The 68,924-nt window shown below is 42.7% G+C and overlaps 2 protein-coding genes across 2 annotated transcripts; both read left to right on the top strand.

Annotated features, from left to right (window-relative positions):
• The first annotated feature begins 8,321 nt into the window (after positions 1–8,321).
• On the top strand, positions 8,322–17,733 carry LOC147602718 (uncharacterized). Its single transcript, XM_086797601.1, has 5 exons — positions 8,322–8,352; positions 9,759–9,893; positions 13,251–13,584; positions 13,670–13,913; positions 17,725–17,733. Exons 1-5 carry the CDS (start codon positions 8,322–8,324, stop codon positions 17,731–17,733), a joined length of 753 nt encoding a protein of 250 aa, XP_086653727.1.
• Positions 17,734–28,191: 10,458 nt separating this feature from the next.
• On the top strand, positions 28,192–32,119 carry LOC147602717 (ent-kaurene oxidase 2-like). The gene is made up of 8 exons (XM_086797759.1): positions 28,192–28,308; positions 28,896–29,056; positions 29,156–29,317; positions 29,467–29,613; positions 29,729–29,983; positions 30,125–30,286; positions 30,945–31,139; positions 31,729–32,119. The coding sequence occupies exons 1-8, from the start codon at positions 28,209–28,211 to the stop codon at positions 32,068–32,070; spliced, it is 1,524 nt and encodes a 507-aa protein (XP_086653885.1). The 5' UTR covers positions 28,192–28,208; the 3' UTR covers positions 32,071–32,119.
• The last annotated feature ends 36,805 nt before the right edge of the window (positions 32,120–68,924 follow it).

Raw genomic sequence — 68,924 nt, 5'->3', positions numbered from 1 at the left:
ACTAAGTGATTGTGGCATACTTTCTTCAAAAGTGGTGTGCCTGGTGCTTTGGTGCATTGACATTCTGAAGTTCTTTCTAGCAACAATTCGATGATGTGCTTTGATGTTTGGGCAAGCTTTTTTTTGGGTAAAGGTTTTCAAAGTTTTCATGGTGTTTCAAAGTTTTTTTGGTGAGGTTTTCAAAGTTTTCATGGTGTTTGTTGCCACATGATGTGAGAAGCAAAGAATGGGATCACTAGCATTAAGCAAAACATTGAGTACAATCTAACTAATGAAAGGAATGATGAAATGCTTGATATGTACAAACAACAAGAGGTCAGTAAGGACATTGTGAGAGAGGTTTGTAGAGATTCGACAACCTAGCCAAGATTTTGAAAGATCTCAGGATGGATTTATGGAGAGAAGCTTATGGCTTAGTTCTCAAGGGCCGTGTTCTAAGTGGACATCTTTTAGATAGTAGTTTTCCTTTTTTGCATTCCTTATTATGGGAGTTCCCTCCCTTTATACTGTAGATGTCTTTTGGTTGTGGTTTCATGATGGCTAGGTTTTAAAAGTTTAAAATATATTCAATAGTGTCAAAAATAAGTTTAAATCATTGCAAAATAGTTGTTAGCTTCTCCAGTTCATCTATATCTCAGACTGTGAAATGGTATGGCCTAACCATTACACCTTTGTGGTGGTGAACACACATGTAGCTACCTTGCCACGGAAACTTTTAACGATTGAACACAAGCCTCAAGACTTCCTAAACGTTCTTTCATAGTCCCATTGTAGACTAGAATTGTATCAACAAAAATTGGAGATGAGATCTATGAGACCAAACAGAGGTTTTCCATGGCATTCTAACTAACCAAAGCAATGTCTAAGAACATTTTTCTTAAGTGTCATAAAAGTGGAGTGAGCTTTGGTCAAACCAAAAAGCATAAGTCAAAACCCATAATGACCATACAGAGTTCTAAATTTCAATCCTAACATAAGATACACTCATCATATACAAGACTTTTGGTAGCACAAGACATAACTAGGCACCAACCTATCTTCCATGCGGTGGCTTTTGTAAAATAGGTCATACCAGCACATTCAGCTCACTATACAAAATCCAAAATCTAATCATGGTCTCAATGCAAGGCAAAGCATGAACTTTTGTTGCAGACCATACAACATATGATGCATATATACAATCTTTTGGCTTGCAATTCACCCTTGACAAAGGATTTAGTGCACAAAATACGATTTCAAATATTCAGCCAACAAACCCAATGTAGATTAACCTATGTTCCAGGGGAGCTAAACCACGCAAGACAATAGGTACTAGCATGCTAAACCATTGTCACATGCACCCCTACACTTGGATGTAGTGACGCACTGGCCATCATGAAGTGCTCTTGTTGTACTTGTAGTAGATCTCAGTTAGGATGTTTTGTGGTATGCCATGGCCCCTTTGTGAGCCCCAGTATGCGGCAGATGAGTCAGGAACGAGCTACCTAGGTCTTCTCCCAGTGATAGGACAGTCGACCAGAGTCAGCAGTCCCTTGTACCCATAGGAGAACTGAGGCAGTGCCAGTAGAGGTTAGGTCATCTTAGGATAGATTGTCAGCAGAAAGTCAAAAGCAAAGCAGCTTGTACACGGTTAGAACGGAATCGAGACGGAGCGGGAATAGGAGGGAAGCACCAGCCAGGCAAGGGGCCATGAAGAGGCCAGTTGGCGAGCTCAGGACTTTGGTGATCCAGCAGGACTACCAGGAGTGCACCCCAGTGCATGGTAGTGTTGAGATCCGGACAGGACACATGACCTAGCGTAATGGACGGGAAAGGAAGTAAGGAGTACAGTTAGGATGAGGAGCAATATGAGCAGGAACTCTCGACAACTTCTCAAAGAACACAAAAATAGTTCTAGACACGCTTCTGCAAAGCACTCAGCAAATCGTAGCACACCTCATGGAAGAGAACAAAAGACTTCAAGAGCAAGTATCAAAATTTGTCACATAGATTAAAAGGCAACAGATCCAAGAAGTGGCTGAAAAGCCCAAAGAACCACAGGGAGGCTGTATTTTTAAAAACTGCTCTCGTTGATGCGCAAAGAGCGCCAGCATAACGTGGCACAAACGGAGTGGCAGTAGAAGCTAGAATGACATGCCATGTTGGCTCACAGCACCATCATATATGTTGGCTACTATATAGTATACATGCCGAATTTGTTGCCGCCACCACTCGCCACATCCCCCAGACCCCCACCATTCCATCCAACACCAACCTCTCGTTCATTTATCTCCGAATTTTATAAAGTACGATGGTGGTAAGTGTGATCACTCTACCATCTCACAGTTCATCCATCGGTTTGTCGCACACTTACCTTTGGTGCGCATCACGGACCCTCGGGATAAGGTTCACTTGGCGGCACCCACCTTACGGGGGAGGTGGTTGCTTGGTGGCAATATTGGTCCAAGCTTCACACCGATGAGGTAAGCCAGGTAATGGATTACGACTGGGACTCTTTTATTTCGGACCTCACATCTCGATTTCTGCCCCCACAGTATTTAACTAACGTGGAGGATGAGTTTGCTCGTCTTGCTCAGAATAGTTTTCCTCTTTGACATACAGTAATCGCGTCATTACAATGGCTCAGCAACTCGGGGTGTCAGAGATCAAAAAGCTCAAGCAGTTCATTCAGGGTCTTGACACGAATATCCGTTTCCTAGTTCACAACTTCGGACCTCGTACATTTGAAAGAGCTCTCACCCTCGCACAGAATTAGGAAATGATGTTGAGCGAAGGTAAGCCCAAGTCTACCACAGCTCCCAAACCCCAACCACCGTATAGCAGCAGTCTCTAGCCACAAGGGATCATGGAGCCCCGCAAAAAGACGGTAAAGACATAAAGAAAGACGCAGTTCGGTGTAAAGAAACCCCCCAAAGAGAAGATCAAGGAGACCATCACATGAGGATTTCTTCAACCCGATGAATAGAGGCAATACCAGGCCGAGAATCCGTGTTTTCTTTGCCATCAGATAGGCCATGGTAAGTGGGATTGCCCGAAGTAGCTAGTGGACTTTCTCCACATCAATGTCATGTTGCTCAACTGTAGCTGAAAATATGAGTATGTCGTCTAGAAATATGAACACACACTCTCCAATCAACTCCCGAGAAATACGCATCATCATGCGGTTAAATGTAGCTGGGGCATTCGTCAAACCAAATGGCATGACCACAAATTCATAGTGGGTCTGTTCTATACGGAAGGCTATCTTGGAGATGTCCCCCTCTACAATCCGTTCTACCTGGTGGTACCCACTCTTTAAATCCAGTTTGGAGAACACCTTTTCTCCATTTAGCCTCTCAAGAATATAGTCAATTTGAGGCATCGAGAATCTGCTCTTGATGATAGTCAGCTTGTTGAGTGCATGATAATCGACACACAACCAGGAAGACCCATCTTTCTCTTGACAAACAAGATCGGTGCTGCAAATGGCGACACGCTAGGGCGGATGAAGCCAGGTTGCAACAATTCTTGGAGTTGGCGGTCCAACTCCGATTCCATTGCCTTAGAAAGGCGATACGGAAACTTGCTCGGGGGTTCCGAGCCTGGGAGGAGGTCAATCTTGTGATCCTCCGCCGGTCTGGACAAGGGGAGTTGGGGAGGGAGGCTGTCCCGAAGAAAAATCTTTTGGAATTTTTCATGGAGAACCGAGTACTTCTCGGAAGCACTGGCCACCGTCTGGGCTGTTTGGATGTAAATCATCGCACACTGTGCGCCTTTCCTGACTGCTCGCTTAGCCTACAAGTGGCTTATGAGCGGAAAGTTTGGAATACCGGGCTCATACTTAATGGTCACTGGGGTGTTTGACACATTCCGATTGATTTGGAACGTGTGCTTGTCCCACTTGACATCAGGGAGAAACTTGTGAAACCACTGGATACCCAGAATTATGTCTGCTCCTACAAGAGGGGCAACCATAAAGTCACGCATAAACTCTATGCCCTGAATCACTAACTTAGCACCTAGAGCTTCATACTTGACGCTCGTTGTCATACCTGTGCTAAAACCCTCCACTTGTTTGTCCACCGGCGTCAGCTCGAAACGGGCACGCCTAGCGGCCTGTTCCGTGACCACATCCTCCGTGCTGTCGTGCTGTCAAACAAGACAATGACTCTCTGGCCACCTATGTAGCCAAAGGACTTGAGCAATTCGTTGCGCTCATACTCCTGGTCATGGGCGCCCTTCTGCTTATCTTCGAGCTCTCGGCTAATAATTGCTCCAACTGAAGCACCGGGGGTTGAAGAACTAGGGGTAGCCGCTGGGGTCTGTGTGGGAGCTGAGCTCACCACGGAAGCTGTGGAGGCAGCGGCGGCCCTTGGAGGCTTCTTCAGACAACCCCGAGAAGTATGTCCTTTTGTATGACAAAAGAAACATCTACCCTCCTTCTTGTAATGAGAAAGCTCCTCAGCACTCAACTTGCCACCTGTCTTGCCTGCCTCCGCTTTCTGGTCTAGAGTAAGCTTAGACGCATTGTTCGAGTTCTTGGAGCTAGAGGCTCTCGGGCTCTGTCCTGGGGAAGACCCCGTCTAGTTCTGGCTTTTGCCCCCCGAGGTGTTAGCCCTGGGAGAAGCCGGTTGGGAAGTCTTGGGCTTGCCACCATTGTGTTTCATTTCTGCACTCTGCACAAGCGAGAGTGCATCCTCAAAGGTGGCTGGCCTAAACATACGCACCTCCCATTGGATTTGCGTGTCCATGCCATACAAAAACTGCCCTTTCTTGTCCATTTCAGATAAGCCTAATTGCAGACACAAGGTTGAAATTTTATTGGCAAACTGAAGGACTGGTTGCGCGTTCTGACGCGCTCCCCTGAACTCGTCTTCGAGTCGCTCAAGGTAGTGGGGCGGTAGAAACCGCTGCTTAAGGTCGCGGACGAACTCGTCCCACATAAGCTGCCATACCTGCTCTGGTGTGGGCATAAGCCCATTGAGTCCACCAAGGAATGGCCTCACCTTCCAAGTACCAACTAGCTAAGATCACTTTGTCAGTATCTGTTTTCCTAATTGCGGCAAAGTAAGCTTCAAAATGATGTAACCATGAATAAAGAGTTGTGGGGTCGAGTTTACCATTATACTTACTAAAATTTATTTTCTCGGGAAAATGATTCGAGGACGCCACCGGTGTCAATCTGGCATCCAAAGCTCTGAGGTAACGCTCGTGTTCCACACATCGCATGGCGTCATCTTCTTGTTGTCGAATCTCCAATGCACGCATCTGCAACTCAAGCAAGGAGCTTGGGTGCGGCTGTGACCCCGCGAGAGGGTGCGGCTGTGACCCCGCGAGAGGGTCCCTGTGTGACGAGGATCTGGTATCTAGGATACGGAAGGAGAGGGAGGAGGAGATGGAAAATGCGACGCTGGAGAGCGAGAACGCTCCTCCAGAGCTAAGATCCGCGCCTTCTGCTCATCCAACTTGGCCGTCTGGTCTGCACGATTGCTCGCATCATCTATTGGAACATGTCTGTGACACTCCAGCCGGGTGCCCTAGCTGGGCTGCCTGGTGCACTCTGGTCCCATGGTTCTGGTTCTCTCTCGTCGCCAAAGCTCGCCATAGCGAGAAAATGCAATTCCTTTTCGGAACGCAATCTGACCATCCACTATCTGTGTGGGAGACTTCCGGAGGCTTTCGGAGACTATAAACCAACCGTCCTTCGAGGGACAGGAGTCACTCCGAAAGGGGTAGTCCACCAAACCAACCGTCCTTCGAGGGACAGGAGTCACTCCGAAAGGGGTAGTCCACCAAACCAACCACACAAGCGAGAAAAATTTTCTGGTTTTCTTTGCTGAATCTTTACTTTGAAGTAGGCTCTGATACCACTGTAATATGCGGAATGCTTCAGAGAAGGATCGGTACTTCAAAACTCAGAAATCAACACTCTTTTCGTGACGGAATTAACGCACAAACTGAAAGGAGATGTGCAGAAAATAGAGAGAGAAGGGGGAGATGGAGAGGACACAGTATTGGGTCCCAATTACCCTCTGTAGGGCCCCCACCACACGGATGGTGTATTTGCTTTATTAGAATGATGTAAATCTGAAAACAAATACAAAAAACTCGACCTTTTCTTGGCTAGAAAATCCTGCCCTTGACCTTCAGAAGTCCACCCCTTTGCTTGGCAATCTCCTTGGCTTGACTGGCCCTTGATTGGCTTGAGCACTTGGTGAAAACTGAGATGAGTGATGGGATTATGGCCTCCACTATTTATACTCCTCCTCACGAGCAGTCGGGCAGCTGAAAAACAGGCTATTGTCCCACGACTGGTGAAATTCAGCAATAAATGCTGAATTAAATCCCAAAAAATACTGCCTTTTTTCCCTAGCAGGCTGAAAGTGATGCGCCTGCTCTTCTGATTGACTGGACACAACTTTTGTCCACAATCCCAGGGCAGGGCACCCTGTATGGGCTGCCCCATACATGCCCTAGAGCCATATAAAGGCTGTAATCTCCTGGAGATTGCCTTATCTGTGCCCTAGGGCTGTCCTACAGCCCCTCCATGGCTGGTGGGTTCAGCCTGGGCCTTCCTGGCCCTCATGGGGGTGGTTCTACACCATTCCCATGCCCACACTCAGATCCGGGGTAGCCCTATGGGCTGGCCCCTTGTCTTAAACATAATCTACTCAATGATCTGGCATTCGGTACCATATCAGATACACAGAACTACTGACATCATTCTAGAGGGAGACTCATAGTGCAGACTGGCACTGTTTCATGTGCAGGACAGTGCACACCTGACCTTAGACTCCTGTGCAGGACAATGCACACCTGACCTCGGACGACTGAGATGGATCCCTGGCTGACTCGTCCCGGACTGGGCTCACATGGGACCAGTTCACCATCCCAAGTCCTACACCTTCTATACAAAAATGTCTACGTGGCATCCAGGTGTGGGATGCACGTGACATTGCATGCCACTATGGAATCATTTGCTAATGGCACGAGTATGCCTGCCCATCCTGACTCCCCATCATTTGATAACAAGTGTAGTTTAAGGATGCATTAGCAGTGGTACTACAAGGGATGACATGGTAATACACACTGTCAAGGAAAGCGCCTATCATCCCTTGTAGTACCATGCAGGTGGGCATGCAGGTGGCCAAGGAAAGAGACCATCCTTGTAAGGATATGAAAGACAAGATCTCTGTCCACAAGTTCAAAGGGAACACTGCACCCAAAACAAACTTGAGGTGAAACCAAAAGATTACTTCTATCTTAAGGTTGATGAGAATAAAATTTTCCACATTGGTCTGCATTTGCAGGATTATTCCCACAGCTATTACGTTAGGCCAGTTCAAGAATTTGATGGTCACACCATTGTCTTCCCACTGATATACTGGAACAATACCTAGCTGATTTTTATGTCCACAATCACATGGTTAGAAAGTACATGCAGCAAATTTTTTGACTTTCATTGTCCACGCAAGTATCTGAAAAAGGAAAGTTACATTACATTCAATCACACAAAAGAACGTCATCTCAGACAATTAAGAAAGATGCCACACTTGCTGAGGTATTGAGCCAAAATTTGCCAAAATTTGCCAATCGTTTCAATCCTAGCATGGGCAGTACTCATGGGTACACAGAAGAAATCGATCAAAAACCTAAACCAGCTGGCTGACTGAAATGGTAAGTGGAATTGATTACAGCAAATTAGTTGCCATAGATCTCAAGAAGCCCCACCCTTTATTTGCCTTGCAATTACTACTAGCAATATCCCAGCTGATAAGGATGTTGATATGCAACAAATGCTTTAAGATTTATCTCAGTATTTGCTGGTATGCCTCATCAGCTTAAAGAGATGTTCACCATGCCTTGTTAGTAGGCAGTCAGCCAATTAATAAAACTGAATATGGACTCTCTAAGGTAGAGCAGGAAGAAGTAGCACAACACATGAAGTAATTGTTTGAGAGGAACTTCACCATCTACTTCACCTATGCTACTGGTTTTTTTTTTAATGCAGTTCTTTTCTACATGTGCATTGACTGTTGGGATCTCAATAAGGCCCACAATAAAGAACATGTTCCCCATCCCAAAAATGATGATCTGTTGGATGAGCTTAAAGGGGCTCATTTTTAAAGTAAGATAAGAACCTAGGATGGCATCAAACACATCATCCAAACTTTTGGCTTTGTTAATATTCCACATAGAAAAGAAGATGTTGATCACAAAGTTTGACTTGCCTACTTTCATTCCAAACATCAGTATGTTATTGCTATCACATCAAATCACAAAATTCAAACTTACATGAGCGTTCTCCAGTATGTGATCTTTAACTTCAATAACATGGGAACATGGAAACTTTCAACGTCTCTTTACAAAAAGGTAAACTGCTGAGTCCTAGTTCAAGCCTATTCTCAAGTTTTTAAATATCTCTTTTATTAGTGTAAGTACTTCATTTTGCAGCCAAAAAAAAAACTCTCAACATATCTACACTGGAATGTCCTTCCCAAAAACTCTCTTCCATTCATAAGCTACCATTCTCTTCCTCATGTCATATGCCCGTGTGACATCATCCACGGTCCATGACCCAACCCTATCTCCTATAACTATCCTTAACAAACCCTCATAGAATAGTCTCGCTCCCATAGTCCACCCTACACCCTCTTCTTTGAAACTGGGTAAGAGGTACTCTTGATTGCTTCTATGCAAAGAAGCAACAAGGTACTTCCCATTTGGATACGATTGAAAGTAGCTGTTTCTTTTTAACCTCTCTGTAGTAGTCTCAAGCCTCAATTGTAAGTACTCTTTGGTGAAACTACTTTTCTGAAATTGTTCATCTCCTACTACTCTCTTCCATCTTTCTTTCTCCTCACTATCAAAAGATTCCGAAGTAATATTACAAGCATTTATCTCAATATACCCATAGACGTCAAGGATAGCATAGGTCCACGTATTCCTACTCCAAACCTGAAGATAAATCGGAGCAACCCTACCCTTTTTGAAGTTTTTGTGTGCAGCCCTCACTGCATATTCTGCAGCCTAAAACATGGCATCATCATCATCTGGGTTCCACTTCACCTCTATGACCAACACACTACACCAATCCATATCATCATCAACATCTCTATTTCTCTTTCTTAAAACATGATCATTTTTACGAACACCTTGATATCCGATCTTCCTGTCCCAGCCCTGCCTTTTGGAGCTTCATCATTCTGCTCATGCGTTATATCAAGGCTTTCATTAGGTGAGGTTGACGTTCTGTTTCCATCCTCTACAGTCTTATCCTCTCCGATATTAACCTGTACATCTGACACATCATTGCCAATAGTTGGATCATAAGAGGGTCGTGTAAGGCACCGAAGACCCATCAAGAAACTTGCATGGAATATCCGACCATTGGATTCTGTTTTTGGCTTTTTGAAAGTTCTGAAAAACAAAACGTAACATGAATATTATGCCAACCATTCACTAGCGAATTTCCAAAGCAAATAGCTCTTTATTAGAAGGCTTTTTGATCATCCTAAAAAAGTAAAATGAAGCTTGAAAGTATAATTCCATGATGCAAATGAAAGTGATCCATGCCATTAACCCGTAGCATTCTTGTGCATGCATCATCCTCTTCCCAACTGTAGCATACAATGCATCTTCATTCATCTTGGGATTCTCTATTTTGTCAAATAGGGGGAGATAGTTCCGGAGAAAAACAAAAGGATTTTTCATCTTGAACGTATTTTCATCAATTGCATTTGGAGCAATAGTGAATGGATTAATCTTTTGTTCATCAGAGATTGGAGCCAGCTTCAATGTATTCTTCTTTTCATCCGGAGCATCCTTAGAATTCCTAGGGAAGTCACCTGGTGCGGCACTTGCACCTGGCGCGTCACCTGTACCAGGTGCATCACTTGCACCAGGAGCAAAAGGTAGGCCCACCCTCTCTTCGTTTTGCAGTTAGGCATGTTCAAATCAAGGCGGGCTTCTCTCCACAACAGTGCCTCTTGTGCACAACCGTGTGCCTCCTAATCCACACCTGTGCACAAACAAGGAAGATCAGCTGAATAGCCCTAGCACTATGTTTATTACACTTGAATGTATTCTAAAACATCATCCTGACACAACCGTAGGCATGCGAGATGTAAGGAATACCACTGGGTCTATTCAATTAGAAATTATTCCGCACGAAGAGAGAATGTGGTTGGCAAACCACATAAAGTGTGCATCACAATGAAGAAATCGATGCAAAACAAGAATCTGAGTTCAAAGACACCCGAACGAGATCAAAATATGAGTTCAAGACACTAAGGATCTGCTAGTTCATTGTGCGAATACTTGCCTCACTCTGAAGCAGTATAAGACAAGAGTGCACAAGTGCCCGAAAGCACTGCCTCTTAGTATTGGATGCAAGAGAAAGTTAAAAAGCAATTTTAGCTTAATTTGCAAGATGACTAGCAACTCAATTAAATTTTAAGTAAATTACAACCACATCACTCAATTAAATTTTCAAAAAAAATACATGTGGAAATTCACAAAGGACCTAATTGTGCTAATAACAAGATGCTGGAACTGTTGTTTGTTAGGGTGCAAAATTGGCCGCCTACCGTAAGATAAGGACGTAGCGTGTTAAACCTAGAAAAGCTGAAGATACAAAATCCTCAGATCCGAAATAGACAAAGAAAGGCTGCTATTTTCCTTACATTGCAGGGAAACACTCAGCTCAAAATTTGAAGGCTGTAGCTCGATAGATGTAAAACAATCGACCTGTGAGTTGTCTAAAATAAGACAAACTCCAATTCAAGAAAAAAAAAACTGAAGTGAATTTATATAAAATGATGATGATGTCATAATTTGAAAGTTGAACTTTAAAATGATGCAGGCACTTGGGTTAAATAACCCTTCTAACATTGCCCATTGCCAATAAAGAAAATCAGCAAACAATTATATCTCTAAGGGTGTGCTTGAGTGTGACCAGGAAAGCTGATGACTACGAAGAAAGAATTCCGAAATGGTAAGATTCAATAAGCACATGGATATGCGCTTAGCTTTTGGCCTTTGAGAAACTCTTAGAAGAGATCTAGCCCTGCATGTGTAACACCAAGTGGAAGCTAAAGTATCTAGGGCTAGGGCCTTATCAAGTTACTAGGGGATAGTGCACATCAAGACCTTCGATATGGTGTCGAGAAGGTAGGCTATATAAATGGCAGTAAACTCAAGCGGTATTACATAATATCACTTACCGAGGATAGTTTAAGAGCCCTACATAGCTAAAAAGAAAAAGAAAAGGAGCTTAAACAAAATTTTAAATCACGACAAGGGACCAACGTAGTGACTAACATGGCCAAACTCATGGATCCAGGAGGAAAAAAAGACCAAGGCATTTCCCCTTCTAGAACTATGGTAGGATTGTAGGTATAGGGATAGAAGGTGCAAACACAAGCATTGATCAATACGGGAGCAAGCTACAACCTGCGTCCATCGAGGTATTTTGCAAATACTTCCACTAGGTATCCCTTATCCCTACCCCTTTGACAATGATTTTAATCAATAGACAAAATGCTAGCATGGTAGGTTCAATTGATATACCTACATTGGTTCATAACCACTTATTGCCATGCAAGTTTTTGTGACTCTCATAGGTACAATACAGCCTAGGAAGGCCATGGGTCATGCCCACCTCTTTCAAAGTCAATTGGTTAGAGAGGACGGCCACCATGTGCTTCCCCAATGGACCATCTACATTGCACCTATGTGGAGAGGTCACCAAGGGTATGGAGGTACCCAAGCCTAAAAGAATGAGTTTCGGTTCCACCCTCTATACCCAAAGCCCCCATCATCCCGAAAGCTAAGGTAACCCCACCACCTCCCTAGAGCATCACACAATAATGGGTCCACAAGGACTTCTTGCCATCGACAAGTAATAAAGGGAAAGAAGTTTGGCTTTGGGTACCCATGAAACCTTGCCATCAACCACCTCCCCCATGGGCTAATTGATGCAACGAATGCAACACGAGAGGGGACCATACAAAACCTCTCATCCTTAGGGTCCAAGGGTTTTATGATGGCAATTCGTATATTTGGGTCCCGAAGCAATGCCATGGCAACAAAATGGTCACAAAGACTACAAGCCATTAGGGGAAGGTTGAGGTATATGGGGGCCCTTTAAGCTGCCATATTATGTTTTTAAGTACTTTTGCTTAAGGACTCTAAGCATACTTTGACTAGGCCTGACAAGGGGATCTTTATGCAATCATTATTTGAATTTCTATTTTTTCAAATATATATTTGCTTGAGCTAAAATGGGGGTAACTTTTTGGTTTCCCCAAATTCAAAATGGCTGAAAAGCCTTCCCTCCTCTCTTCCCTCCACGTTTAGGTCCCCCCCCCACTTTCTCTCTCTATATTCTCTCTCTAAGACGCCCTCGTTTCTCTACCACTCTCTTTCTCTTCCCCTTTCTCACATTTGGGTGTGCCATGGCTCTGCATCTCTGATTAGTAAGCTTCCATAACCTCTGCACTTCCAAATGCAGATATCTCACACTCTCTCATCCTCCATGCCTCATCTTTTTATCATTTTCTGCTCTCTCTCTCTCTCTCTCTCTCTCTCTCTCTCTCTCTCTCTCTCTCTCTCTCTCTCATGTCTTTCCCCCATTGAAGTGCAGAAAATCCCTCTGTCAACCTCCATAGCTTCAGAGCTTACCATTTTCCATTCTTGCATTGTTTACCATACATATCCCCTACTTCTGTCTGCAATCTACATCTCTCTCTCTCTCTCTCTACTGCATTATGCTGCAAAACCTCAATCTACCATTTTCTATGCCTCTAGCCATCTTCCTTGTCCTTGCTCCTATTACCTAATCAGAAGATCTATGACCTTCTAATATTTTTTATAGCAAAACTTCATTGCACTCTCCTCAGAATACGCTATCCTCACTCTTGCATTGTGTTCTACAAGAAGCTCTTTTCAGCATTGCCTAACCCTAAAGAAAATGCCACTTGAAGATATATCTAACAGAGCACCAAAGTTCAGGTTACATGTAGATTTGGCTGCTGAGTATGCTACAATCCGCAGCACAAAATCAAGTGGTGTGACCGATGTGCCATTGGGTACTCTTCGATCACAAGGGCGAAAATGTATTGACCTCTGGACGAATGGATTCATATACCCTATTGACCTGCTCACCAATGCTCCACCTCATTTTGTTAATATCACTACATTTCTTAGTTATGTAGGTGATGGAGCGAATGGTCTATTTGGCTATTGTAGGAGGCTTTCTTTTGTTACAGCTCAGGAATCGCATTCAAGACTGCATTTCCGAGGCTTATGGCTTGAGTTGCAGAAGCAACACAAGAAGGACATTGATAGGCTTGAAGAAGTGGTGAACAACTTGAAAACTCAGAATCAGGAGCTCCAGAAGAACAACTTTTTGCTTAAGCAGGCCTTTGATATTGAACGGGACAAGGTGAATGCAGCCAAACAGGATGCACGAAACAAGCAACGACACCTTGCAAGCCTGAAGAAGCTTCCAGTAGGCTTTCGACAACGGAAAAGAAAGCGTCAGTCCCTAGAAACCTTGGCAACCCTAAGTGGAGCAAGAAAACGACGTGTACGAGCAACAAGGTAACTTCTATTCTTGCCATTGTTTTGCAGGCCTTTCTGTTTTGTGAAACATATTGATGTTATTTTGTATTTATGTTCCATGTAGAGATATTGCTGGGGATATGATGGGATATGAAGGTGGTGCTGAGGAATGTAGAGCAGGCATATTGAAACATGTTGTTAAGTTATCAGACATATATAAGCTGCTAGAAGATCCCACATGCAAAATATCTAAGCAAATCCGAAACAGAATTTCTGGAGAGCTGCAAAATATGGTAAGCCCCATACAGATTATGGATGCATGTGATAGTGCTGGTGTCAGTAGGAAGGGATATGAAGCCATCTACAGGGTGTTTACACTAGGTCATCGTGCTAAAGGTTTTCTTCGACCCATGCTACCAACTCCATACAGTGTAACCATGGCAAGAAAAAGTGCAAACTCAGAAATTGCGACCATGTTAGGTGGATACCGTCATGTGGAGGATGCTCTGCTTGTATGTACTACAAAGGTATTTGAATACAACAAGTACAACAATGTCTTTATTGATTTAAGGACCCTTCAAAGAGCTATGATTTCTTATTATGGTCTAAGCATTGAGGAGTGCCAAGGTCAGGCTGTGTTTGTGTTAAAGCTTGATGAGTGTCAAATTATAAAAGGACCAAAATTAGAAAGAGTCAGCCTAACACTTATGAACAGGGCTATCAAAGGAAATCTGGAACAGGATGATAAATCTTCTTGACTGTAGTGCACAAGCCTCAAATTCTAACAAGGGAAGTCAATCTCAGGGAAAAGATTACTATGGAGTGCAATCATAAAAGAATATATGGTGGTTGGCAGCATTTGAGCTTCCATAGGAGACGAATGATACATTGCGATGGTACCTTACCCGAACAGGCATCCCAAATGTCATATCATTGCAATCAAAAGGAGAAACTTTGCATGTGGAAGATGTAGGAACATTTACAGTTGAGTGGCACATGGCAGGTGATTTAAAGACATTGAAGTGTATGCTGGGATGCAAGCTAGGAGCAAATACTTTTTTTCCATGTATTTATTGCTGCCATTCAAAATCAGAGTATATTGATCGCGGCAAAGCTTCAGGCAAGGTTGCAGCCACCAAGACGACCAAATCTCATGCAAAGGGCAAGAAAAATGTACAACCAACTTCAATGAGTGCAACGCAAAACAAAGATCCAAAGAAACCTATACAGTGGGTTAATGGCATCATGAATTGTAATACCAATTTTCCGCCTAATCGTGATCAAGAAGATATCTCATGGAGCCCTATATTAGAGATTCCACTTTCCCATGTTCATATTTGCACGCTTCATGCTAGGTTACGCATAATGGACACATTACTGAAGTTACATATCAATTATGCATGGAATATGGAGCCTGAACATCTTTGCAACGAATGCATCAGTAAGCTGGAAGATGTCCTTTCAAGTGTGGGGCTTCATGGTGGTGCTGTAAAGTTAACTAAGGATACTAAAAAGTCAGGACCGGGTCAGGATAATCCAAACAAAATATGCATGGGTGGGTCCAAAGCAAGACACCTTCTCTCAAATTACGAGGGGTACAATAGTCACACAAAATATGAATTATGGAAGGCCATTTGTGAATGCACCACTTATCGTGGGAATAATGCAGAGCTTGGTCTCAAGCGGGCAAGGCTGTGGGAGTCACTTGACAAAATGATTCAATTGCTAGAAAAGGCTCCACTAGTTGTTGCTGAGGAGAGTGCAAACTTAAAGACTGCAATACATACATTTACTCAGCAAATGGTTGATGCATGGGGAGAAACACATATCACCCACTATATGGTATTTACCTTTCTATCTATTTACTGATATTAATCGCCAAATAGTAAAATTCTGATATGATCTTTGTTGCAGCACATTATATTTGCCCATGCACAGTTTTTTCTCGACGAATATGGTCCAATGGCAATTTGGAGCACCCAAGGAATGGAGCGCTCTCATTATCAAGCTAAGGCAGCATACTTTAAGAACACACGACATGGTGGAGGTGACCGTAAGGAAAAAAGTAATGCCTTGCATGATGTTTAATTGGTTTTATCGCAGTTTGGGAGGTCGACGCCGACAGAAACCAAAAGGGCAGGTGTCATTACTACGAAGGGTTGTAAAAAATGCCAATCTGCAACGAGCAATTGCATGGCGAGCATCAAGTGCCGTGCATGGGATGCGTGAGTGGTTTGCTGCGCGGAGGCGTATGGGTCGAAAATGGGTTCCATATTAAAAAATTGTAGCCTTTTTTAAGTTAAAGCTTTTTATTAATGTCGAGATTTTTTTTATTAATAAGTTTTTTTTCAAAAACTATATAAACCTGTAAAAGTGAGTTTTAAAATTACACTTTCATGTTCATTCACTCGTGTAAGTCAATGGATGGCTAGAACTAAGCACACTGCACGCAAAACTGAGAACCCAAACATACCGTCTGGTGCACACAACTTAATACACGCAGTAGCCGCGGCACAGGCATTTCAACAAGTGCAAAAACGTATCAAAAAGAAGCATACAAGCATGGACAGAGAGGTAGAGACCCGACAGGAAGATGTACAGCCGGATGTGTTCTCAGGACTGGACAATATTGAGGATGTCTCCAAGCAGCCTGGAGACACCGGCTCATTTAGAGCCACGCGTACACCATTCTCCCGGCCTCTCTCAGAGGCTGAGCAGCAGGAGCGTGTGCTGGAAGAGCAACAACACCAGATTGATGAGGAGGAGCATAGAAGAAGAGAGCAACATCAAGCCCTATTCCCTCAGCAGCTAGAAGAGGAGCTAAGGGTCGCATTTGAGGAAGACCAGGAAGCACTTTTGTGTATTGAGCAAGAGCAGTATCAACAGGCTGCTGACTTCTATGAAGCAGAGGAAATAAGCCATCGTGAAGAGCAGGATAGGCTCTTAGCACAAACACTACATGAGGAACTTGAGAGGCGTCAGCCCCCGTCTCCACCTAAAAAACAAAGAATAAAGATTCGTGTCAAGAGAAAGAAGGAACGTGCAAACAGGCAGCAAGAGGTGGAGATGGAAGAGGAGGATCGACGACAAGTAGAGGAGCAAAGGGAGAGGGAAAGACTAGAGCAGGAGGAGCAAAGGGAGAGGGAAAAACTGGAGCAGGAGGTGCAAAGGGAGAGGGAAAGACGGGAACAAAGAATTCAAGAAGCACGCAGATTAAAACAAGAACAAGAAAAGAAGAAGGCAGAAGCAAGTAAGAGAAGACTAAATCTAGATCCAGCCGAGCAAGAAAGGCGAAAAAAATTTAGAAATGATAGACAACCATGGGAAGAGAGGTCGCATCCACCACCACCCCCTGTAGCCAACAAGAAGAGAAGATGGAAACCAGGGACCGTGGCTCTGCGAGAAATCAGAAAGTACCAAAAGAGCACAGACCCCATCATGGCGAAGGCCCCTTTTGCAAGAGTTGTAAAAGAAGTCATCGACAAGTACAGTGAGACAGGGTCACTCGGGTACAGAGTACGGCACTGGAGGCCCTCCAAGAGGCGTCAGAAACAATTTTGGTCTCTCTGTTTCAAGATTCGGTGCTGTGCCATGCTCACGCCAAAAGGGTGACCCTAAAGCCTGTTGACATGGCACTTGCACTACGTTTACGTCAGGATAAAGCGCTCCATAAGGAAGGCTTTATAGGATAGGATTAAGCTTTTAGGCGGCGGCCTTTGTGCCTTTTGTAATCTCGACATTGTAATACATTTTTTTGAATCTATAAGATATTGTCAATGACTCGTTAACCAACGTATTCATTTGTTTCAACTGTGTTATAAAAGCAGACATTTCATTTCTTGTACTGTTGTTTGAATGGGTAAAACTGTTGATCATGTATTAAGAGCCTTAGTTAAACAGGAACAAAATTTATATTATTGATAAGGTGATTGTGAAACATTATCTTGTTATACGTATTGTTGTTGGCATTGAACAAAGGATCCTTACATAGTGCAGAAACAAAATTATATTGAATTTATTTTCGGTCCGAAAAAAAGGCTTAAAGCTCAATAAGGCCTTAGAAAAGCTCAGGGACAAAAAAAAAAGTTATTTGGGGCTCAAAATCACCTGGTGAAGTCTGGCATTAGACAGAACATTTTTTAAAAAAGCAACAGTTTTCTTTTTTTTTTATGTTTCTAGGCAGAGTAATCATCAAAATAAAGTACACACAATGCACTTATGTGTGAAAAAATGATCAAAAAAGGGCTGTGCGCTACGGCGCGAATTTAAGCCTGGCCTGCAATTTGAAAGACTGAAATTCGTGCCGTAGCGCACAGCCCTTTTTTTTTTAATTTTTGGACTCTTTCCAGCATTATGTGCACTTTTTTGATGAAAAATATGCTTACAAATATCAAAAAACATAAAAAATTCTGATTTTTTAAAAATTGTTCAGATTTTGTACTGCCAGATTTCAGCTGGATGTTAAGTGACATTCAAAGAACAAATATTTGATCATTATCAATGAAATTTCCTACACATTCACATGCTTGCCAAAAGTTTAGAGGGCACAGTGCTGACACAACAAATAAACAAGAGAAATGGTTCAGACTTCTTAGAAACATTACAATTAAAAAAGTATACATTTTGTATTGATTTCGTAGAAAGAAAATTACAAGTTCCTGAGAAGATTTCTGAGAGCTTCTTTAGCTTCGTCACTCTGTGTGGCTTTCTCACCTAGGCTATTAGCTATAATAATAGGATTGGTTACACCTTTGGAGATTGAAGTGGCACAATGGCTTAGCATGTGGCCGGTGTAGTTGCCTGCAAATGTATACATAGCTGCCTCCCTGCTAATAAGTATACATTTGTTTGCATTATTTGCTAGCCCATCTTCGGTGAGAACCCCACTTAGAGCTTTACACTTGATGAGCTCTGCTTGTGCCTCCTCAGAGTACTCTAAATGGATTACTCGAATAAATGATGGAGAGAGGCTAGGAAGGTAATGAATCAGGGAGGTGTCTCGTCCATCGGATTGCACACGAACTCCACCTCCACGTGCAGCAAACTTGTCAAAAATATAAGCTTTCTACAAGAGAAAAAAATCAGGTGTTAGTAATAACTCACTTATAAATATGAAGGCACAACTTTGATTTAACCCCACCTCAATGTCATCATCACATTGGCTAATGCGTGGGTTGCATATGTCTATACTGCTTCCACACTGCTCAACTGATGTATCTACATGCAAGCGCTTATGTGGTTGAAATGCTTCTTGAGGGACACTTTCATATGTCTATACTGCTTCCACGCTGCTCAACTGATGTATCTACATGCAAGCGCTTATGTGGTTGAAATGCTTCTTGAGGGACACTTTCATACTCTGCTGCTACATTTTCTATAGCAACAAGAGCATTGGAAACAGTTTCCTCAATTGTACGTTCTGTATCATAACCTTGGAATGCTAGCGCTTTGGTAAGATCATGGTCATCAAAATCAATCTGTACACCTGCAGTCTGTTGCTCAAGTGTGTCTTCTTTGTAGAAACCAAACCCAATTGCTAATATGCTTAAGGCCTCATCCTCCCTTAACCCCAAGGATTTACAAATGTCATCAAGGAAAAGAAATTCCTTGTTATCCATGATGATGGGATTCAAAGTGATTACATCCAACTCAGGGATCTCTTCCACAATTTCATCCCCTTCGAGGTCACGATGAGGCTCTTCATCCTCAGTTGACCCTTGTTGGAGAAGCACCAAGGCCATGGACGCTTCAGCTTCTTATGAGAAAACCTCTTCCACCTCGCCTTTGGATTCCTTCACAAGAGCTACTTCTTTACTCACTGCCTTTCCCTTCTTTTTTTCTGTATCCCTGGCTTCTTGCAGAAACAGTGCTAACGTCATATCCCATGAAAGGAAGGTGGTGCCTACATTACCAGCCTGCAATTCATAAACGGTGTCATCATCTTCGACCCTATAATTGCTAGATGTAAGCCCTTTCAAAAATCGGTTGAGCCTGAATCGGAACGACTTGTCACCATGGTATAGATGCCTGATTAAGGCCACTGGAACCCATTTAGTGGTGGATTCAGGCAATTGCACGACATATTGTGCCACTACATCATTCATGTACTGGACCTGCTCTTGAAAAGCCTCTGCATGAAGGTCTATAGTTTTTTGCATATCGATCACCCCCTCAAAAATGGCGATGTTCTCACCTGCACCTGCTGAGAGCCCAATTTTCTCAAGTTTTGCGCGTAGCGAGTTAGAGCTTGAAGCCATGGCGGGATATTGAAGGGAAATAGAAACTGCAAGATCTTAAGAATGAAATGAGCTTTATAGAGCAAAACCTATTCTTATAAAGCATTCCACTATAACGTTTAATAAATTTATAGAACATACTTAAAAATTTTAAAATTAACAAAATTAAAATCCAAATTGCAGTGAAATACAGAGGACATTGGGACTATGGTGCAATCAATAATTTTGTATTCAAAAGTACACCGCTACAAATTATCGCCCAAAATCACTCAAAATGTTACCTAAGTCTACAACTTAACAGTCTTTCAAGCTAAGGACCCTAGGGGGCTCCAATGACACACAGAGTGTATGTTTCTCTGACCTTTGACGCATGGGTCGATTAGAAACAACAAACTTGAATTGGTTCCTTACATTAAAGGACATGACAATACGATCTCTCAACTGAGAAAAATTCCAATCATCATTAACTACCACTGTATGCTCCTCTCCTGGGTGAACTTCAATATGAAGTTCTACCTCCTCCCTAGCATAGAGATCAGAGTCCAAAGCCTCCCATTCACCATGCGAGCATTTCCACCTTCTAATAGGGTACACCATAGTTAGATTTTACTTGCCTATCTGATACCTGCATCTTACCATTGACATTACCGCTGAGCACTTTATTACATCGCCCTTATGTTCTGCCACCTTGGTGGTCCAATCGCCTTTTAGAAATGTATCTAGAGCTTCAAAGGCCCCATCTTTGCTTATCCACATTGTTGGGGTGCGATGGAACTTGCCTGCTTTGAAAATAGCAATAAACACATGTAAAGGCATGAAAAGAGATACACTTATCCTGTGGGATCCATATGCAGCCTTTAGGCTTGACTGAATGTCATGGAAAATCCTGTGCTGAAAGCTCTCCATTGTAGTGGGGTCTGGAATGGGCCATTCCGGGCTATTTAGTGCAGGAGGAGAAATTGGCTCAAGTGCTCCAAACCTTCCCCTCTGTGGCACAACATATGTTGCAGCAATGAAAAATACTCCTCTATTTGCAAGTTCGGAACTTGTTTCCCCAGCATACATAAGTCTACCTAGATCAATATGACATGCTTCGAAGGTCCCTGTAAAACATTCTAGAGGCTGCCATTCCACACATGTTGAAGGGAAAACATCTGCATACAATAGAATACATTGGAGTTCTTGATATTCACATAGTCTTCATGCAAGCATTTCTCCAAAGCAAAGAAACATTAAACAAGTACTGAAACTTACAGTTAGTTGGGAACCGTGGTGAGTTCTCATCTTCAAGATGTATTTGGCTTGAGGTGTAAACATGTTGCACCTTTGCAAGCCGCTTTCCATCCTTGTTGCAAACTTTGAATTCTAAGATCCTTCCTTTCCAGTGATGGCTTGTGGAAGCCATGTGCCTTCGAGGAACCTTGTGTGCACCCCTCAAACTGGGCTGCATTGTTATCCACATGAACCGCTTAAAAACGATAGGAATCCAATAACCTTCATCATCCTGTACTGTGGAAATAGCCATGGACTCGATAGTGGATGATGGCCTGCGTACACACTGAAGAGCCATAGATGGCCCAAATGAAAAGAAAGTGAATGTTAAGAATATGGCAAAAAAGCAAATACCTGCTCAGAGAGAGAGAGAGAGAGCTAGCTAAAGCTTCAAAGAAGTTTGCTGCAAATCCATACACACACACACACAATACACACACACACACACACATGTACACACACACAGAAAGCTAAACCTTCAAAAGAAAGCAAATGAGAGATTGCATTAGGTGCCTGCATGCACAGAGAGAGAGAGAGAGAGAGAGAGAGAGAGAGAGAGAGAGAGAGAGAGTCTGATAACAGAGCTTCCTCTAGAGAGAGAGAGAAGGGCTGATAACAGAGCTTCCTCTGAGTAGCTGGTAGCAAAGAGCTTTCCTCAAAAGAAAGCTAATGAGAGATTGCATTAGGTGCCTGCTTGCACAGAGAGAGAGAGAGACCTAGAGACAGAGTCTGATAACAGAGCTTCCTCTAGAGAGAGAAAGAGGCTGATAACAGAGCTTTCTCTGAGTAGGTGGTAGCAAAGAGCTTTCCTCAAGTTGGGGATGAAGATAGGGTTGCAAGTGAGGGTGTAGTGAGTGGTAGATGGGGAAAGTGGGTTAGTCTAAAAGGGAGGAGAGAGAAACACGCCCCTACTTTTGGAGGGAAGAGGGAAGTGAGGGGGGGTAACTTTTTGAAACTTTTCCTTTAAAAAAATATTTAAAAAAAAGATATTGAAGATTTTCTTTGCTGGCAGATCTGAAAAAGGTAAGATTCCACCTTTGACCACAATATTTAGGGTCTTAATCAACCCAACGTTTTTGTACACATGTATTTTTCCTATTGGCCTTCACACTAATCATCTCCTTAATCTCATGGCAGCTTAAAGGGCCCCCATAGACCTCAACCTTCCCCTAATGATTACCTCTTCAAATTCCTCCTTGGTAGCCTTTTCAAGCCACTGCACGCCCTCCCGCACTACCTTGCATCCAAGTGAAACTTGAAGAAACCAAGCTATAGAACCTTACATTGTTGTCCTCAGGATTCTCACATCAGAGGAAAGAGCACCCCTTCTTGGTCAACGAACTGTGCAGTGACTCAGACAATTAGAGGGCTTGATTCGCCTAGACGATCCTTTGGAAGAACACTATGAGGAGAACTGTGGAGATGCTTTGGCCCCTTGAAATGTCTTCACATGCTTTTTGATCTGTTGCATTTTTTACCAAAGTCTTGTAATCAATATAACGTTGCCAAAACTTTTTTTGGCCCGAGATTGTCCTTCTATGTGATTATTAAATTTTGAGCACTTTCAATGCTAATGCTCTAAAAATGGCAACATAATACAAATCTAGGTGTTATGTCACGGCAAAAGTATGACAAAAACAACGGTTTGAGTACTCCAAATATGAACAAAATGATTCTAGTGCTTTTGTTGTGAGGAATGTTGACCTATCAGGTCCTTGCAGGGCTTCACCAAAGCATCGTCCATAAGATCAATTCTCTCCCTATACTCCCTCTTTTTTAACTAACCTCATTGTTGTTGGTTTCTTCTTGTTCTTGGTGATGTGTTCTGAAATGAGAAGCATGGATTCTGAGACCATTGAGACAAGACGAACACACGAAAAGTAGCAAGAGAACATGTGATGAGAGAGAGACAAGTAGTCCAATAACATCTCGTGTCCACCAAGAACTTGTCTAAAGGTAAACACGCAATGACAAATAGAACACTACTGCTTGATGACATTAACAACATGTTCTGCCGATGCGATCCAAACCCCTTGGCACATAGATGACTCCTGAATTGGATCAAACACAACAGCCTTCTCTTCTTTGCATAGATCCAAGGGACTGGATCTACAACAGAAAGGGAAGCATATTAACCCACTACATGGGGTTAATAGTGGAAGAAGTGGGTCCCGCCACAATTTTGATCTATTCCTTATACACATGCGGAATAGCATAATTCTTTTGTAAATAGCGGAATCAATTGTATATTATTCATGATGCTACTAGGAAAGGGCTGCTTCGATGGGAACTCAATTCGGAACTATAATGGCCGATTGAGTGAAACTAGGTCTAGTAGTCGAAAGTTAGGGTTAGACCAACCCTAAAAAAGGTCTTGTATAAAGCCAAAGGGTTGCTTTGATCTTCATACTCAATTGCAAGGAATACAAGCTCACTACTTTTCCTCCACTCTTGTCTTATGTGGTTGTGATCTTTGTTTTCCTGCCTCCTCGTTGTTGCTACGTCTATGTTCCCATTCACCATTCACCATGCTCATGTATCCTTCTCTCTCTCTCTCTCTCTTTCCTATCCCCCTTCTCTTCATGTGGAGAAACTTGGAGCGAGAACCCAGAGGCCATGTTTCGTGACACCCGTGGACCAGAGAATACCGATGGCTTGTGACATATGGCAAGAGACACGTGAATGATGACCACCCCTTCAGCATAGCACTTTGTCCCACAACAATTGAGGTTGGAGGTAGTTCGGTGCTTCCATAACATGGTGTCATTCTCATCTTTCAATATTTTGAATTTAGTTGTTTCTTATCTCTTGGATCTTCTTATATTTTTGGTTGTTACTTATCTAGTTCCATCATAGGTGGTCTTTGATAGCCAAATGTCCCAAGAAAAGCCATTTGTAGAAAAAGTTTGAAACTCAAGAAGTGAGAGGCCAAGTGACGTAACATTTGAGTATGGCCATCTCAATCCTCTGGAATGATTTTAAGATACGAAATACATTAGCTTGAATGGATTCTAATTGTTTCATTGTAGGACAAAAACTACAATAGCTTGAATGGATTTAAATTAGCTTGAAACAGTTTCGTGACACAGCCTCCTGAGTAACCAGGTAATCGATTCCAAGAGATATGCAAATAAGGTAGGGAATTATCCCATGCTTTGCAATATTGAAGTCATCCTCATCTTTCCATATTTTGATTTTAGGTATTTGTTATCTCTTGGATCTTCCTGCAGTCTTGGCTACTATTTATTTCATTCCATCAATAGGTGGTATTTGATAGCCAAATGTCCCAAGAAAATCCATTCATAGAAAAAGTTTAAAACACAAGAAGTCATACGCCAAGTGAAGTAAAGTCTGAGTATGGACATCTCAATCCTCTGGAATGGTTGCGGGACATAAATTGCATTAGCTTTAATGGATTTAAATTTTTGTTTCATTTTGTAGACAAGAACTACATTATCTTGAGTGGATTTAAATTGGTTCAAAACAATTCCATGACAGCCTCCTGAACCCTCGGCCCTCCATCTAGGATCCACTGCCACCATGGCAACCATGTGGCCTAGGTGACGTAGATCCTCGTAGGTCTTAGTTCCAACCCTTGGTAAAAAACAAGCATAGCCTAGTGGTTAACGCGAGTGTGATTATGTTAGCATGCATGATTTCAACCCCTATTAGACTCTAATGGCACCGCCAATACAAAAACATTATAGTATTTTCTAACTTGGTGTGCTCACATCCTATATTCAATCTCATTGCACACATGACAATGTGTTCATGTCATTTTTCTCATAGTTAGTCAATACCATTAAACTCTTATGTAGACCTAGAATTTGGCACATATACTAAGAAAGTTTGCTCTTCTCATGTAGCTAAGACTATCTCTCATTACATAACCACTTTTTCACTCTTAACACAAGAGTATCATGGGTAGTGGAATGCATATTGCAAAATTCTTGTGCATATGCCAACTAGCACGGTCTTATGTCAAGTTAGAAAGCCATATGGCTAAGAGTTAGCAAAGAGAGAGGATATCTATCCACCCCACACGCTCTCTGAACCCTAGGAAGCTCATAGTCATGCTAAATCGACTTGCTAGGCCTCCAACCCTCTGGGGATGAACACCATATCATCCAAGGGGGGAACTCCATATCTAAAGAGCACTCAAAGGTAGTTGGGCTCGCTATGAATAATGAATCTAGAATGTGTCTATAAAAAAGCGAATTGGCATTTTTACCCAGTATTTATAAACCAAATAACATTCACTTTTTAAAACAATAGTAAGAAACAATATCAAATATCTACCCGTAAAAGCTGGACGTTTCCAACTGATCCACTGACATGTGTGCAACCACGGTAGTTGTCCAGCCATAGGGATCTACATATCTTTTAAATGTTAGCAACTATATGTCAAATGGGTTGCCTACTTGGCTATTAAACAACTATAAGTATGTGCAATATCAGCACCAGAGTTGGTAGTAAAAGTGAACGATGCTGACATCCTAATTACATGTAAGATACACACATGTCAATTGTGTGGAAAGACAAAAAAGAATGCTTTGCAAAATTCAAATCATAAAAATTTCAAAGACCTGAAGTATTACATAATCAACAATGTGAACATAAAAAATTGGCATGAACTCAAAACATGAACAATGATACCTCATAGGCTATATTCAAAACACTTGCATTTCGAAGAGGCAACAAATAGCATCTAGCTACTTATTGCTGCCATTTGTAGAACTTCTTTGTATACAACATTTGTGGTGCAAACCATGTTGGAATCCCCATCATTGACCCCATTGACATTCTTTGGAATAAAGACCTTGACAGCATTCGATGATCGCGCACACGAAAAAGCTATATATAACTATCCATGACTAAACACCGGTGTTGCCAAGTATAGGCCTAGAATAGACATTGTTTGGTCCTGTGATTTATTTATTGTCATTCCAAATGCCAACCGAATAGGAAACTGTCTCCTTCTCATATCAAATGGAAGATGCAAGTTACTCAGAATGAAAGTGATCCTTGGAATAAACACCCTATCTCCAATATTTGTACCAATAATGATTTTAGCATCTAACACCTTTGTGTGAAACTCTTTGCATATCAACCGAGTCCCATTACATAATCCTTTCCGAGGATTTAGATTACGTAGCAAAATTATCGAAGCATTCCTTTTCAACAATCGATAAGGTGGGCATCCACCACTAAGGTCCAAGTTGTTAAGATACTCTACTGTGTATATAAAAGAGTCTTATAAAACTAGTATCACATATAAAACACCTCTCATATATTTACCACATATTGTGCATAACAAATAACTTCGTTCGTAAGAGAAGCCCTAGGCATGTGCTGGAATACTCTCATGTATGAGGCCTTCGCGAGAATAGAGATAGAGCATAGGGAAGTCTAGATAAAAAATCAGATTTGAGGGATGCAAAATAGCATAAGCTAAAATGGACATCCTATCCTCATCCTATGCGTGAATTTCTTCTCTCCCATATATCTCAACTAACGATTAGCATTCCTTACATCTATAAATTCAAAACCCATCCTTGATCTACATAATCATGAAGTTTTTCTCCATCAAGTTATGGCAATATAAAATTCATCGCACTGGTCCACACTTCCATTTGTGCTCTCAAACAATAGGAAGTATATGCAACAAATCCTAAGAGTTGCAATGGACATGGATTTTTCACACATGGTTAGATGAATGACTATTAGATGGATTTTTCACAGGCACTTAGATGGACAATATAGCAAGTAGCCTAGAGGTTTATTTTGCATTTATTTACAAATGTACATGGATGTACATGAAATCAATGGAGCGAAGCTGCATTAACAGGCCCGTTGACATCGCAACATAATATTTTTGCATACATAACTAAAAATCTATGCACGAGAGGATGTTAACACCTCATTCACAATTAACTTAGTCAACTTCATATATCTATTGGTGAGCAATATTTATCTTACGTCAGAGAGCATTTATTTTGAGTTATAATTTTATCATAGAAAACATGAGACAATTGATTTTTACACAAACATTTCATTTGATATTACACATTGTGCATTTCATGGCTCAAGGAATTATTTACCCTTTATTGGCAAAATCTTCCCTCGAGCTATACTTTCATCTTAGAAAATGTGAGACAATTGAGACTTTCATATGCAAATCAACTTGGCATTGCACACTTATTTTTAGTTGATACTTTTATTTGAACATCAATTTGACATTGCATGTCATATTTTTATTATTTACACATTTGAGAATTCACATCTACATTATTATGTGTTGTCTTAAAAATGGATAAAACTTCATTTCAAATTCTTTGGATATATAGAAGAAATATGAGCGTTTTAAAATTAAGAAAAATATAATCAGCCTAGTGTGTGTGTGTGTGTATATATATATATATATATGTATGTATATATATATATATAATTACAATTATACAAGCTTGTTATGCATCTACTCATTTTTAATATTAGAAAAAAATCCAAGGTGGCAAACACAACATTCTTGCTTAGATAAACCACTCATTCCTACGTAGTAAATGCAATCACGTCACATATAAAAAATACATTCTTGCTAATTCCCTATATAGAAAATGTAGAATCGACCCTGGATTCTCCATATAAAAGTCACATTTCCTAGAAATTACCTCATTTGCTACATAGGAAAACATAAAGTCCACGTAATTTTCCATATAAAAAGTCATATTTCATAAATAGTACTGCATGGTTTATAATTTCTTATTTCCTATATAGGAAACATAGATGATAGAATCCACTTGATTCTCCTTATAAAAAGTCAACTTTCCTAGCAGCACTACCTAGGAAAAAGAATTTCGAGATAAAGAGGAGAAAATCCCTCTTCCTATCTAGGAAATATGCTCGAAATATGCCCAGGTCATTTCCTAGGTCCCTAGAAATTGTGATGTGATATGCAAGCTCCACAAAGAATGCCTTTGATAATGTATAAACAATGAGACAAAGGCTTCCATATTAATGGATTCTAGTTCCTTCAAGATACCTTGACTTTCACATGCGATACTGCCATGAGCTATAAACGCATAATCTATCATGGGCAACCCTAATGGGCTCAAAATGGCTATTTCCTTAATTCCCTCTCCACACCTCTCTCTCACCATGATTTCCTTCATCTCCATCTGCATCGGCCTTCTCTGTGTATATGTTGCCTTCCACACTTCCCTAATTTTCTCCAGCAAACGCCCACATCCTCCTCCAGGTTCGCTCTAAGCAGCTAATAATTCATGCTAGTTATACTTTGTGCTGTAATGTGTGTTTGTGCCAACTCTGCTTGGCGATTTCTTAATTAGGCATGTGCAGCTGGTGTGTGTGTAGTTTCTTCTCTGTAGCCCTCTTGAATCAATGTTCTTGTTGATCGTCTGTTCGTGTACTGTGTTTTGGAGTCAATGTTCTTGCTGGCATGTGTGTCTGTGCGTTCTCTGAAGTCTAATGAGTAGAAACTTATAGAAACAGTTCCCGTTTTCAAACATATATATACACATACATCTCAGTCAGCAAGTAGAATTAAACAAAGTCAGAACACACACATACACACAATCAATCAAAGGACTGGCCACGTAGATCATGCATGTATTCGTGTGCCCACTCGCTCAGATTTCGTGGATAATCGGTGATAAATCTTTCTGGTGATCAGATGAATGCGCATGTATGAGCGTCTCCTTTATTATCTGCTAGTTGATCAATCAATTAATTTCTTGTAGATCACACGTTTTCTTTGGTCACAACAATCAATCTCCTGCTTGCTGATTGATCTTCTTGTTTGTCATGACTCCTGAGAATTAACAGCCGTGCCTGGAGTTCCCATACTTGGTAACCTCCTGCAGCTGCGAGTGAAGAACCCTTTCAAAACTTTCGTGGACTGGAGTGCCCAATATGGGCCTATCTTCACCATCCGACAGGGTGCCGAGACCATGGTTGTCATCAATTCCTCCAAACTTGCCGAAGAGGTGATCACTATGTTCCCGAGCATATAATCCAAATCATGTTTGCACTTTCTCTCCTTGATTATGCTTCTCATCGCTCCGAGCTTAATTCATGTTGCGTAGACCCTTATCGCAAAACACTCATCCATCTCGGCGAAGAAGATGTCCAAGGCTCTTGATATCCTCACCAGACAGAAGCACATCGTCGCAATGGCAGATTACTGCGAGGAATACCGTATGCGCAAGAAAGTGCTCGTCAATCATCTGCTTGGACCGAACCCACAGGTGTGCTCATACGTTAGCACACTGCTTCCCAGTACTGCATCGTTAATCCACGCATAGATATTAGAGTTCTTGCAGCTAGCAGATGCTGCATGCAAGGCTTTGATGGACTCTACCTGTGATTCTCAAAATCGAAACTGGACTGGTCGCAGAAAAAGAATCACAAACTGCGGGAAACTATGTCAAAGAAGATGATCAACGGAATGTATAGCGCGCTCGAGCAATACACTGGATCGGCGGGTCTTTTGAATGTTAGGGAGCGCGTCAAGGAGGCCTTGTTTCCCTTTGCCATATACCAGGTACGTAAACCGATGTATATTGCATCGTTTCCGACTCTGTTTGGCGGTATCTTGTGGTAATAGTGCAAGGAATCAATTCGTAGCCCTTAGCATGGAAGCTCCTTCGTTCCTGAAGGTCTTGGGACGAGATCCGGATTCCGTCTTCGTGGAGGAGCTGGGGCGACATGTCTCGAGATCGGAAATGTATGACATTCTCGTCGTGGACATGATCAAAACAGCTATGGAAGTGGATTGGAGAGACTTCTTCCCGGCGCTGAGGTGGGTGCCCAACAAGGCCTGGGAACGCAAAGTGAATGCAGTAGAGCAGAGGAGGACGGCGGTGATTCGTGCGTTGATTGCTGGGCAGAGAAAGCTTTTATCCGACGGGAAGGTAACAAATGATCACACAGATTGATCAGGCCCAACGATCAGCTATATTGTTGCGAATCGCGATTGATTTGTTGGTTGCACAGTCGAGCGGATGATGAATTTGGCGAGTAAATTGCGTAATGATTCACGAATTGCGTTGCAGAAAACGGATTGCTTTCTTGACGTCTTGCTCACTGAGTATACAAATCTCACCACAACGGAACTCGAGATGTTGCTGTGGGAGCCCATCGTCGCAAGCACAGATACAGCTCTTCTTACGATAGAGTGGGCGATGTATGAGCTCGCCCAGAGACCAGACATTCAGGTGATCCTCAAGAATCGATTCTGTCTAGCTAATATTTCATGCAGACGGATCAACTGAATTTGGCTGTGATAGTATTGATTCTTTAACTTGTAATTCCATGGTTCACTCGATCTGTGATTGATTGATAGTTCTGTGAATTGGTTTTGTGACTGATTTTATGATTGATTATGCTTGCGACTGAATATTGATCTGTGAACAATGTTGGATTCAGCTTATATCAGCTAGAAAGCTGCATGCAAACAGAATTCTGACTAGTATTATATTGATTCTTAGACTGTTCTAACGAAGAAGGATGCAACGACTAATTCGTGCTTGATTCATCCAAACAAAAATCCTGACTAATCATTAACGGACTGATTCTACTATTCATACCAACTGATTATATGCTTTTCATCCAAACAAAAAATCCTGACTAAGACATGATTAATGGACTGATTCTACTATTCATTCTCCAGCTGATTATATGATTTTGATTCATTCTCCGACTGATTATATGCTTTTGGATATAATTGAAATTTGTGACTGATTCTATTCTAATCAGCCAAATCTCTCAATGTATGTGCTCTTTGCTACCAAGGCACTAAAAGCTATCTTAGATAATAGGAAACCTCACTTGTTATGATTGCAATGGATTCTCTAAAGTTAGCTGTGTGTACAGGAGAGGCTTTATAAAGAAGTGTCCAAGGCTACAGGTGGTGAGATGGTGAAGGACAACCATCTTAGGGGTCTACCCATTCTGGATGCTGTTGTGAAGGAGACTTTAAGGAAGTATCCTCCGAATGCAGTGTTGCCTGTGCGAGAAGTTGTGGAACCAGTGACTCTTGGTGGGTTTGACATAAAAAAAGGGTGGCAGGTAAGATCAAATATATATGTACCTTATATGTGTCTATACATCTATTTAGGAGGAGAAGTTTCCTAGGTGCCATTTTGTACAAGGACAGGTTTTATAAATCACATTGCTCAAGAATTTACAAGAAGTTTTAGACACATTCCCACCACAGTTTAACATCATGAGCTTCTATAGGGGAGGCATCGTGCACCTAGCTGAGTGCGGCTGGCCAGGGTAGGATGTGGCTGTCTTCTGTCCCCAACCGCACCTAGTTACGTGTGTGGTGCCTCGCCTAAAGAAGCTCATGATGTTGAAGAATACAAGGAAAAACAAAGGGAAAGGCGGATTGTTCCAAAAAGGGAAAATGTCAAAAACATATTTGGTGAGAAAACAAGTAGATAGAAGGTGGAGGTTGTTGTTTACTCAAAATTTAGTACACTTGCATTCACACTTCATAGAAGGAAAAGGTATGTTTTTTTCATATTACAATGGAGTGCAAGTAAAGTTAGGTTCCCAAAGAAAAGAGGGATACTTCTTGAAACAATATTACGTTAGCCACTTCACCCGCCCATATGATTATTTTCCTCATATTGATTTGTCCCCTCAATTGCAGGTTCTCATTAATGCATATGCAATTAGCTATGATGAGAGCATCTGGCGTAACCCAGAAACATGGGATCCAGATAGAGTGCTAGGAGATTTGGACCTCGATTTAGGCTTCAAAGATTATAGGGTGCTTCCATTTGGGGCAGGAAAACGGATGTGCGTTGGCATGGGGCAAGGTATGGCTGTCATTTCTCTTAGCATTGCTTGCTTGGTGCAACATTTCAAATGGAGCTTACCCAAATCAGATCAACACAATGGAAATGATGTGGAGATTGTTTTTATTGCTACTCACAAATTGCACCCTTTAGAAGCCATTGCAACTCCTCGAGAAGCAAAGCCTCTTATATGATCTTGGTGTGTAGATGTAGTCTTTGTCAAAAACCACCATTTCAATCTGATTTTAATGAGCTACATGTGCAAATGGGCTTTTATAGTTGTATATGTGAGTGCTCATATTAAAAAAAAAATTTAAAAAAATTAAATCATACCCTTATGTAAATATATTTCTGTAAGTTTCATAAATTAAAAATATGCTTCTGTTGAATGCACGTGATATTCACATTTTTTGTGAGTGACCCCCCCGAGGAATGTGTCCACGCATGTGCGTGCACGTGCATGTACATGTGTGTGTGTACGCGTGTGTGTACATGTATGTGTTTTGTGCATATGTGCACGAGCGTGTGCACACGTGCGCATTTTTGTGTTTAATCACTCCTATGAATAGGTAGTAATCCAAGTAAAAAATGGTTACAAGAATTAGGAAATAAAAATAGAAATAAAATCATTATGATCTATAGTATACTCCAAGGTCAAGCCCTAATACCTACATCCATCCAACAAAACACAACCATTTGTAGAAATTTGTTAACAATTTTGGGACTAGATGTGTGCTAATTCATGATTGCTTGTTACCACAATCTAGTACATCTACAACATAAGCTAAAGTAAATGGAAAGTTTTTAAAAAATGATGTAATTTGAAAAAACATTATAAGGGTTGAAAGATACAATCACAAGTGTAAGCATACACGAGAGATAAGTTACTTGTGGGAGTACATATTGGTGTTAACATCCTTAAAGATGCTAGGGCTAAATCAACTCATGTTTGAATAACTTGTTTCTAAAGAAATGATCTGGTACTTCTAGAACAAGCAAGCTAAGTCAAGTCCAAACCTTGAAAAGCTTACAACATTTGCGCATAATAAAGGAAATAGTAGGTTAGCTTGAAAAAGGGAGAGTCAAAGGGTGGAACTCTAAGGTGAACTAAGTGATCACTTCAAGCAAAATGGAGGAAGTGCAAAAATACAAGAGGTTTGTTGTGTGACAAGGATACCACCACAAAGGTGAAATTAAAATGTGTTCAACAAACTCTCACAATGGCTTAAAGTAGATCTAAAAGCACTCCACCATGAATTTATCAAGCCATTAAGTGACATTGTATGAGTCCCCCTATACAAACAACGTAGCGATGGGTCTGTAAGGACTTATTGCCTCCAAATGAGGAGAGGATCCAGGAAGTAAAGGTTTGGCTCCCCAAGCAACCTCGTCATCAACATGCCAAACCCCAACTTCCCCGCCATGCCATACAAAGAACCCAACGACCACGAAAACCACAAAGGTCATCCCATCGTGATAGGTGGATTCTGTGCCACATACTTAGGCCCAGGGTTATTATAAATGCAATCCTTGTATCCGGGTCCCTAAGGTGAAGATTGCCATCCTGCATAGCCGCAACCTACCAACACCCCAACAGAAGACAATGTGGGTGTGGTAGCCTGAAGCCCCACGGTCTAACACAACAATGGTGATAGCTCTACAAGAACCTATCACACTGCCAAAAAGACAATGGAGGCCCATAGCCATCCAGATGCAACACAAGGAAGAGGTCCAAGGGATAGACACACAAGAACCTATCCCCTTGGATGCAAAGATGACACCAAGGAAGACAAAAGAAGAGGTCCATGGGATAGCATAACAAGAACCTATCTCCCTAGATGAAAGGACTGCACTTGAAGGTCATGCGGAACGAACCCAGAGGATAGCCCCACAAGAACCTACCCTCCAAACCTAGGAAACCCAAGGGACAACCACACAAGAACCTACCCCCTTGAGTCACAATATGACTTGCATCAGTACCAGTGAAGAGGTTCCAGGGATAGCCACACAAGAACCTATCCCCTGGAACAAAAACAATGTCATCCATACTAGTCATGAAGAGGCCCAAGGGATAGCAACATAAGAACCTATCCCCTTGTACAAAAAGATGATTCAAGCAGGCATGACCATCTATGAATATTCATTCGATGGGGAAGTACCACAAGAACCTTCCCCATTCCTTCCCGAGCTACTCGCTACCACGCAAGGCCCACCACAAGTGGCCACACAAGAACCCACTTGGGGGCCAATCATGATAGACCCACAAGTAACGACATGAGTGTCCAAGCAATTACACAAAACCCATCTCACAAGAGATGGCATCACAAGAACCTGCCCTGAACCAAAGCCAACCCTCCACCAATTCAAAGCTGTCATGGATGACGACACACCTACGCGAAGAACAACAAGAACCCACCTCGATAGGGGTGGAACCACAAGAACGTTCGCAGCAGGCTGTACCCACAAGACCAACTCTCAACGGTGTCCAGGCGCTCGTCAGCAAACACAAAGGCAAGGTCACGGCAAAGGTGCAGCAGTGCTCTGCACGGTTCACCAATGCACTACAAGCCCGCCACTCACACAAGTAAGTGACTCGTCACTGTAGCATAATGGTGACTATTGTGCAAAGTCATGCCATTTTAGTACTAAGGGCACATACCATGCACTACAGCATGCACAAACTAAAGAGACCACGAGGGAGATGCACACAAGAACCTCGTCCCTATGGTGAAAAGACAATAAGGTCACCGAAGAGACCACGGGGGTAGTCACCTCCTTGGTAAAAAGAATATCGACGGGCAGACGGCCATACGCACACCAACTGAAGAGACCAAGGGGGCAGTGCACAGAAGAACCTCATCCACTTGGTGAAAAGACATACCATTGACACCGATCGGCCTCCAAGACACCCCCCAGCCCTTGTCATTTCGTTGAAATTCCAAAAACGGGGCAGAAACAGACCAACTGTCAGAACTTGAGAAGTCAACAGGGAAGACAAAAAGTCAATGGGAAACATCCTCAATCAATGCGAGATCTGCGTGCAGATCTCACTCCAATTCCATGCTCGGAACTTCGATCCACACGCAGATCTTAGTCCAAGCCAAGCGGCAATCTCACAGATTTGCGCGTGGATCTCATACACTTCTGCGCGTGGATCTCGCACTTCTTTGCGCGGAACTTCAAATCATCCAGGCGGGGAATATCAGGGTCATCGGCCAAAAATTCAACATGAATCTTGGCTCGATCAACGGGGAACTTCAAGTCAGGATGCAGATCCACGCGCGGATCTTGATAGATCCACGCATGGATCTCGAGCTTACCCTATAAAAGGCCCAGCGAGTTTTTAAAAAAAGCACAAAGTAACAAAACCCTGCCAAAATTTTCCAAAAACTGAAAAACCTTCACAATCACACCCAAAAACCCTTGAAACCAACCAGTACCAATGGACCCGTCCACCGATGCTAGCTAAGAACCCGAGCTCACGGTGGCAAAAATCGATCGGATTCTGTTCGATGATCAAGAAGAGTTGGAAATGCCACCCCCACTCACCGCCACTCACCCCCTAGCCCAGGAGATACCCCACATGCAGCACCTCGATCCCATGGTAGAGGCGGCTGACTCGCATGTATCATATGCAACACGACTGCTCCGTGACATCCCATATCTACACATGGAGCACTTCTCCAACAAGACCCTGATTTCACCATTGGGGCTTGATTGGATGGAGGCAATAAGAGGCCATGTCGTCCACATCTCATACCGCTTCCGCCCCAACCTTGACTTCCGATTCACATATCACATGGCGAAAGCATATCAAGCCTTCAAGGATCTTGAAGTCGTCCCTAAGCTCGCAGCAGTCGGCATGGGAGACTTTGCTGCCCTTCTTTCGAGATGCCACAACCTTCCACGAGTAATTGAGTTCACGGACAAAAAATAGGCCCACCACCAAGAAGACAGTGGTCCCTAATGCCCTGCAGACCGGCATGCAGGAGTAGTCTTTTCCAAATAGGCAATATAGCAAGCCCTCTAACTCCCAGCCTCCTCGAACAAACATGTGCAGATCCGAAATGTTCACAAGATCTTGGAGCCATGGGTTCCCAGCAACCCGACAAAGCACAAAAATGGCATTCCTTTTTAAGCCATACAGGATTCGGCCTTGAGGAAAGTAGCACGAGTGATGACCGTTCTCTTGAGGGTCAAATATGTTGACCATCGCTCGCTAATACTTCCAGGGCACTTGGCCTGGCTATGCCAACCCACCCTCTTCTCCACCAACTGGGCAGATCATTTGTTCCAGGAAATTGATCCATCAATGTGAGCACCACAACCAAGGGAATGGCAACTCCATGACTTTAACCCTAGTCATCTACGGTATCTCCTAGGAATGGTCCCTGAACCAGCCCCCCTTCGGTTGGTTACAGTAGTTTTGTAGGCCTCACCTTTGAAATAGAGGGACCCAAAGAGACGGAGAAGCAACCAGACACAACAGAGCTAGGACAAACCTCCACCACCAACATTTCTGACCGAAAACCCAGTGCAACAACCCAAACATAGGTACCCCCCGCCTCGGACACACCTTCTACCGAGTAGCAAAAAGCTGCAGTAGCACTTCGCTACCTCAAAGATCCTCGCCACCTTCTCTCTCAAGTCCAGGAAAACCCCTCCATACTCGATGATGTACAGGACTTGCTGCTGCTGCAAGTGAATGAGCAGACTGCCATTGCAGCACGAGTAGCTTACACAAGCCAATGGTACATGGTACAGGAAGCCAAGCTTGTAGCCGACATAGCTTGCAAAGACCGGGATGAGGCCACGGCTTTGCTCCTTTAAACACAACAAGATAAGGAGATAGTCATCATGCATAATGAGGCACTCCGGAAAGAAGTGGAAAAGCTACAGGCTGCAAAGGAACACTACAAAGAAAGGCAAAACAGACAGCTATAGCAATACAATGACCACCTCTAGGAGATAGAAGAAGATCGGCATAGACAGCAACGACAACAGTCAGAGGTCGTGGAGAAGGCCATTTAGGACACCAAGCAATAGCAAGAGGCAAAACTTGAGAAACTCTGATAGCACGCCACCGTCGCATTGACCCTTCTCAAGCAAAGAGATGCGCAAATAGTGCAATTATCCGAAGAGCTACTGGAAGGCCGACAAGCCCCTACCCCCATCCAGTCCGTTGACCCATCCCTCGAACAACAGCTGGATCACATCGCCGCCACCTCCACCCAACTCTCACACTTAACCTTTGCCCCCTACACACCCCATGACACCCTCCTAATGCACACACAAGCACTCCACTTATCCCTCCTCCCCCATCACATTGACACCAACCTCCCCATTCCACCTCACCAATTCTCCACCCTCCTCGACAAGCTAGACCCCTCCACCCACCGTTATATTACCATGTCTATTTTTGCCTCAAACCTCACCCCTCAGCAACCCACATACCTCTACAAAATGCCAATGCACCCAGTGGCATTGAATTTTGTTGCTTGGCTAAATGTACTAGGCAAGTCTCACCTTTTTGAAAACAGCCATGACTTCATCAAATTAATCAAACCAGATGATTTTTTGCCCTACCCCATCCAACCAGATTCTGTGGCAAGAGGTCCCTACTGGTTGGATGAGGAGGGCCATCATTAGGCCAAGAAGGACCTAGTACACTTACGCAAGCACCATTCTTCCCTCTACCACTCTAGCAGAATTCTTACTCTCTTTAATGGAGTATAGCAGCAGTTTTACAACATATCCAAAATACACTAATTGGCGATTTTGAAATGATGCACGTGCATACCCTGAGAACCACACGGAGGAAGAGTGAAATATCAAAGAAGATGACTTCGTGATCAAATTTGATTCAAATCAAAGCGACTATGACTCCTTTGATGAGTCACCAAATGCCGAGGACCCATCCCCACCATCCTCTCCCCAAGCTCCTACACCACCACCACCCCCTCTGCCACCACCACCCCCCCTCACCCACACAACCCCGATGCCTGTATAAGGTGTTTTATCATTTTTCCACACTCCCCGTATTTTTCCCTATTTTTTTCCATTTTCTCTAGTGGTGGGGAGGGTTGCTAGAGGGTGGCAGGAGCACTCCAGAGCTGGCCGACTGTACACAGGTGATGCGTGGGCTTCAGGGCTGCCTGGCCGACTGCATACAGATGAGTCGTGGGCAATTTTCTGCTGGCCGACTGCATTTATGCAGTCGTGGGTACTTTATAGGCCCCTTGCCCCCACCACTCATTCATTCAATTTTCTCGGGATCTTGTGTATAGAGAAGAGTTTACACACCTATCTCTCTGTGTTTCTTGTGTTGTTTATTTTCTGCAGTCTACTTGCTCTTGTCTACCCAAGTTTGGTTATCATTTTCGCTGCATATTTTGACATGGTATCAGAGCCCTAGGCTCGAGATAGATCTTGGGAGTTTTTCTGAGCAAGAGGGGGAGCATTAGGCTGCTGATTGGTGGACTGTTTTGGGTTGTACGGGAAGAGAAGGTGCAAGAGGAAGGCAGGCTTAGGTGCTGGACAGCCACTTGCAGGTTTACAGATTTTTTTTTTCCCAGTCACCCACCCTTTCAGGATACTCTCCGCGATGGCAGATTTACTAGAAATGGCTGAGAAGCACGTGAAGATTCCGACTCTCCCCATGTTCCCAGTGGATCGTCAGTTGGACGGGTCCAATTACGGTATCTGGAAGGTCATGATGGAGTCGGTGCTCGAGTCATATGACCTTGCTGATTTTATCATCATTGGAGTTCCACGGCCGGAAGCAGAGGAAGGGGAGTTACTCTCGACGAGGAAGGACCGCGAGGCACAGGGACACATGTGGGATTGTGTCAACGCCAGGGTCCGGTCATTTATTTTCCTCAATTGCACACCACAAGTGATCAATCATGTGAAGCACATGACGCTGGCGAGAGGCATATGGGAGCACTTGGCTTCTCTGTATAATAGGGTATCACCCATGAAACGGATCTCCTTGGAAGTGCAGATGCGGGTTATGAACCCTGCAAAGTCTTCGACAATGCAGGAACACATTAACAAGCTGCAGGCCCCTCAGCAGGAAGTCCTACAAGCTGGGAAAGAGATATTATCTGAAGACATGGCCATCACTTTGCTGTCCCACTTGCCTGGTCAGTATTCTGCTTTCTATTCCTCGTTGATTACGAGTGGCAGGCTCAGCACCATAACCTGGGAGGAGCTTGTGCCAATGGTCTTGGACCAGGAGGAACGTTTCATGAACCCTCCTCACATCGGAGGTTCAGAGGCCTTAACTGGCCAACGGTCGAAAGGCCGGAATAACAAGGGCAAAGGGAAGGCTTCACCGGAGAAGTCTTCTGAGAAGAAGCCTAATTCAGAATGAGAGAAGGTGAAGGCCGAAAGATCTTGTAATGATTGTGGCGAGAAAGGCCACTACTGGAGGAAGTGCCCTAAGCAGACAGGAAAGAGTGCTGATTCCTCAGCCTCAGCTGCAAAGACTCCGGCATTTGTGCACTTAGAGATGGTGGACTCCGATGCTTCATCATCTTCGAGCGAGGACACAGTTGGCTTCACCGCGAAGGATACCCAGGAATGGATTCTCGACAGTGGTGCTTCCAGGCACATGACTCCATCCCGTGACTTCTTTCTGGATCTGAAATGGCAGTCAGGTCGCATCTTTATTGGCGATAACTCCACTATTCCGATACATAGTGAGGGCCAGATGGAGATTATTCCCGACGGCAAGGAGGGCAAGCATGCTTCCGTGTTCTTTATGTCCATGCTCTGGGTTTTCATCTTCTGTCAGTGCATGAGGTATGCAAGACTGGCTTTCGGGTGGAATTTGAGGAGCATTCAGTTGCTCTAAGGGACCATGAGACTGGCCAGGTTATTTGGGAAGGCAGTCTGGAGAATGGTATCTATAAGCTCTCCGCACTCTCCACTTTGACAAGTTCTCAGGTCGGAGATTTGTGGCACTTTTGTTTTGGCCACTTAAATGTGGATGCATTGAGGCGAGCTTTCCGGGACCAGATGGTGATTGGCTTGACAGATGTTGGTAGTAGGCAAGGTCGTTGTTGCAGATCTTACATACGTGGTAAGCAGCACAGGGAATCCTTTCCGAAGCAGGCTTCTAGGCGGGCTTCGAAACCATTGGAGTTGATTCACATTGACTTGTGTGGACCTCAGCAGATACCATCTTTGGGAGGATCTCTCTACTTTATGCTGCTTGTTGATGATTGTACTAGATTCACGTGGGTCTACTTTCTTTCCCAGAAGAACCAGGCTTTTGCTCGGTTCAAGGATTGGCACGTGATGGCGGAGAGAGTCTGGATTTCAGGTCAAGACTCTCAGGGCTGACAAAGGAGGTGAATTCTCCTCGACTGTATTTCTCAGCTGATCATGGCATCAAAAGGGAACTGGCCAATACCGGATCGCCTTCGGAGAATGGAGTTGTTGAACACAAGAACAGGACTGTGGTGGAGATGGCGAGGACCATGTTGGAGCATCGTGATCTTTCTCGTCCACTTTGGGATGAGACTGTGGCAATGGCTGTCCATACCATCAACTGCTCTCCGACGACTTTAGTACCCCATATGACTCCATTTGAGGCATACTTTGGCAGGAAACCCGATGTCTCGGACTTTCGTGTTTTTGGGAGTGATGCGTATGTACATATTCCGAAGAAGCAGAGGGGGAAGCCCAAGTTCCGCAAGCTGGTATTTGTGGAGTATAACTCTCTTTCCAAGGGATACAGGTTGTATGATCCAGATAGGAACGAGATTGTTGTCACCCGGGATGTGGTCTTTGACGAGCATGTTCCAGCATCCACTGTCGAGGAGCCGCCACTTCTTAGAGATCCAGAGGAGTCTGATGATGATTCCCAGTCTATCATTCCAGTTGATCCACCTCAATCATCACAGGAGGTTGAGCCTGCCAGCTGGAGTAGAGCCCCCGCGACCACAGGAGACTCCACGATCTGTTCGAGTACCTAGGTGGTTGTTAGACACCCTTCGAGAGTCAGGTGTCACGGAGCTACCCTCCGAGTGGACCACAGAGGATGGCCCTAGAAGATCACATAGAGTCCGAGATAAAAGCAACACAACGGAGCTTCTTCAGGTGAACTATGCTTTGATGTCTCGTATCATGCGGGATAAAGAGCCCACTTCCGTAAAGGAAGGCCTTTCACAGGATACTTGGAGGAAAGCCATGCAGGTGGAACTTGATGTCATCGAGAAGAACAACACTTGGGAGTTGGTACCGAGGCCGTCGAAGCGGTCAGTCGTTGGTGTCAAATGGGTCTTTAAGACCAAATATGCGTCTGATGGGTCGGTGGACAAACACAAAGCCAAGCTTGTGGCTAAAGGTTATGCTCAGCGGCCAGGCATCGACTACGAGGATACCTTTGCACCGACAGCACGGATGTCCACGATTCGGACCGTTCTTGCGCTTGCTTCTTCTTAGAGGTGGCCCGTGTATCAAATGGATGTAAAATCTGCGTTCCTTAATGGTGACCTGCAGGAGGAGGTGTACGTTGAGCAGCCTTCAGGCTTTATTGTTCCAGGATCGGAAGGGATGGTTTACAGATTACGTAAGGCCTTGTATGGTCTTAAGCAGGCTCCTAGGGCTTGGAATCAGAAGATTGATTCCTTCTTTATTCAGATTGGATTTCAGAGATCGGTTGCAGATCCGAACCTGTATCTCTTTCGGGAACACGGCATGGTCACACTTATCATCCTTTATGTGGATGATCTCATTCTCACCGGCGGTCATGTGGAGCACATTGGAGTGACGAAGGCTGCCTTGTCAAAGGAGTTTGAGATGACCGATTTACTTCTTCTTGGGATTGGAGATCTGGTAGACCCAGAGGGATTTTTTCATCTCTCAGCAGCGGTATGTTCATGAGTTGCTTGAGGCCTTTGGGATGGAGAACTGCAAGCCTATTACCTCGCCGATGGACCCGAACACAAAGTTAACCGTTACAAATCCTAGTGAGCCAGTTGATGCCTCGCAGTACCGGAAGTTGGTTGGTTCATTGATCTGGTTGCTGAACACCAGATTGGACTTGAGCTTCTCCGTGGGGCTGTTGAGCTCTTTTATGCAGACACCATTGAAGTCTCATTGGGACGCAAGATTGCGGATCTTGTGGTATCTGCAGAGTACGAATGATCTCGGACTCTTTCACACAGGAGGGAATGGAGTCAAGCTCCAAGGTTGGAGTGACTCAGATTGGGAAGGAGATCCAGACACGAGGAGATCTACTTCAAGATACAGTTTTACCCTCGGCTCAGGAGCAGTTTCTTGGAGCAGCAAGAGACAGGCAACTATTGCCCTTTCTTCGACAGAGGCAGAGTATCGAGCTACTTGTGGTGCTGCTTGTGAGGTTGTATGGCTGCGGAGGCTGCTATAGGCGAGATTAGGTTTTCACAGAGGGAGCCCAGTGCGATAACCAAAGTTATATAGCTATTGCTCGGAACCCGGTTTTCCATAACCGGACCAAGCATATAGAGATACAGTATCACTTTGTACGTGAGAAGATCTTGGCTGGTGACATCTTGCTACTTCATTGTTCAATGGAGGACAATGCGGCGGACCTCTTCACGAAGTCTCTACCTCAGGCTACGCTCAGGCAGCACTCCAGCTCCCTTGGGTTGGTTTCACAGCTAGGAGCTGAGAGGGGGTGTTAGAAGTCATCTCCTGTCTATATTTATACACCAGGGTCTCTGTTGTAGGTGTGCCCGCCCTGTATAAGGTGTTTTATCATTTTTCCACACTCCCCGTATTTTTTCCTATTTTTTTCCAATTTTTCTAGTGATGGAGAGGGTTGCCAGAGGGTGGCAGGAGCACTCCAGAGCTGGGCCGACTGTCCCAACAGCAGTCCTGTGGTGGCTGGCCGACTGCACACAAGTGATGCGTGGGCTTCAAGGCTGCTGGCCGACTGCATACAGATGAGTCGTGGGCAATTTTCTGTTGGCCGACTGCATTTATGCAGTCGTGGGCACTTTTTATGATGGCCGACTGCTCTCCCAAGGGCATATATATAGGCCCCTTGCCCCCACCACTCATTCATTCAGTTTTCTCGGGATCTTGTGTATAGAGAAGAGTTTACACACCTATCTCTCTGTGTTTCTTGTGCTGTTTATTTTCTGCAGTCTACTTGCTCTTGTCTACCCAAGTTTGGTTATCATTTCCGCTGCATATTCTGACACTAACCCCTCCCCCAACTAAGATGAAGCGAAAGAGCAAAACCCACCACCACCCTTCTCCTTTACGGTCAATGATTGGAGCCAAAGCATCCTCACCTACCACATGCAAATGGACATCATTTGCGCACTTGAAGCCACTCTTCGACAACCCCAGTGAGGCTCCCACACCACCCTTTGACATTGAAACCCAACTCCGCCTTTGGCAAGACAAGTTCGATGCCTGGAAATCCAAGAACCCTTGGCATACTCGCGGAGGTGCAAAGCCCCTCAATCCTGACATCTCCCCCCTCACGGGAGCTGCCATCGGTCTGCAACCCAAGTGGAGAGTCCCCTACCTACTGACCTGCAACTAATGGCAAATCTATTGTGACCAGTCGGCCTCAGTACGGGTGGACCCCTTGTACTTTCCCATGAAGCACCGCCGATGGTCATGGAAAGCTTTCATAGAAATCCAAAGAAAGGACACGGAGGTCCTATGGAACTTCCCCTACTTCCCTTAAAGAAAATCCATTGACACCGAAGAGGCTTTCTACACCTGCTGACAGAGTTTTGCACCGACTACCACCGAGTGCCCGACTCGGCAATCAAGGCCACCATACACTTCTTTTTCGACTCATTCTCACCCTACTCCAGGAAGTTCCAATCAGTAAGGAAGAGCAGGAAGTCGAGGTCACCAACCCAATCATCTTCGACCTCAACCGAGGCCCGAACCTTCGACAAGTGACCTGCCTCTACTATTGAGTCCGCAACCTCCCTTGTCGCAACATCGGCACCTTCGATATGTTCTCTCATCTTTTTTGGAGACCTTATCAAGTGTTTTACTGCACCCTCCGTAGTTTGCTTACACGCTGGGAGATCATCGAATGGATGGAGGAGGCAAATGTGTTGCACTACACCAACTGATCCTCACCAACGCCAATCCTCCACAGATCTAAGGGACTAGATCTGCTTCAGGCTGGGGAGCATGTTAACCACTTTGTGAAGGGTTAACAGTGCTAGTGGGGAGGTTGATTATTCTGCAGGCTTTCCTTTTTGAGCTTTTCTCGAGCTAGGAGTAACTGTGAGCTTGCTTCAAGCAGTGGTTAGATTGTGAGCTTTTAAAGCGCTAGGCTAGTCCCTATTCAATCGCGATTTGCATGAAATTATCAATAGAAATGGACTCATTGGGCATAGTCCTATCGTTTTAACACCAAACATGACCATATTTGGACATTCCTACTAAAATATTATGGCAAAATTTGTCCTTGCACAGCACACAGGTGGTCTGCGTTAACGCAGATTGGGCCTGTTTGGTGTGTGTTAACACGAAAATGGACTTATTGGGCCTATTATAATCGTTTTGACACCAAACATGACTATATTTGTATGTTCCTACAAAAAGTTATGGTCAAATTTGTCCCTACGCAGTAAAAGGTCGTCTGCGTTAACGCAGATGGGGCATATTTGGTCTGCATTAACGCAGATTGGGTCTATTTGGTCTGCGTAAATGCAGATTGGGTCAATTGACTTTTGAATCCATGAGCATGGAGCACATAGAACATCCCGTTCTCGGCTCCTTGAAAGCTCGCGGTTTTTTCCTGGCTCGTAAAAAGCTCAACAAAGAAAGCTCGTATAAAAACCATCCCCGCTAGTGGGCCCCGCCTACATTTTTGTACTATTCTTTTGTACATATGCAAAATCTCATTATTTATTATATATAGCAGAGTCCATTTAATTGAAATGAGAGGAGGGATGTAGGAAAGCCTTGTATATTGTTCCGAAACTACTAGGAAGAGGCCAAGCCAATCAGATCTCAGTTTGGGTCTATTTTGACCAAACTAGAGAATTAGGTCTAATAGGGGAAATTAGGGTTAGAGCTCCACGTTATGAATAAGAGGAAAAAAAATTGGTTAAATTTGAGCGAGGGAAGCATCAATTTTGGCCTCCCTAGTTGAAATCCCCATGTTTTGGGGAAAAAAAGGCACCCTAGCGGCATCTTGCTCATGTGGATTGAACAACTCATCAATTTTGCCTTGTCACTTTGCCATGTGAGCCATCTTGACCAGTTTGACTTGCCACCTCACCTTGTGCCACCTCCCGCACCTTCCACTCATGGTGCCACATCAGCCACGTGTGCCACCTCATGAAGCCACATCACAGACACCCTAGTGCCACATCATCACTCAAGTGCCACCTCATACCACCATCTCATCACTACCACCTCATCACCACCACCTTATGCTGCCACAATACCTTGCCACCTCACTCATCATCACTACCACCTCATGCTGCCACATCAGGCTGGAGCATGACACATCATCATCTCCATTGATGCCACATCATTAGCATGCTTGGTGCCACATCAGCCACCATGAGTTGCCACCTCAGCATGTCCACCTCCATGCATGTGTGTCACATCAACAGCGCGAGCTACCACATTATCACATGGCATGCTCATGTCAAATTCACCTCCATGCATGTGTGCCACATCAATCGGGTAAGTTGCCATATGCCCATACATGCATTCTCAAATGATACATCATGTCAATGCTAATTCCTTTTGGATGCATGGTAGATCCAAATTAGCATAGGTTTACTCTTGTAGGCTATCTTCCAATGTCATAATTAAAATAAAGGAAATAGCATTAGGATAGGACATATGCCGAAGTCTTCTATTCGTCATCGTGCCAGCAAGATTATGGAGTCATTCTCCGGTGACCTTATGCCAGCTTCACAGTCAGCCCTTCTCACATCCTTGATAGATAACCCTGACTTGGTTGAGTGTAGGAGGCATGCTAGTCTTGGTGCACGTAGAGATAGGGCGGTATGTAGCAAGGTACTTAGCAGTGTTTGTCGATCTTATGCATCTATCAAGCATAGGAACAATGTGGATGCCTTGGCAGCGCATCGTGCTATGGTGGCTGCCATTAGTAAACCCCAAATGCGTGGCCATGTTCACATCACATCATGTCTCCTTCACATTGCACCACGCACATTGCGACCAGACATTGCGACCAGGCATGATTAGGAGGCAAAGTCTGGACGACCATGATGTTTGTGCTCTTTGGGCTTCCAGCGGTCATGCATCGAGGAGTGATCGATTGCTTGATGAGCACACTATGTCTTTGATAGAGGTGTTTTGGGAGGAGCATTTAGGGCATCTCCCATATTTAAGAAGGCATTGAGAAAGCCAAACTGAGTTGTACGCTCAGCTTTTGGAGGCACATCCGTAGTTGAAGATTGGGCAGTGATCCTTTGAGAGGTGCAGGCCATGGTTTGTGCGGTACTCTCAGGAGCGTGATACATGTTGTTGTCGATACCATGTGGATTTCAAATTGATCTATGATGTATTTTGTTCCCTTGATGGTCACAATGAAGTGGTTCCTATTAGCCCTCGTGACTTCATTCACTCCATATTATGCCCACGAGAGGGTGATGCATTGTACCACTTCCTTGATTGTGTGGAGGGGAGACGTATGGCGTGTGGTGACCTCACTTTGGCAGCTTGATTTGCGCAGGATGGCACTGATGTGGAGCTTGTGCATTGCTGAGTAATGATCGTTCGCATGATGCCCATTTTGTGAAGCATTGCTTCACTCTCCATGACATTTTCTTAAGAGATCAGGGGGTCGCATGGCAGTAGCGTTGGATATGGTTCGATGGATGTGGTGGACAATTCAAGTCTGCTAGGTAGTTTTATTGGTTTACCAGATGGCATCGTGAGATAGACATCCCAGTGATGTGGAGCTACTTTGAGATAGGGAACGATAAGGGACAGCGTGCTTGCATGAAGCGTGCTTTGCGCGACGACACTAGTTGCGCCATGCCGCTTCTCGCTTTAGGCATGCGCATGATGTGGTGGAGTGGTGCCCCCAGCACTTGAGCACTAGTGTTGCCTCTTTGTTTCGATCACGTACACGCACATGAAGGAAAAATACGCGTTAGCTAAGGACATTGGTATGTGAACTTCTCTGATTGGTACAAAAATTGACAATGGTCTTAAGTCAAGTGGTTTGGATGATCTTGAAAAGTATGAAGTTCATCTAACACCATATGTTCGGTCGAGAAGGTCAAATGCCCCAATTTCCATGAAAATGGTATGTACGTGAAGGAAAAATACGCATCGGCCAAGGACATTGATATGTGAACTTGTCCGATGGGTACCAAACTTGACACAAGGGTCTCAAGGCAAGTGGTTTCCATGATCTTTCCAAGTATGAAGGGCATTTAACACCATATGTCCGGTTGAGAAGGTCAAATACTCCAAATTCCATGTGCATGGTATGCACGTGAAGGAAAAATATACATCGGCCAAGGACATTGGCATGTGAACTTGTCTGATGGGTACCAACCTTGACAAGGGTATTAAATAAAGTGGTTTCCATGATCTTGACAAGTATGAAGTGCATCCAACACCGTATGTCTGATCGGGAAGGTCAAATGCCCCAAATTCCATGTGCATGATACGCACGTGAAGGAAAAACATGTGTCTGCCAAGGACATTGGTATGTGAACTTGTACGATTAGCACCAAAATTGACAAGGGTCTTAATTCAAGTGGTTTCCATGATCTTTCCAATTATGAAGTTGATCCGACACCCTATGTCTGGTCGGGAAGGTCAAATGCCAAAATTTCCATGTGCATGGTATGCACGTGAAGGAAAAATACGCATCGGCCAAGGACATTCATATGTGAACTTATCTGATTGGCACCAAACTTGACAAGGGTGTTAACTCAAGTGGGTTGCATGATCTTTTCAAGTATAAAGTGCATTCGACATCGTATGTTCGGTCGGGAAGGTCAAATGCCCAAATTTCCATGTGCATGGTATGCATGTGAAGGAAAAATACACATCGGCCAAGGACATTGGTATGTGAACTTATCCGATTGGTACCAAACTTGAAAAAGGTTTTAAGGCAAGTGGGTTACATGATCTTACCAAGTATGAAGTGCATCTGACACACCGTATGTTCGGTCCAGAAGGTCAAATGCCCAAATTTCCATGTGCATGGTACGTACGTGAAGGAAAAATATGTGTCGGCCTAAGATATTTATATGTGACCTTATCCGATTGGTACCAAACTTGATGGGGGTATTAAAGCAAGTGGGTTAAATAATCTTCCCAAGTATGAAGTGCATCTGACACTGTATGTCTGGTCGGCAAGGCCAAATGCTCCAAATTCCATGTGCATGGTAAGCACGTGAAGCGGTCGGCCAACGACATGTGTATGTGCAGTTGTATGATGGGTATGAAACTTAATGTGGGTCTTAAGGTAAGTGGGTCCCAAGATTTTTCCAAGTATGAAGTTCATACAACACCGTATGTTCGGTCGGGAAGGTCAAATGCCCCAATTTTCCATGTGCATGGTACACACGTGAAGGAAAAATATGTGTCGGCCTACGACATTGATATGTGCACTTGTCTAATGGGTACCAAACTTGATGGGGGTCTTAAGGCAAGTGGTTCCCATTATCTTTCCAAGTACGAAGTGCATCCAACACCGTATGTCTGGTCGGGAAGGCCAAGTGACTCAATAACCATGTGCATGGTATGTACGTGAATGGAAGCATACAGATCGGGCTATGACATTGATATGTGCACTTGTTCAAAGGCCAAATGACCAAATTTTCCATGTCATTAGGGAAAATTTGGACTCAAAAAGGGGCCTTGTAAGAGATCCCTTGGGATGGTGATGTGGACAAAGCAAGTCAATAAATCCACATATAATATTGGAGGGCACGTGCGTCATTTTTGAGTTCTTTATTCCATTACTGACATGTAGGGTGTTTTTTAATTCAAAACAATGCATCTTGAGTATAGTTTTTTATTCCCACTATGGTGCCTTATTTTATTGAAAAAAGACACCACTCTCTTTCTTCATTACACTTTTGAATGTAACGAAGCCAACTCTGCTTACCAAACTTGAACCGAACTTCGTCCCTGCAACCCATCATCTTGCATTGTCTCCCTCATTGTCTTCCCGATTGCACAACCACAACCACTCCAAATCCGAATTTTTTTGAGCGGGAGGTTTTTGATTTTCTCTTCTTCTCAAGGCGGCAAGTTTTGAAAAAGGATGGAAAAGTATTTGTTCTTCATGCGCCATACCTGCTTGTGCATGAATAACAATCCCATTTCTTACCTTTTTCAAGTGAGGGTTGTGCTTACAAGTACTCTGTACATTTTGGTTCATCCAGGATACCAACAAGTTTGTTTGATGGACAAGGAGGTATTATTTAGTGATGTTGTCTTTTGGTTTTAATGAAGCAATCTTCTTCACGGGAGATAAGTGTAATATCTTTGGTTTTTTTTGGTTAAAGTGTGAGTTCATGATGCTTTTTGGTGTTGTTAAAGCACAGAACAATGCAATGGAACCTGTGCAGCAAAAGAGGAAAAAGGTGGACATCCACTTCCAAGTAGAACCCGATTATGCTCCCTGCTGTAAGAGAAATTGGTCTAGGCCAGCATGCGAAGCCCGCATTACTGAGCTTCAAAATGAAGGAAAGAAAAATATGGACCTTTGGTTGGATGGTAGTATTTACCCACCAGATCCAACCTCCTCTCAATCTCCATCATTCTTTGGGTTGACAAGTTTCTTCAAGTTTGTGTGTGAGGGTGAAAATGGATTGCTTGGGTATTGCAAAAGACTGTTTGGCCAATGTCAAAGTATCTTTGAAAGACATTTGAGTGATAGAGATGCCAGGATAAAAATGCTTGAAGGTGCGAATTTTTACTTGGCATCGATCACAACAGCTTTGCAAGCTTCAAACGAGGACAAAGCAAAAGTTTGTGCTGGGTTACAAAAAGAGTTTGATCATTTGCAGCAGACTATTTGTAAGATGCAGGACACTATTAAGGAGAAGAATGAAATTTTGGCAGTTCGAGAAATCAACAATTTCACATTGGAGAGTGAGAATGCACACCTTCGAAAACAACTTGAAAAGTTCAACAGAAAATTGCAATATTTGAAAGACACGCCATTGGGTGCTCGATTACGCAAGAGACAGATCAAACCATTGGAAGAACTCAATGTTGGAGGTGGCCAATGGAAGCGTCGTGTAAAAGCTTGCAGGTATTGGGATCTATAATTTCTTTGAGCTTAAATTTCTTTGAGCACTCACTTTCATTTTCATCTTTAGTTCCTTTTTTGGAGATGGGGGATTGGGTGTGGGGGTGGTATAGTTAGATGAATGGTGGACTGAAATAGCTATCGTTGTTGCTTCAGGATGGTCACAGATGTTGTGGGTCCAAAAGGGCAAGGTTCTGATATATTTGGCAAAGTTCTGACAAAAGACATCGTGGAGTCAGCAATACAGCATCCTAAGTTTGCAAGACTTCGATCAGACATAGCAAAGCAATCCTTGCAGGAGGTGAGTGAAGCATTCACGCCTGCAGATGCACAAGGTATATGTGACATGGCTGGTATAAGCACAAAGTCTTACAGGATGTTGTTTAATAAAGTTAAAGAGGGTTTCAATTGCAAGCTTGGGAAAAAAACAGTAATTCCCATTCCAAAACCATTTCACGTAAACAAAGCTCGAAATATTCTCAACTTGGGAATGGTCGAACTTGTTGGAGAGCCTTGTCACGTGTCTAGCACATTGACAGTGACTAAAAAGAGCGGGGAACAGAAAATTATAGAGCTTACAGAGTTCAACAATTTCATCATGGATGTTCGGAAATTACAAATGGCTATGGTGAAATTTTATGACATCAGTGTACATGAGTGCAATGGAAGGCTGAAATTTGTTTTGAAACTTGATGAGAGTGAGGTGATCAAAGGATAGAAGCTGGAAAGGGTTAGCATTACTTTAATGAATAGAGCTTTGGATGCAAGTATCAGTAATGCTGATGAGAAGCACTTTAGTGTACAATCCGAAAATGAGATTTGGTGGCTGGCTGCATTTGAGGTGACGTGCTATCCATTTTTAAATAAAGAATATTATGTTGCTATCCTCTTGTTATGATGTTGTAGACAATCTAACAGTTGTTGTTAACAGGTTCCAACAGAGACCCATGAAATTCTGAAGTGGTACTTCAACCAGACTGAGCTTCCTTCCACTATCCAGCAGCAGTCGAATGGCGAAAAGCTTTATGTAGAAGGATATGGTGAATATGAGGTTGAATGGCACCTGGCTGCAGATCTTAAAACCTTGAAATGCATGTTTGGTATTTCCCAAGGAGCAATGGCCAAGTATCCTTGCCTGTATTGTATGACCGAACGAGGTGTCTCCAAAGGAGGAAAAGAGAGAGAATGGAAATGCCTAAATGCAATCAGTAATAGGCGTGAACCCCCAAATCGTGATGCTCCAGGAGTGGATCCTAATTGGGATCCAATTCTTCCTATCTCTTTGATCAGAGTTCATATTTGTGTTTTGCATGCGCTGGTTAGAATAATTGAGAAACTAGTCTACATGTACATCGAATTTTCATGGAATATGAAACCAGCAGTAGAGAGTGAAAGAACTATTAAAAAAATAGAGCAAGTGCTTTCAGATGCAGGTTTACATTGTGGTCAAGTGAAGATTGAGAAGGACTTGAGAAGATCAGGGAAGACCGGAAATGTTCCTAGCAAACCATGTTTTGGAGGTGCAAAAGCCAGAAAGTTCTTATCTAATCATACCCAGAGAGGTCATCTGGGTACAGATTTTGAGGTGTGGAGGAAGCTTCATGCAACTGTACCTGATCGAGGCTCTTCAGGACAAGCAAGGGTGGCAAAGGCCAAAGCGTGGTTGGCACTTGATCGCCTAGCACCTTTGTTGCAAAAAGCAAGGTTTGAAGATGGGGATGTTGAGAAATTTGAGGCAGTTGTGACAGAGTTCTACACTAGCTATGAAAAGGCATGGGGTGCGACAAACTTGACACAATACATGGTTATTACTTGAAAACCTACAGCTTTGAGTATTTTTTGTTGTTCAAAAAATATTGTACGATACTAAATGTCTTGTTGTTGTTGAGCATTTGTAGCACATTTTGCATGCACATGGAACCTTTTTTGCAGAAGAGTTTGGAAGCCTTGGGATTTGGTCTACCCAAGGCATGGAAAGATCTCATTGGCAAGCACGTTGTGCCTATCAAAGGGCCACTCAACATGGAGGAGGAATAAAGAAAAGTAATCCCATGAAGCAACTATGTCAGTGGTGGTATAGGCGGATTCAAGTGAGGGCTCGTGTGAAGATCAAACATGCTGAATCAGCTGTGTCATGTGCAATAAGAAAGGTTCAGGCTGAACGGAGACGTTCAATATATGTCTCCTCACAGGGAAAGCAGAATCATGCTGAATGGCTAAGACAACGACAAAGACAGGGCAGAGTGTGGAAGAAAATTGATCATTGAAATATATATTGTAAAACAATGATGTAACTGTGAAAGATTTTAAAAGAACAAGAGCTTTCATCTATGTCCCATATAAATGTTTCCAATATACATACATTTCATAGTTTGTAATGGTAAACAAGAAGAGTATTGAGAAATATGACAAAACTTCTTAGCAACTGGAACAATCTAAATTTGTTAATCTGGAGCAGAGACTTCCCCCAGTCGAGCCTTTTTTGTTGACGTTTCTGCATCATCTTCTTCATCCTCTATCAATGGCACAACAGGGACCTTTGGCCTTGCTGTTCTAAGAAGATGCTTCTTCCCGCAATCACTCAACAGATTAGGATCTGTGATTCTACATGCCAACCCGTAAGCAGCATATGTTAAATAATATTTACATCTTAACGAATATACTCCAGGTCCCTCTCCAAAAATTCGAACAGCTGCTTGCCGCTCCAGAAGTATTGCCTTGTTTGCATTCATCCTTAAGTGATAGCCACCTAAATACCTGGATAAAGTCTTTATCGCCATCAGAGGAAAACTGGCATTGTCCTTGGAGAAGCTAGCGTAAAATATCACAATTTGAGGGAATTTTAGGCGGTGTATATATGTTCCTAGTGTCGAATCGTGGCCCAATCCCGCCATACGCTTGCCTGAAGCACGTTTGAGGAATGTGTCTTCATATATTTCCAACTGAAAAAATAAAGGAGCATTAGCCAGAAACAACATCACCAAACATTTCAGGACAAAGTTGATAAAGCCAAATCCACAACAAAAAAAAACTAACCTCTTGGTTCTCATCTGCTTCAAGCAAGGCATCTTGCCATAAATTAGTGCTCGAACTAGGAACGGTTTCCGCTGACTTATTTGGCACATCCCTACACGCTCCCATGTTGGTGATATTCAGTCTGTCCCTTGCTTCTTGTAGCTCTTCCTCTGTGGCATCTTTTCCTTCATATCTAAGGACATCAGCATAGATCATCTTTAGTGTTGCTGCAGCAGATAGGAACTCGGTGTCTTTCACATGGCTATCCACTAGTAAGTACTTGTCTATCCCATCATCATCTACAAAATTGTCATCGACCTCCAGATTTTGGGCTATAAAAGCTATGCAATGGTCCTCCCTTGAGTTAAATACATGTTGTATGTCTGTCAGCAATATATACTCTGAATCTCCTACTTGGTAGGAGGGGAGTAATGGCGTTGGAATGGGGGAGGAGTCATCTGATTCAATCACAAGCTGACCTAAATCACTGTTTTGTTCTCTAACTGCCTCAATATCAACCACCGAACTGAGCTTCCTCTCTTCTTCAACATTGAACTCCTCAATCACATGAGGAGTGTCCTCCTCTTCAGCAACATCCTCAATGGTGGGACTAGCCTGACGAGAAATCGTGTCTTCACTTTCATTTGTTGCATGCGGCTCTGTACATTCTTCATCTGTTAATTGCACATTCATGTGCAAGAAGCATAAGAAGGCGTAAGAGTATTCCATCAAGCGGCATTTTCTTTTGTGAAAAGGGCATAGCAAAGCTCTCTTCTTATCACATGGCACCTTGTGCCAATCCCTGTTTAACCTCTGCTTCTTCTCCAGCGACACCTTGAGATTAAAATGAATGTGACTTTTCCCATCAATCATCATTGGTTCTTCATTTGTGAGCTCGTCAAACTCTTGCTTTGCCTCTTCGAAGTATCCATGATGGCTAGACAATGTATCCTCCAGAGAAAAATCACAATTGAACATCAACGAAATTGCAGGGTGCAAATCATGATGTCGACATTTGTAGAGGAAGTCATATAATAGAGTTGCAGGTGTTTCTTTAATCTCTTCGTCCACATCAAATTCGACTTGAACTTACGCCATGGCTGAATTCAAGTCTGTAGATAAGTAAGACATGGAAAATATTAGTTCAGGCAATGAATCAAGAGACAGTCGATCTTAAACAACAAATCTCTGTGTGGTGTAAATGGATTCAACATAACGCGAGAGGAGATGCCAGAGGAATCCAGGTATTCCTCCTCGCGTTGTAGTGAATCTATTTTCCCTAACGCAAATAAAATTGCAGCTAAGTCAAGGACCTCTTCTCGCGTTATGGTGAATCGATTCACCATAATGCGAGGAGGAATATTGTGCTTCCTATGGGACCTTCGCTCGCGTTATGGTGAATTGATTCACCGCAACATGACGACTTTATCATCCTTTGGCAACGCCTCTAACGTTATGGTGAATTAAAAATAAAGATAGTTCTCCAGTACCCATACTGAGAGAGGAGGTGTCAAACGAATTAAAATACTCTTCTTCGCAGTCAATTCACCATAAGGCGAGGAGTCATAGGTTTTCAATTCACCTTAACGCGATGAAAAGACAAAGCAAGAAGTTCTCCACGACTGAAACCAAAACAACGAAATAACAAAAGAAGAAGGAAGCACAAAAGAGATAAAAATACCAGGAAAACGAATTGTATACAATCGTCGCAGGAGATGGAGATGAAGGAGGTTGGAGGTTTGTCTTTGACTTTGGATACAGGAGGATGATTGATGAAGGAGGGTTGGAGGAGATAGTCAGTCGTTGATGGAGATGAAGGCCGTTGGTGGGGAGATAAATGAGAATACGAACTCCAAGAGAGGCAATAAATGAGATGAGTATCCTAGAAAATCCGTTTTTAATGCTACGCGACACGTCAGTGCCGCGTTTTCACCCGCCATTCCATGAATGCCATGTGGCAGCCCGCCGTGTACCTAGCACGTGTACAGCTATAAAGTTTAATCAAAGCCCTTTTTAATGCTATGCGACACGTCAGCGCCGCCTAGTCGCCCTGGCAGCCCGCCAGCACGTGTGTTCGCTCTAAAGACTAATCAAAGCCGTTAATCACGCCACCTTTTCGTCCTCTTATCGATTTTGCCTTGTTCGTCCTCCTGCTTGCCTCCAGGTGACTTCCGACTACCGCCACAGTACTGAACCGACTTTCCACCTCCTGCACGACAGTCTCCATCCATTCGCACGCAAGAAATGTAAGTTTTTGTATACTACTTGATTGTTTTGTAAGTTTCTTGTATATTGCTTGTTTGTTTTGTTTTTTCTTCGACTGCTTGCCCTGTGCCATTGTTTCTTCTTCGACTGTTTGCCTTCTGCCGTGGTGATTCGATTCACCTTAAAGCACACGACGGGCCATTAGAATCTCAATAAGCTCCATGTCTTATGGTGGATCGAATCACCATGGCAGAAGGCAAACGTAAGAGATTCGCGAAAATCGATTCACTATAACGCGAGGAGGATTGTTTTGCTTTGACGGGCCCTTAGACTCGCGTTATGGTGAATCGATTCACCATAACGCATGACCAAGGGGCAAAGGATTCACGATAATCCACCTCTTATTGGGTGTCAATTAAATCACCTCCTACACGACAGTCTCCATCCATTCCCACTCATAGAATGTGATGAAAGTGTATTACTTGATTGTTTTGTGAGTTTCTTGTATAATACTCGATTGTTTTGTTTTTCCTTCGACTGTTTGCCCTCTGCCATTGTTTTCTCTTCGACTGTTTGCCCTCTGTCATGGTGATTCGATTCACCGTAAAGCAGAGGACGAGTCATTAGAATCTCAATACTGCTCTATGTGTTATGGTGAATCGAATCACCAAACTGCAAGACGGAATGGTAAGAGATTCGGGAGAACCCTCCTCCCGTTGTAGTAGATCGATTCACTATAACGCGAGGAGGATTGTTTTGCTTTGACTGGCTCTTAGTCTCGCGTTATAGTGAATCAAATCACTATAACGCAAGATCGAAGCTCAAAGAATGCACGATAATCCGCCTCTTATTGGTGTCAATGAATTCACCATAATGCGAGAAGAATTATTGTGTTTCTGTGGGCCTTCATCTCTCGTTATGGTGAATGGATTCACCATAACGCGAGGAAGTGCATATTGCTTTCTTGGCCCCCCTCTCTCGCTTTATGGTGAATTGTTAATCGTGTACTACTGTATAGCAAAGTTTTCTGCTTTTTCTTGCGTTTTCAGATGGCTCGTGTAAGGCATACAGCCAGACCCATTGACAATGCAGCTCCCTCATCTACTGGGAAGAAGATGGGCGTTCTGAAAGCCTCAAGATCAAGGAAATCAAGCAGTCCTTCCCGATTGTCCAAAACGCAGCCTAGACTAAGGCGTTTCGCAGAGCATTCGGCAGCCCTGCGAGAAATCAAAAAGTTTATGAAGCACCCGACAGCTGCTATTCCCAGATTGCCTTTCCAGAGGCTTGCCAGGAGAATTTGTGAGTAGAATGGAATTTTGTTTAGGTGGAAGGCATCGGCCTTGTTTTGCTTGCAAGAGGCCACAGAAGATTGGATGATCGAATTTTTTTTGATAGTTACGTTCTTGCTGCCCACGCACACAGGGTGACAGTAATGAACAAAGATTTTTTCAACCTGGTAGCCCTTCGTTTCAGATACGATAAATTACTTAGACCAGTTACGTTTACTGATGAACGAATGTTACAAATTTTGGATGTCCGTCCGGTACAAAAAGTGAGAATTGAAGAGGTGACCGAGGGAGGTCCAGATCATGAGCATCAGACTCGGGCAAATTTAATGACAAGCGCTCAAAGGGAACATCAAGCTGCAATGCTTGCATTGCAAACAAAAAGGGAAAATGTTCGCGCACTCCACGCCATGAATCGGGAGGCGCTGCAATTTTTGTTGCCGGAGTTCTATGTACCCTTTAATATTAGAGGGCATAGATGTTATTTCCCGATTCATGCTGAAGAAATCAACATTTTGTTTGATCCCAAAACTGAAGTCAACGACAAAGTGCTCAGATGTGTTTTAAGGTATACTCTTTTCTCTGTCCTCCCACAATTTTTCATTCTTGGCTCTTAAAGTTGATGCCTCACTCTTGATATGTTTCCTTGTGAAGTTTTGTTATTTCGCTATTGCCCGAGGATGTACAGCAACGAGTGTTCCAGATTGATTCACTGGTCTCAACACTGTTGCTAGTAGAGTCAGTTCCGTACCTCGATGTGCTGAACTGGTTTCGGGAGGTCCAGCTGGACGATGCCCAAGTATTTTTTTTGGCATATCATGAAAAGTGAGTTTGTCTCTCTCTCTCTCTCTCTCTCTCTCTCTCTCTCTCTCTCTCTCTCTCTCTCTCTCTCTCTCTCTTGCATGATGTTTATAGGAATCACCATACACGAGTTATATAGTGCTTCCTTTGGATTGAAACTAATAGAAATCTATTTGGATGTGATGCAGTTCCCATTGGAGTCTTCTACTAGTCGACGTGCAAGAAAATGTCATTTACCTTGCAAATTCGACATCTGGTGTCCATGGAAATGTTTTGCTGTAAGTAAAAATCATTAAGATACATATTATTGTTTGAGTTAGAAGTCCGGATTGATCAGGATAATGATTGGTCTCTGTTTACAGTGGAGTCAGGAAACTAATGGCAGCTTACGAGAGCCTCAGCATGGACATTGACACCCTGGATCGATCGACCATCCGAAGGGTTAGTGTCCCCAAACAAGAAGATGGCTACAGCTGTGGGTGGAGGGTTGCACTTAATGCAATGTTGCTGCTACGAAGCATTTTTCAGCTCCCTTCAGAGGATGTAAGCATTTTCAGCTCCCATACGCATTTGTGCTCTTGTTTATCTTCTTATATATTGTCATGTTGATCTTATTTATGCCTTGATGAATTGTGATGGCAGTTTCCATCAATGTCTCGCTACGTGGACCTAGATGTCCAAACGTTTAGGGAGGAAACGATTGCGAAATTGATCGAGGTCGCTGAAGTTATGCCTCCAGACGGGCCAGTGGACTTCATCCCGCCCAATCCACGAGGGGGGATAGGCCCCGCTGAGCCTCTTACATGGGCTCCATACTTGGGAGAAGAGCCCTGGCTCCATCCTGAAGCCGATACCTATGGGTTCTAGTAATAAATAGTTTTTTCCTTCTTCCAACCAGGGATTTTATATTCACGTGATCACAAGATTTTTTTTGTTAATAACACTTGTGAACATGTTATTCACATGTTCACATGTTTTCATGTTCTCAAAATAGCAGGTTACCAGTGACCTGGTAACCTGCCGAAGCCCGCCGGGCTTTTTGTTTTCCCGGCGGGCCCGCCGGGAAAATCCATTTTCTCGGCGGGAAAAAAAGTTTTAAAAAAATGGTCAAAATATATTCATGTTCACAGTCATTCCTACCATTTTTGGGCCTTCTGGACTCATTTATGATGTCAAAAGTTCAAAATTCTTTGTACAAAAAAAGTTATCTCTAAATTTATCACCTTAAGCTTGATTATCATCAATTAGATCTTATTATACTTCCAATTGAGTCTAATTGACATCAATTAATATCCAATTGAGTCCAATTGATATCAATTAAGTCTAATTGGGTGTCAATTGATCGATTGGGCTCAATTGACATCAATTGACACCCCATTGGACTCAATTGGGCTTAATTGGACTTAATTGGATTCAATTAATTGACACCCAATTGGACACAACTGGGCTTAATTGGACTCAATTGACATCGATTAACACCCAATTGATGTCAATTGAGCTCAATTGACATCAATCCTAGTCAATTGATATCCAATTGATGCCAATTGAGCCGAATTGACACCAATTGCACTCAATTGGTACCCAATTGATGTCAATTGAGTCCTCAATTAACATCAATTAACACCCAATTGAGTCCAATTGACATCAACTAATACCCAATTGAGTCAAATTGATATCAATTAAGTATAATTGGGTGTCAATTAATCAATTCGACTCAACTGATATCAATTGACATCCAATTGGACTCAATTGACATCAATTGGGTGCCAATTGAGTCCAAGTGACACCCAATTGATATCAATTGCATCCAATTGGGCTTAATTGACATCAATTCACACCTAATTGATGTCAATTGAGTCCAATCTGGTTCAATTCACACCCAATTGGACTCAATTGACATCCAATTGATATTAATTGGACTCAATTGACATCAATTAACACCCAATTGATGTCAATTGAGCTCAATTGACATCAATCGTAGTCAATTGACACCCAATTGATGCCAATTGAGCCGAATTGAGCTTAATTGATATTAATTGCACTCAATTGGCACCCAATTGATATCAATTGAGTTCGATTAAACTCAATTAACATCAATTAATACCCAATTAAGTCTAATTGATATCAATTAATACCTAATTGAGTCAAATTGATATCAATTAAGTCTAATTGGATGTCAATTGATCAATTGGGCTCAATTGGTACCAATTGACATCCAATTGGACTCAATTGACATCAATTGGGTGCCAATTGAGTCCAAGTGACACCCAATTGATATCCATTGCATCCAATTGGGCTCAATTGATATCAATTCACACCTAATTAATGTTAATTGAGTCCAATCACGTTCAATTCACACCCAATTGATGTCAATTGGGCTCAATTGACACCCAATTAACTCAGCCCAATTGATATCAATTGAGTCTAATTCAAACCCAATTGAGTCTAATTACATCTAATTAGACTCAAGTGACATCAATTAACACCCAATTGATGTCAATTAAACTCAATTAACATCAATTAACACCCAATTGATGTCAATTCAGCTCAATTGACATCAATCGTAGTTAATTGACACCCAATTGATGTTAATTGAGCCAAATTGGGCTTAATTGACATCAATTGCACTCAATTGGCACCCAATTGATGTCAATTGAGACTCAATTAACATCAATTAACATCCAATTGAGTTTAATTGACATCAATTAATACCCAATTGAGTCAAATTGATATCAATTAAGTCTAATTGGGTGTCAATTGATCAATTGGGCTCAATTGATATCAATTGACATCCAAGTGGACTCAATTGACATCAATTGGCTGCCAATTGAGTCCAATTGACACCAAATTGATATCAATTGCATCCAAGTGGGGTCAATTGACATCAATTCACACCTAATTGATGTTAATTGAGTCCAATTAGGTTCAATTTACACCCAATTGATGTGAATTGGGCTCAATTGACACCCAATTGATATCAATTTAGCTTAATTGATACCTAATTGATATTAATTGGACTCGATTGACATTAATTAACACCCAATTGATGTCAATTGAGCTCAATTGACATCAATTATAGTCAATTGATACCCAATTGATGTCAATTAAGCCAAATTGGGCTTAATGGACATCAATTACACTCAATTAGTACCTAATTGATATCAATTGAGTCTAATTGAGCTCAATTAATATCAATTAGCATCTAATTGAGTCTAATTGATATCAATTAACACCTAATTGAGTTAAATTGATATCAATTAAGTCTAATTGGGTATCAATTGATCAATTGGGCTTAATTGATATCAATTGACATCCACTTGGACTCAATTGACATCAATTGGGTGCCAATTGAGTCTAATTGACACCCAAGTGATATCAATTGCATCGAATTGGGCTCAATTGACATCAATTCACACCTAATTGATATCAATTGAGCCCAATTGATATTAATTGAGTCTAATTCACACCCAATTGAGTCCAATTGCATCTAATTGGACTCGATTGACATCAATAAACACCCAATTGATGTCAATTAAACTCAATTAATATCAATAAACACCCAATTGATATCAATTGACTCCAATTGGGTTTAATTGACACCCAATTGATGTCAATTAAGTCCAAATAGATACAGTTAGGCTCAATTGACACCCAACTGATGTCAATTGAGTCCAATTGGATTCAATTGAGTCCAATTGGGTTAAATTGGATGCAATTAGGCTTAATTGATGTCAATTGAATTAAATTGGATGCAATTTGCCCAATTGATGTCAAATTTCAATTGAGTTCAATTGGATGCAATTAGGCTCAATTGACACCTAATTGATGTCAATTGAGTTCAATTCATACCCAATTATTGTTAATTGTGTCTAATTGAGCTCAATTAACACCCAATTGATGTCAATTGGGCTCAATTAACATCAGTTAACACCCTTTTGAGTCCAATTGATGTCAATTGAGTCCAATTGGGTGTCAATTGATATCAATTGAGCCCAATTGATCAATTAATATCCAATTAGACTTAATTGATATCAATTGGACTCAATTCATTCAATTTAGCATCAATTATAATCAATTGATACCCAATTGATATTAATTGACATCCTTTGATGTCAATTGAGCCCATGTGACATCAATTGTGTGTCAATTGAATCCAATTGATGTCAATTAAGCCCAATTGACATCAATTGTGTGTCAATTGATACACAATTAGCTTCAATTGGGCTCAATTGACATCAATTGACACCCAATTGATGTCAATTAGGCTCCATTGACACCCAATTAGACTCAATTTGACTCAATTGACATCAATTGACACCCAATTAGACTCAATTTGACTTAATTAAGTCTAATTAGACTCAATTAGACTCAATTTGGCTCAATTGATATCAATTGACACCCAATTATACTCAATTTGACTCAATTGATACCCAATTAGACTCAATTTTACTCAATTGACATCAATTGACACCCAATTGATGTGAACTGATGTGAATTGAGCTCAATTGCATCGAATTAGGCTCAATTCACATTAATTGATACCCAATTAATATCAATTGATTACAATTGATGTGAATTGAGCTCAATTGCATGAAATTAGGTTTAATTGACACCCAATTAATATCAATTGAGTGCAATTGAGCCCAATTCAGCTCAGTTGTAATCAATTGACACCCAATTGATGTCAGTTGCATCCAATTTGGCTCAATTGAAACCCAACTGATGTCAATTGAGTCCAATTGATGTTAATTGACACCCAATTGATGTCAATAAGGTTCAATTGATGTTAATTGACCCCCAATTGATGTCATTTACGTCTAATTGAGCTCAATTGACACCCAAATTATCCAATTGAAGTCAATTAGACTTAATTGACTTCAATTGTGTTAATTGGATATTAATTGATATCAATTAACACCCAATTGCTATCAATTGAGTCTAATTCGGCTCAATTGACACTCAATTTACATCCAATTGGGTGTGAATTGAGCTCAATTGTATCATATTAGGCTTAATTGACATCAATTGACACACAATCGATCACACAATTGAGTGCAATTGAGCCCAATTGATATCAATTGTGATCAATTGACACCCGATTGATGTTAATTGCATTCTATTGGGCTCAATTGAGCACAATAGGATACAATTAACACCCAATTGAGTGTCAATTGAGTGCAATTGAGCCCAATTGAGCTCAATTGATATCAATTGACACCCAATTGATGTCAACTGAGCTCAATTGAGCTTAATTGATATCAATTGACACCCAATTGATGTCAACTGAGCTCAATTGAGCTTAATTGACATTAATTATAATAAATTAACACCCAATTGAAGTCAATTGGGCTTAATTAATATCAATTAACATCCAATTATTATCAATTGAGTCCAATTCGACTCAATTGATACTTAGTTTACACCCAATTTATCCAAATTGGGTGTAAATTGGGCTCAATTGCGTCGAATTAGGCACAATTGACATCAATTGACACCCAATTAATATCAATTGAGTGTAAATCAAGTGTAATTGAGTCCAATTGGGCTCAATTGAGTGCAATGATGTCATGGAAAATTGAGTCAATTGATGTAAGTATAGTTAGATTTAATTGGTGTGTCAATTGAACTTAAGGCCAACAAATTATACAAAACTTTTTTTGTGCCAAGAATTTTGAACTTTTGACATCATAAATGAGTCCAGAAGGCCCAAAAATGGTAAGAATGACTGTGAACATGATTTTTTTATTTTTTTAATTATTTTTATTATTTTTATTTTTTTAATTTGCCCGCCGGGAAAATGGGTTTTCCCGGCGGGCCCCCGCCGGGAAATGCCATTTTCCCGGCGGGATTACTGGCAAAGAAGGTTTTTGCAGGTCATAAAAAATGCCCGTGAATATACATTGTGATCACAAGAATTTTTATGTTAACAACAGGTTTTGTTAACGTGATCACGAAATTGTGAAGACGTTAATGAAATCCCTGCTTCCAACAAATGTACATTTGTAAATATGCAGCTATACATGTATTGGAGAGAGAACATCAATTGTAAATACACTTATCATTTGAAAATCAGAGGATCAAATTTGCTACTGTGTTCCTTCACTGCTTGCTTTCTTACTTTAAGCCTTTTTTGTGTACATAAAAATTCAATTGGGGAATTCTTGCCTTCATTACATTGTTTTAAACAATAAAGCATTACAAAAGCAATGTTCTGAATAGATAAGTTTATTGCATATGGAAAATACATTGTCACCGTGTACATGGTCACATCATATATCTTCTAGTGCCTCCAATTCATGTGGGGCTGCAACATCTTTACAAATGATCTGATGCTCTCTTCTTTTACTTAGCTTCCGACCATCGAGCTTGAAGCAAAATTGATCTGGAGGATTCTGAATAGCTACTTCTAATTCCTTCCTAACATATTCGAGAGTCCAATTCTCTTCCACTTCCAATGTCAAAGATGGGTGACCCTGTCGAATCATAACTATATCTATCAAGCAAGAGTGGCTGCCATCTCTTGTATCTTGGTCCATGCTTTCCCAGTTGTTGTTGATCCATCGCCACCTTCTATAAGTAAATGACATGCACAGATGTTGCCTGGCAATATAGTATCTGATTCCAAAATATCATTAGGATAATTTTCCGAGTATAATCAAATAAGCGTTGTAACTGTTTCACAAAAATACATTATAATGTTTTAACACTCACCGAAATGCAATGTCGGAGGTGTTCAATCGACATTCGATCAAATCATCTCCCTTTGATGATTTCACTCTCCAACCTTTGTCAAACAAATGATCAAGCCAGGCTTCATCTACATCTTTGCACACAAAAGTTGTTCTAGTTTTTCTCAATTGTTTACAATCAGAAAATAAATGAACAAAGCATGCAATTGGAACAAACAAACTTAAGTGCACATTTCTTGCACCAATGCTAGGCTTCATAGCACATTTAATATCACTAAACATTTTGGTCCTGTATGACTCTATCACTTCTGTGTCAAGCAATGGCCACTCAGGACTATCAAGTGCGGGCAACGGAATACGTTCCAACTTTCCATGTCGACTCGATTGAGTGGGCAAGGTATAAAATGAGTCATAGAAATATGTTCTACTTCTTGCGAGATCACTTGGTGCACGACCTTCATATTGAAGTTCCCCCACCTCACCATGTACGACATTCAAGAACCCCGTCAAGCATTGTGCAGGCTCCCACTCCTGAAGATTGGATGGGTACAAATCTGTGCAAGGCAGAAAAATGTATATCAATCACCTTATTTGCAACATTGAAATACAAAACACAAGCACTTACAATGTGGTCTGTGTCTTGGAAGTCCTTCCAATGGTCCCACGTTGATCTCTTTTTGCATGAATACATGCTGGATCAACACTTCTTTGACAGTTTTCCCTCCTGGTACCATCTTAAAGCCAAGGATCCTTCCTTTCCAATGTTTGGCCAAGTCTTCAGATGCCTTTCCCTTCACTCGGTAGTGGCCTTGTTTTCCTGGCTGCATAGTGACCCAAGAGTACTTCCTGTATACTTGGGGAATCCATTCTTCGTTCTCGTCTTTTATGTTATATAACACAACAGATGAGATACTGCTCCTTGCTCGTTTCAGTCCACTTTCGGGTGCCATGATAGATTAACAGACGTATGAGAAAGAAGAAGTAGCAGAAAGTGGATGACTGGGCTAACCGCTTTTGTGGATCAAGGAGGGAGGATGAAATGAGGGACGGTGTGTTCTTTTGGGTGCCAAAGATGTTTCGAGATTCAAAAGTGGAACCAAGTTGAGGGAATAACCGGGAGAATGTGTATCTATCTATTCCAAGCATTCAAGCTTCATTAGTTCTAGGGGTGGTGGAAAGAATTTTTTAGTGCTCCACGTCTAACACAGGAATGTGGAAAACATTCTTTTATTGTGTTAGGTTCTGACAAAAAAACGGTTTTAAATATTTTAAGACAAGGTGATGGTTTTTTTTTAATATTTCATGTAGATAAGAGTTTCTCCACGTTTTGGGTGGGTTTGTACAGAGGTCCCACCACCGGTGAATCTCGTTCGTAGATTACATGTCACTCAATCTATGTGTCTATTATTATATTATTGTTGAAACAGCCCTCTTTTGAGTCCAGAATTTTCCTAATGGCATGGTGTGTATGTGAATGAAAAATACGCACGATACAACAACATTGATATTTCTATAAACATTGCCCTTAAAAATCATCGACTTGGAAAAAATTATGATGGACATGAATTACTTATCAATGTATGCATGTGTTAGTACAATTTCAAAGGATTGCTTAGTCTTTAACATCAAAAATGGATCTCAAACAATGATCCCTACATGTATCTTTTATGATGGAATATTAGGCACACAAATTAGCGGTTGCAAAATGGACAAAGTGCCTAAAAAAGATGTACACGATGAACTGCGATGTGATTAAAAGGAAAGTCCACTAGCCAAAAAGGGATATGTAATATATATCAATACAACCCAATACAAAAAAGAGCAGACAATACATGTCTGTAAAGAAAATGTGGATACAACTGTGCTAACCCAGCTACTCTGGGTTTAGCATAAAGATACTACATGTCTACAAAAAACTCCATATTACTATGATAATGCAGAGCCCCACTCTGAATCTGATGAAGCAGTGTCATAATCCATAATTGTAGCACCTCATGACCCTCGTCGAAGTGCCACTCGAGCTGCTATCGTGGAAGCCTGTGAAGGAGGATGGGAACTTGATGCCTCATCCTCGTGCAATAGGCATGCCATGCGATGTACCTCCTGATCTCGTGCCATGTGCAATAGCATCTGCCTCCTGCACCACAGCTGAAAGTCTGCCCTGCACCATGCCTTGAACTCAATGTGAGTCCTCCTCTCAACATCTGCGTATCGCTGGTCCTGCGTCTGCGGCTCTACACCCTCTGCATGCAGCAATGCATCTCGATGACACTCCCTCAAAACATGGGCCACTATCTATGCCTCCTGAAAATCTGCGTCCGTCCATGCTAGAGGGGCTGGCTCCTCGATGCCAATGGGAAGGTCAGCATATCCCTCCTCTCCTGCAATCCTGACAAGATCCTCCTGACTGGTATGTGAAATCGGCTAACCAGTTGTGGGATCCATGTGACGCACACCGAGATATAATGCATCAATACCAAGAACTCGGTAAGTGCTCACATCCAATTCGGACTGGCAATGAGGGCATGTCGCTCTACGTGCCAAATGTCCCACAATGCAGGATAGGTGGAACATATGGCCACAACCAAGACCGTAAAAACCTGTGGCATCAAATGCCTCCATGCACACTACACACACCGCGTGATGAACAAAAGTGGGCGCTCTAGCTGGCAACCTAGGTCTACTTGAGGCTCTCCTCCAAGGTAGCATGTGTCTCACCTAGCAGGTCCTGTGACTCGTGGAGGCGAGCCTGAGTGTCACTGAGCTCTGTCCTCAATCTCTTGACAGTCAGAGTTAGCTTGAGTGTGTCTGCTACTACAGAGGTGGACGCATGTGCCTAAGCAAACATGCGCATAGCATAATTAAATATCCTAGCATGTGAAATGAACAAGAAAAAAAGAACGAATGAAATGAAATAGTGACACACACTGTGGTGGGGGCGATGGGCAAAGATGGCGACTCGAGAATGTGAGGCGCATTACCACTACCAAGCCCTAAACCCTACAGGACAACAAGAAATAAATTAAAATTATACCTTAACAACATTTTAAAATTCTACCCTAAACAAAAAATAAACTATGAAATTACACATACCGTGCTAGGATGAGCAACTGCACATGATGTGTCAGTGGCACGAGGCGCATCAGAGTCAACACGGGAGGGTGTCAATGAAGATGGCTACATGAAAACAACAAAAAATAAATTATGAACTATAAACGTAATGGATAATAGGAAAAAAAAGACAACAATAAAATTATTATAGTACCGTCTCGATGGGATGCAGAATCGTGACAACGTGCTAAGCACCTCATGAATGGACTCCGCAAAGTGCTCGCACACCTAATGCCACCTCTTCTATCGAGGAGGAGGGCACAACTGCAGGTGGCCTACTAGCACCATGTGCAATGGGTCCACGCCTATCTCGCCGGTCCTGCATCGTGACAACACCACCTCCACCACCGCACCTACACTAGAATAGTCGACACTAAGGCCCAAAACAAACTCTGCATACAGTTGCATGCCAAAGTACATCGGAATCTGACGGTTGTTGGGCATCCTTCCATTGTTAGCAATCAAATATCTACTATAGATATGTGATGCTACTAATGGGTTGGAGCACTTGGATATCGTCAACAATTTCCTGCTCGTCGGGCCATGCCTATCCAAGAATATGTCTAAGACGACATCCCTAATCCCAGGCAAACTCCTCACCTCATCATGCGCAAGGCCATATGATATAGGAGCGAGGTGATGGGTACGTATCCACTTTTCTATGCCTGACGTGCTGCCTAAAGTGCGCAATGAAGCAAGGGTGGACTCTAGGTCGGCAACAAGGTGGAGGACGGATGGGGTCTCATGTGCCCTAGCACGGATACTCGAGACCTCCCTCTCAATAGCGACATCAGAAAGAGGCATCGAGCCATCCATGTCAACAGGAAAAGAGCTAAGGGAGAAGGGGCCTAAGGGGTGTGGGAACAAGGGGACAAGGGAACAAGGGGATAGGGGACTGAAGGGCGAAGAAGGGGGGGAGGGGGGAAAAGGGGGTGAAGGGTGTAGGATGCTAGGAGGAGCCAAGCACAAAGTGCTAGTGGGCTAGAGGCAGTGGTCACAAGGCAAGCATGTAATGCTTGAGGTGGCCAAACTACTAGGGCTTCACATCAATGGGAGGGGAATAGAAAAATGCGTGATCTTCCAAAAGACAGGCTTATGTAGAGATTAGGTCAACACAAAAAACACTTGGCTTATGGGACAAATACCTCGATCGAGGTGTCACCCACACATTGCAAGCATCCATGCCTTCAACCTGGGCATCATGGCACGCATCAGGGTGGCCCATGGCACATCCATGTTATGTGGTGGCCACATATATGACACCTCCATACCTCAATTGAGGTAATACCAGCCACATCACCTCAAGGGCATCCATAGTGGAGCCACATGGACACCCATGCCATGCCACTTCCATGCCACATCCATACCTCGATCGAGGTTCTAATGGCTATGTCAACAACTCAAAAACTCACCTCACATCTCACATGTGGCCACCTATGCATGACTTGACCTGGAAATGCCACCTATTCATACCTTGATCGAGGTATTTATGGTCATGTCATCACCACATGGTTGCCACCTCCACCATTTGCCAATGCCCAGTCACCTTGCAAGGCTCTCAAAATGCCCAGTCAACATACCTCGATCGAGGTCCTAGAATGCCACGTGCAGCCCCAGTGCCACCTAGATGCCCCCTCAGCATACTCCTTCCACTTGCCTCCCCCCCTGGCTCATTGTCGTGTAAATAGTTGGTATGA

Source organism: Cibotium barometz, chromosome 66 (assembly GCF_041138505.1).
Source record: "Cibotium barometz isolate CiBa-2024 chromosome 66, ASM4113850v1, whole genome shotgun sequence".
Lineage (NCBI taxonomy): Eukaryota > Viridiplantae > Streptophyta > Polypodiopsida > Cyatheales > Cibotiaceae > Cibotium > Cibotium barometz.
The sequence above is the reverse complement of the archived record's forward strand: the minus strand, read 5'-3'. Positions and strand labels throughout refer to the sequence as shown.

What these genes read in the sequence shown, in the direction of transcription:
- LOC147602718 (XM_086797601.1), top strand. Translation starts at nt 8,322, where the DNA reads ATGGAAACTTTCAACGTCTCTTTACAAAAAG. An exon ending in CAACGTCTCTTTACAAAAAG is followed by an intron (nt 8,353 to 9,758) that starts GTAAACTGCTGA and finishes TTTGTTCATCAG; the next exon opens with AGATTGGAGCCAGCTTCAAT. An exon ending in CGACGTGTACGAGCAACAAG is followed by an intron (nt 13,585 to 13,669) that starts GTAACTTCTATT and finishes TGTTCCATGTAG; the next exon opens with AGATATTGCTGGGGATATGA.
- LOC147602717 (XM_086797759.1), top strand. Translation starts at nt 28,209, where the DNA reads ATGATTTCCTTCATCTCCATCTGCATCGGCCTTCTCTGTGTATATGTT. An exon ending in ACGCCCACATCCTCCTCCAG is followed by an intron (nt 28,309 to 28,895) that starts GTTCGCTCTAAG and finishes GAGAATTAACAG; the next exon opens with CCGTGCCTGGAGTTCCCATA. An exon ending in TTCCCTTTGCCATATACCAG is followed by an intron (nt 29,614 to 29,728) that starts GTACGTAAACCG and finishes TCGTTCCTGAAG; the next exon opens with GTCTTGGGACGAGATCCGGA.